Raw genomic sequence first — 72,089 nt, 5'->3', positions numbered from 1 at the left:
TGTTCTTCGTTTGCTCGCAGGAAACAGACCCTCGTGGTCAGGTTGATCGTGCTCCGGCGTGGTCGATAACCTCTCGGAGTTGGTTTAGCGATTGCTAAGGCGCGACGTCCTCGCACGTTCGTAGTCGGATCGTCAAAGTCGACTTCCATCAAAGCGATATTCATCATCTCATCGAAAGACAGGACACCTTTGCCTCTATCAACGCAAAGTTGCAGCTATGGTGAACTTTTAATCTAAACAAAGCCCAAAGTCTAAACGGTGCCCTAAGGGCTGTATATATGGAGGAAGGGGGGGGGGGATTTCGTGGCCCTTGGGGAAGGGGTCCGAAACCAACCCTAGCTCTTATTTCCCCACACATACGGACTCTAAAAACAACCTATACTTATGTATTTCAAAATTACATGGGCCTGGCCATAATAAGGTGACGCAGCACCTAGAATAGCCTCTGGACGAAATTTATGAAGTGGCATCTTGTATATTTCGTCCAAGGCTTCATTCACTCCTTATGGTGGCTTCAAAGTCCTGAAATCATCACTTGTAACTCCGTTCTTGTTCCCCTTGCGCATGCCATCAACTCCATGCTTGTTCTTGCTCCAATGTTCATCCTTCTCCAAGCTAGGCCCTTCATTTGTAACCAAAACAAAAGTATCCAATTTAGGCAGCATCATATTCTCATGAACATTAGAATCATTACCAAGAAACGAAAGTACCTGGTAATTTAATTAGCGTGCGCGAGCTCTAGTAATTGGTCCATTATATGTAACAGTAGGGGCTGTGGGTGTAACAATGGTATTGATGTCCTCATCACCTGGTGCATCCAACTTCGCTGGTACACGGCGCCTCTAGCACGTGGCTCCTGCTCTTCTTCGGCTCGTTAACTTTTCATAAAAATCTTGAAGGGGGCATAGCTTGAAGTGTGTGTTAGTCGTACAATGCATTGGTTGTGCATCCCGCTTCGCTGGTACATGGCGCCTCCGGCGCACGGCTCCTGCTAACCTTCGACTTGTTAAGGCTCCATAAACATCTTGAATGGGGCATAGGTCGAAGTGTGTGTTGGTCGTATAACACGTTGGTCGTAATAACCTGGTGCATCCAGCTTCGCCGGTACACGGCGCCTCCGGCTCCTGCTTGCCTTCGGCTCATTAAGTTTTCATAAAAATCTTGAAGGGGGCCACAGGTCGAAGTGTGTGTTGGTCGTACAACGTATTGCTCGTAATAAGCTAGTGCATCCGGCTTCGTTGGTACACAGAGACTCCGGCGCACAGCTCCTGCTTGCCGTTTGAAGTGCTTCTTTGGGACACAAATTAGTGCTTCCCTCTAACGATTTTTTGAGAGACACATGGGCGTGCTTCTCTTTTCAAAATATTTTCACTGACACATAAAATGAGAGAGGCATGACTGTGAAGCTAATGGAGGCATGGTTGTACATGTAGAAAAGGCATAGTCGTGCGTCTGTGTATCATTTGTTTGCGCTGATAGCTACACTCAAAGAGGCACCGCCTTAAAGCTATGAGAGGCACGGTTGTACATAGAGCAGAGGCACAGTCATCCGTCTGTGTTCTATTTGTTTGCGCCGACACATTCGCTCAGAGAGGCACGACCATGAAGATATGAGATGCGCTGTTGCATGTGAAGCGGATTAAAGGCCGTGCCTCTATGTTTTTCAATTGTTTCAAGTCAGAGGGGCACAGATGTGAAGTCTGTAGAGGCATGGTTCTACATGCAGCAAGGCATGGTTGTGTCTTAGTGATCCAAATGTTTCTGTGACAGGTTCAGTCAGAGGGGCATGGTTGTACATAGAGCATAGGGGAGCACATGCACCACCGTGCTTCTGTGTTCCAAATGTTTCCAGAGACACATTGACTGTGAGAGGCATGGTCCTTTACTAATCTGATGATCTGAACCATCAACACCAGTAGGAAGGCCACGAGAGACACGGGCGTGCGTCTATTTCCAAACTATTTCCGCTGACACGTTTACTCAAATAGAAAACGGTCGTGAAGCTACTACATGCATCAGAGATGTACCATTTAACTACTTAACTTGTTATTATTAAAGTAGTTTGCAATAGTTATTCAGAAAAAAATTGTGGGAAATACATGAATTATTCAAACTGGGTCCATACAACCCATACAAAATAACTATAAATAAAAAGTGTTCTTTGTCTTTTCATTGCTCATCATATCTCCTTTAAAATATATTTCTAATATTGGTCACCCGTCTATTTTGTGAGGTTTTGATGTTATTAGCCTCACTTGCCAATCAAAACTTTTAGTCAGCATTGTTGTTCTAGATCTTGCTAATCTCATGACCCATCTCATTAGGTTTGATTTCATTATTGTCGCTATCTAATAGCATGTACAGTCCTTCTGCCTTCCAGTGTTCTAGTTCAACCCACAAAAATTTCACCAATAAGGAGAAAATGTTCTTAGAATTAGTGCTTACATGTGTATATGTACAATAGTAAAAAATTGGAAAAAAATTATATACTGCGCCTAGAAGAGTTTCAAGGAAAAATTACGTCAAAATCATCCATGTTTTCCATGAAGTGTATGCCGTTGTAGAGCAATGCAAATCTTAGAATAGCATATGGTGATTCACCGTCTTCAACTTTTGGAACATCTTCTACCTAATAAATTTCACATCTGCTCCTAGGCTTGAAGTCCTGTAGTTCTTTGAATTCTTCATTGTCAAAAATCATTTTAAAGACTTCTTTAATCCAAGGTATCTGGGAATTGCATATTGTTTTGGTTTTAAAGAATCTTATTGTGCAATTCATAAAACTGAAAATTTGGTATTTAGAATACTTACGCTTTTTAGTTTTTGAGCGTGGTATTGATCATTTGTCCTTTTTCTTCTGGCTTCAACGCCTTCTGGATCATTAGTTGTTCCTTTCTTTCCTTTGCTAATTCCTTGGGAGAGGTTTCTACTGGATCAATGATACGAAGTTTCTTCATATATTTGTCCAACACATATAGAATGTACCGGTGTTCCTTCTTGAGTTGTATGAATACATGCGTACAAAGTTTTGATGTTGGATACGAGTTTAGTATAAAGGTATTTTTGAAAAAGCATATTTTCATTTTGTTATAGAGAAAGACTCTTACCATTTTTGCTGTTAAAAGCTTCTTCCTTTGATGTTCTTTGAGATACATGCTAACCTTGTGAGCCTTAGTTTGGAAATCATTTTTTAATTTGGGAATAGCTATAGTGTGATTCTTTATATCCAGCAGGCGCTACAAACAATAAATATGAGAAAAGGTGTTAGAAAAAATAAATTAATATCACGATAAATAGGCATTGCAAAAAGACAAATTTAGAAGATGTTTGTGCTTTTTTAAATTTTCCTCTCCGGAGAATGGGCTTAATATTAGTCTATCACTTTGCTGTGAACCTTGTCTGCTTTGCCAGATATCTGCTATTTCTTTGAGCACCTTTTTCTCTATATGGTGCTTTTTGTTCATTTGTGTTGGTCTTGAACCAAATACTGCCTTTAGGTGCGCTCCAGTTAAAAATGTGTTATTCCCACTACTATGTATGCGCTTAAAAACTTCCTGTGACAGAAAATATTTTTTTTCCTATGAGAAACAATAACAAGTTGTTTGCTTCGAGGAAACTGAGAAACATGAATTTAAGAATCTTTTAGTTTGATGTGTTCTTTCTCTAATAGTTTGGCCTGTCCAACTTTTTTGAGATGCATAAGTAAAACTCACTATGAGAATTCTTTCTGCCAGTTCTTGCTTGTGACTATTTGCAAAAGCTCAAAGGCCTCTTCCTTGTGTTGAAAGGCATGTGCATGTCTTGAGTATGCTACACCACTTTTCCTTCTTCTTTTTCTGCTTTGTTTCCGTCAAAAGCAGGTAAATTCATGGTCGCTATTTTTATACTAGAAAGATAACTCAAACTGTCACTGGTACAACAAGGTGCTATACAAATGGTTTTTAACCCCTTTCGGCGATGGCATTTTAAACCGTCGCCTAGTGAGTGTGGACGATAGGGGTCCTTCCCACATGACTCAGAAACCGTCGGGGATAGGAAGCCATGATGCATACAGTTGTCCCTATAAAACTGTTTCTGATATCTCGAATATCCCAAACACTCCATCCTTGCTAGTCGTGTGTGTTGACATTACCATCGCAGTCGGACTTCTATGGTTTTTCCTAAAACCAGGTGCAGTCCAGGCTCATTCCAGGCACATACCAAACTGACTCTACTTTTATGATGCCCGGGACATCACAAACAGTTCATGATTGTAAACCGTGTACGATAGGTCGACAATCACACACATTTAGTTTTCCCGCGCCGTTTGTGATATTGTCTGACATCACACATGCTTTGCAAATGGCAATTGTGTGCATGATTACACATTTCCTTTCCGTGAACCGTGTCGGATTGTGATGTATATCACACACGCTGTGCTTTATAGACCGCGTGCGCCATAATGACATGTAGAGCATAATTTCACCCTAATTTAATTGCTGCTATTTAAAATTGTACCTAATTTGAATTTGAAAGTATGCTATAGCTTTATTCATATCCATTAGGTTCAACAACCAATGCATTATTCGATTCACAGGTACATATGTTCAAGAATTACATAAGCACCAAATAAAAAATGATGAACCAGGGTTGTATACTTGTACTATTAAAGATGGTAAAGAAAGAGGTGAGAGACATTCTGGTTGCTAAACAAGGTGAAGCGGAATGGCCCTATCGTGCTCTCCTCGATGCAGAAGGCACGACTCTAGTCCAACCCCTTGTGATGGCCAACCACCAATCATGTAGTTTGAGAGGTAATCTTGAGTAAACTGCTTCAGGATCCACTGCAAAGAAAAAAATTCAGACATTGTCATCTAACACAACTCATTACGGGCAGTAAAAAGAAGGCTAGTTCTTACTTACCATCCTGCAATTCACCGTTGTCTTGCATAAAGTGTAAACAAATAGTTCGATTGACATCTTTTGACCCATTTTAATAACAATCTTTATCAATTCCCTTACTTGATGCTGCTTCATGAATATCTCACTGCCCCATATGCAGAAAGGGTCGAAGTGTGGATCTTTGGCAATGACATATGTACATAAAAGCACCAAGTTAATATTAGAAGCTAAACAACAATTGCAAAATGATGTAGTACAACACTCTCTCCATCCCATTATATAAGATCTTATTACATGTATATCTAGACATCATCAGAACATTAAGGTAACACTCTTCCTTGTTGCTATGTAGCCTGGGATTGCATATTTAGTCATTCAGTACAATGCATGTTGCTATGTAGCCTCAAATATATTAAATATGGCCCTATTTAACCTACCGAGAAATGGGTTACAGTTATGTTCAGTGAAATGTCCGATTCGACGATTAATCCCTTATCAGCCTGATGAGGACATCCATACCATTGTTACACCCACAACCCCTGCTGCTATACATACTGGACCAATTACTAGAGCTCGCGCACACCAATTAAATTACCAGGTACTTTCGTTTCTTGGTAATGATTCTAATGTTCATGAGAATATGATGCTGCCTAAATTGGATACATTTGTTTTGCTTACAAATGAAGGGCCTAGCTTTGAGAAGGATGAACCTTGGAGCAAGAACAAGCATGGAGATGATGGCATGCGCATGGGGAACAAGAACGGAGTTACAAGTGATGATTTCAGGACGTTGAAGCCACCATAATGCGTGCATGAAGCCTTGGACGAAATATACAAGATGCTACTTCATAACTTTCGTCCAGAGGCTATTCTAGGTGCTGCGTCACCTTATTATTGGGCCAGGCCCATGTAATTTCGAAATACATAAGTATAGGCTGTTTTTAGAGTCCGTATGTGTGGGGAAACAAGAGATAGGGTTGGTTTCGGACCCCTTCCTCAAGGGCCACGAAATTCCCCCCCTCTTCCTCCATATATACAGCCCTTAGGGCGTCGTTTAGACTTTGGGTTTTGTTTAGATTAAAAGTTCGCCATAGCTGCAACTTCGCGTACTTCGTTTGTGTTCAACGACCAGACAAAGGCGTCACAGAACTCCACCTTGATCAATAAAGCTTTCATCTTATATTCGCAATATCCAGATTGCAATCTCAGTTTCTTGCTTGTTCTTCGTTTGCTCGCAGGAAACAGACCCTCGTGGTCAGGTTGATCGTGCTCCGGCGTGGTCGATAACCTCTCGGAGTTGGTTTAGCGATTGCTAAGGCGCGACGTCCTCGCACGTTCGTAGTCGGATCGTCAAAGTCGACTTCCACCAAAGCGATATCCATCATCTCATCGAAAGACGGGACACCTTTGCCTCTATCAAGTGGTATCAGATTTCCAGGTTGCTCGGTGAGATTTTACAGTTTTTCGTAGTTTAGATCGAGTCTGTTCTTCATACCTACAGTCCACGAAAAAGCCACAAAAAAAATTAGGGTTAGTTCATCATATCCGAACCAATCTGAGCCTTTGCATAATCTTTTTAGGGTTTTTATTTTGTTGAATTTGCGGTTGCATCGTCGTGTCAAGTTGCTGGTCTTAGAGTCTAGTCTTTTAGAGTTTCGAGTTCTGGTCATAAGTTGTCACGCCGCCGCCGCACCATCATCATCGCCTTGCCATCTACCACCATTGCTTATCTGCCACCGCTTTGAATCCGTATCCATATACCACCACCAATCCGTATCCATATACCACCACCGATCCGTATCCATATACCACTACCGCTACCATATACCACCACCGCTGCCATATCCTACCGCCATATATCCACCACCAATCCGAGTTCTTTTCATATTCGGTTGGTTTTAGAGATCCATATATTTTCCGTTTCGTGTTTCCTTGCCTGAGTAGGTCTCGGAAAAAAAAAGAGTCTGGAGACCCCCGGGCAGTTTTTAGGCCAAAATTTCGGCCACCAAAAATATTTTTTCCCTATCCTATTTTTAGGCCCAGGGTAGTGTTTTGAGACACTCGCCATCATAGTGATTTTTTTGTCGCACTTTTTCGTCGTCGCTGCCCTGATTTCCGAAAAAAAATAGTCAAAAAATTTTGTGCCCATCCTGTCAGTTTGACCTGGGAAGAGTTTTGAGACACTCGCCATTATAGTGATTTTTCGCAAAAAAAAACAAAAAGAGGAGCGCAACAAAAAAAAAGAGCGCAAAAAAAAAGAGCGAAAAAAAAAATTCCAGAGTGTGCTTTTCCCTTGTTTACGTGCAGCTCCGTGATTTTGTTCGTGTTCTAGGCTCGCGTCTCTAGCACGGTCTAGCCTAGGACCAGCACAGTACCGTCGTTGAGCGTTTATTCAACTTTGCATCTCTGAATTGATTATTGCTTACCATTTTGCTACCATATTATAAGCCTTCCCAGCTCCACATAAGTCTACATCGTGCGTTTGACTCTCCCTGGTAATCGCTATATCCAAGCTTTGAGAGTTTTTGACTACAACGGTTGCCGATCACCACCTGCTGTTGGGTAAGAACTGGTAAGAATTTGAGATTCGCTTGAAGGTTTTGTGACACACCACCATCACCACCACTTCTAGTAGTCTGCAGGATCATATTCTTTTGTGTTTCTATTGCTGCTAACCATGGCAGGTTCACAAGCCGATGAGACTGATTGGGAGAACATGACGAACAAGGAGTTGCATGATAAATTTCAGCAAATGATGAGTGGCCAGGTGGGAGATGTGCTAAACAGATTTGAAGAGGCTATGGAGAAGATAGATGCCGTGGAGAAGTCGTTTGAGACAAAGCTGGATAACAAGTTTACTGAATTACTCAAGCGTCTTCCCCAACCACCACCGGCTGCACATGTCGCACCTCTACAACAACAACAACCACATCTCCAACGCCGCCTTCCAAATCAAGTGGGACGGGCACAGCGCGTTCCAATTGAGATTGGTCAAAATTCGGGTGCTGCTGCACCTACTGTTGATGCTTCTTTGGCTCCTGCTCCTGCGGCGGCTGAGGAGGATGACGATTATGCGGGCGATTATGAGGATGAGGTTGATCAAAATCAGAACTACGTGCAGCCACCAGCACCACCACCAGCAGGTCGACCTCAGGTATATATTCGCAACGATAGGCCGGCACCACCACCTCAGGTACGAGATCATGACCATCTCCCTAAACTTAAATTGAATATTCCACCATTTGAGGGTAGATATGTTCCTGATATATCTTACTTGGGAGTTAGAAACTGAACAACGATTTACATGTTTACAATATCCTGAGGAGAGACGTGTTCCTGCTGCTGTTTGTGCTTTCACTAGCTTTGCATGTGTTTGGTGGTCTGAACATTGTAGATTATATCCTGTTCCAGCTACTTGGGCTGCTTTGAAAACTGCTATGCGTACTCGTTGGGTTCCACCATATTATCAACGTGAATTACTTCAAAAATTGCAGCGTTTAAGACAAGGGAAAAATTCTGTAGAAGAATATTATCAGGAATTACAAACTGGCATGATTAGATGTGGTATTGTTGAGGAGAATGAAGCTATGCTTGCACGTTTTATGGGTGGATTAAATAAAGAGATTCAGACCATTCTAGAGTATAAGGATTATAATAATATCACTCGTTTATTCCATCTTGCTTGTAAAGCTGAACGTGAAGTGCAGGATCGACAACCATTGGCGCGAACTAACTTTTCTGCAGGTCGACCTTCATCATGGACACCGCGTGCATCTTCTACTTCCACTTCACCATCACCTCCATCAGGTGCCACCTCCAGCCGTGATACAAGAAAGCAGGCACAACCACCACTCTCTGCCAAGAGCACACCTGCCGGGCCTGCGCAGAGCTCTTCTTCTTCCATGGCATCGACAGGGCACACAAGTGATATTATTTGTCGTCGTTGTAAGGGAAGAGGAAATTTTGCGAGAGAATGCAAATCTCAGCGTGTCATGATTGCTACTGAGGATGGTGGGTATGAGTCCGCTAGTGACTATGATGAGGAGACTTTGGCTCTTATTACACGTGAAGAACATGGTGGAGATGATTCTGAAAATGAGACGCAATACATGGCTCCTGAAGACGCTGACAGGTATGAATGTTTAGTTGCTCAACGTGTTTTGAGTGTGCAGGTCACACAAGCAGAGCAAAATCAGAGGCATAATTTGTTCCATACAAAGGGAGTTGTGAAGGAACGTTCTGTTCGCGTCATCATAGATGGAGGGAGCTGTAACAACTTGGCTAGCATGGAGATGGTGGAGAAGCTATCTCTCACCACAAGACCACATCCACATCCTTACTACATCCAATGGTTCAACAACAGCGGCACGGTTAAGGTAACACGTACTGTTCATGTGCATTTTAGTATCTCTACATATGCTGATTATGTTGATTGTGATGTGGTACCCATGCAAGCATGTTCCTTATTACTAGGTAGACCATGGCAATTTGATAAAAATTCTGTACACCATGGTAGAAACAATCAGTATACTCTTGTTCATAAGGATAAAAATATTACTTTGCTTCCTATGACTCCTGATTCCATTTTGAAAGATGACATTAATAGAGCTAATAAAGCAAAACAGGAGAAAAATAAGAGTGAAAATCAGATTGTGGCAAAGGAATTTGAGCAACAAATGAAACCTAATAATAAACCATCTAGTGTTGTTTCTGAAATTAAATTGAAAAGTGCATGTTTACTTGCCACAAAATCTGATATTGATGAACTAGATTTCAGCAAATCTGTTTGCTATGCTTTTGTGTGCAAAGAGGCATTATTTTCATTCGAGGACGTGCCTTCCTCTTTGCCCCCTGCTGTCACTAACATTTTGCAGGAGTTCGCTGACGTCTTCCCACAAGACGTGCCACCGGGATTACCACCTATTCGAGGGATTGAGCATCAAATTGACTTAATTCCCGGTGCATCGCTACCGAACCGTGCACCATACCGTACCAATCCAGAGGAGACGAAGGAGATTATGCGTCAAGTACAGGAGCTGCTCGACAAAGGTTATATACGCGAATCTCTTAGTCCTTGTGCTGTTCCTATTATACTAGTGCCTAAAAAGGATGGTACGTCGCGTATGTGTGTTGATTGTAGAGGCATTAATAATATTACTATTCGTTATCGTCATCCTATTCCTAGGCTAGATGATATGCTTGATGAATTGAGTGGCTCTACAATATTCTCCAAAGTTGATTTGCGTAGTGGATACCATCAAATTCGTATGAAATTGGGAGATGAATGGAAAACTGCATTTAAAACTAAGTTTGGTTTATATGAGTGGTTAGTCATGCCTTTTGGGTTAACTAATGCACCTAGTACTTTCATGAGACTAATGAACGAAGTTTTACGTGCTTTCATTGGACGATTTGTGGTAGTCTATTTTGATGATATACTGATTTATAGCAAATCTTTGGAAGAACATTTGGAACATTTACGTGCTGTTTTTATTGCTCTACGTGATGCACGTTTGTTTGGTAACCTTGGGAAGTGCACCTTTTGCACCGACCGAGTATCTTTTCTTGGCTATGTTGTTACTCCACAGGGAATTGAAGTTGATAAAGCCAAGATTGAAGCTATTGAGAGTTGGCCGCAGCCCAAAACGGTCACACAAGTGCGGAGTTTTCTTGGACTCGCTGGTTTCTATAGGCGTTTTGTGAGAGATTTTAGCACCATTGCTGCACCTCTCAACGAGCTTACAAAGAAGGATGTGCCTTTTGTTTGGGGTACCGCACAGGAAGAAGCCTTCACGGTATTGAAAGATAAGTTGACACATGCTCCTTTACTCCAACTTCCTGATTTTAATAAGACTTTTGAGCTTGAATGTGATGCTAGTGGCATTGGATTAGGAGGTGTGTTATTACAAGATGGCAAACCTGTTGCATACTTTTCTGAAAAAATGAGTGGGCCTAGTCTGAATTATTCTACTTATGATAAAGAACTATATGCTCTTGTTCGGACTTTAGAAACATGGCGACATTATTTATGGCCCAAAGAATTTGTTATACATTCTGATCATGAATCTTTGAAACATATTAAAAGTCAAGCTAAACTGAATCGTAGACATGCTAAATGGGTTGAATTCATTGAAACTTTCCCTTATGTCATTAAACACAAGAAGGGTAAAGAAAATGTTATTGCTGATGCATTGTCTCGTCGCTATACTATGCTTTCACAACTTGACTTCAAAATATTTGGTTTGGAGACCATCAAAGATCAATATGTGCATGATGCTGATTTTAAAGATGTATTGCAGAATTGTAAAGAAGGAAGAACCTGGAACAAGTTTGTCGTTAATGATGGATTTGTGTTCCGTGCTAACAAGCTATGCATTCCAGCTAGCTCTCTTCGTCTTTTGTTGTTGCAGGAGGCGCATGGAGGAGGATTAATGGGACACTTTGGCGTGAAGAAGACGGAGGACGTACTTGCTACACATTTCTTTTGGCCAAAGATGAGACGGGATGTTGAGCGTTTTGTTGCTCGCTGCACTACATGTCAAAAAGCTAAGTCACGACTCAATCCTCATGGTTTATATATGCCTTTGCCTGTACCTAGTGTTCCTTGGGAGGATATATCTATGGACTTTGTTTTAGGTTTACCTCGAACAAAGAAGGGGAGGGATAGCATATTTGTTGTCGTGGATAGATTCTCGAAAATGGCACACTTTATACCATGTCATAAAAGCGATGATGCTGTTAATGTTGCTGATTTGTTCTTTCGTGAAATTATTCGCTTGCATGGTGTGCCAAATACTATTGTTTCCGATCGTGATACTAAATTTCTTAGCCACTTTTGGAGATGTTTATGGGCTAAGTTGGGGACTAAACTGCTTTTTAGCACTACTTGTCACCCCCAAACTGATGGACAAACTGAAGTAGTCAATAGAACATTGTCTACTATGCTTAGGGCTGTTTTGAAGAATAATAAGAAAATGTGGGAAGAATGCTTGCCTCATATTGAGTTTGCTTATAATCGTTCATTGCATTCTACTACTAAGATGTGCCCTTTTGAAATTGTGTATGGTTTCCTACCTCGTGCACCTATTGATTTGTTGCCTCTTCCATCTTCGGAGAAGGTTAATTTTGATGCTAAACAACGTGCTGAATTGATCTTAAAAATGCATGAGTTAACTAAGGAAAACATTGAGCGTATGAATGCTAAATATAAACTTGCTGGAGATAAGGGTAGAAAACATGTTGTGTTTGCACCTGGAGATCTTGTTTGGTTACATTTGCGTAAGGATAGATTTCCTGATTTGCGCAAATCAAAGCTAATGCCACGTGCTGATGGTCCTTTTAAGGTGTTAGAGAAAATTAATGATAATGCATATAAACTTGAGCTGCGTGCAGATTTTGGGGTGAGTCCCACTTTTTACATTGCAGATTTGAATTCTTATTTGGTTGAGGAAGATAAGCTTCCGTCGAGGACGACTTCATTTCAAGAAGGGGAGGATGATGAGGACATCAATACCATTGTTACACCCACAGCCCCTGCTGCTATACATACTGGACCAATTACTAGAGCTCGCGCACGCCAATTAAATTACCAGGTACTTTCGTTTCTTGGTAATGATTCTAATGTTCATGAGAATATGATGCTGCCTAAATTGGATACATTTGTTTTGCTTACAAATGAAGGGCCTAGCTTTGAGAAGGATGAACCTTGGAGCAAGAACAAGCATGGAGATGATGGCATGCGCATGGGGAACAAGAACGGAGTTACAAGTGATGATTTCAGGACGTTGAAGCCATCATAATGCGTGCATGAAGCCTTGGACGAAATATACAAGATGCTACTTCATAACTTTCGTCCAGAGGCTATTCTAGGTGCTGCGTCACCTTATTATTGGGCCAGGCCCATGTAATTTCGAAATACATAAGTATAGGCTGTTTTTAGAGTCCGTATGTGTGGGGAAACAAGAGATAGGGTTGGTTTCGGACCCCTTCCTCAAGGGCCAAGAAATTCCCCTCCTCTTCCTCCATATATACAGCCCTTAGGGCGTCGTTTAGACTTTGGGTTTTGTTTAGATTAAAAGTTCGCCATAGCTGCAACTTCGCGTACTTCGTTTGTGTTCAGCGACCAGACAAAGGCGTCACAGAACTCCACCTTGATCAATAAAGCTTTCATCTTATATTCGCAATATCCAGATTGCAATCTCAGTTTCTTGCTTGTTCTTCGTTTGCTCGCAGGAAACAGACCCTCGTGGTCAGGTTGATCGTGCTCCGGCGTGGTCGATAACCTCTCGGAGTTGGTTTAGCGATTGCTAAGGCGCGACGTCCTCGCACGTTCGTAGTTGGATCGTCAAAGTCGACTTCCACCAAAGCGATATCCATCATCTCATCGAAAGACGGGACACCTTTGCCTCTATCACAGCCCCTAGGCTATATGGTACCGGCTATGGATATCCTGAACAGTGAGTATATATAAGCAATGCGATGAAACTAACCTCGATGGAAAACATCAGTTGTTCTTAATATTGTCATGTATGAGTACATATAAAGGCATGTTAAGCACAATAGGCTAACACATCAACCAAATATATCCATGGTAGACAACATAATCTATAAATGATATCTTCAGTGCGTAGGTTTAAGCATGCTAGTTAAGCGAAACAAGAAGTGGAAAGGTGTGTTAACTGCAAAAGGCATAACATTAAAAAACAAGCAAATATAGTCATTCGAACTGGTATTGTGCAGGTCTGAAGTACACTAGTTATTGTTAAAAAAACAAAAAGGCGTGTTAACTGTAACATCCTTAACAGCAACCAGATATCATAATTCATAGTGGTATTGTTGAAACTATTATTGATGAAATTGAACTGCACAGCAAATAGTTGCACATATAGAGCATCACATTGTGAAGAACTCAAATAAACAAGGCACAAGGCCATCTCTAGCCGATCCCCTAAAAGTTAACGGACTAAAACCTTTAGTTATATATACTCCAACAATTTTTGGTTGTTTCTAGTCGATCCCCTAAACTTAACGTTGTAAACTTCAATTTGATCAAGTTCAAAGTAGGTTGAACCGAAAGTAGCATGCATTCAAACATAAACATAGATAGTTTTGCATAATCGAACATAAAACATAAATTTTAACTAAACTAAACTACTTTCGGTCGAAGTGGAGGTAGAGCCAATCCTTCCTCGTCAGGTACGGTGTGCCGTGAGCCGGGTCCGGGCCGGTGCCGTCGTCAGGGTCGTTGATGCGGAGCATCCTACGATCATCCCCATGTACACTCGAGCCTACGCCATTGGACCTAAGGTGAACCCGCTCCTAAATGCTTCTCCTTTCCATTCATGTGAGACATGGTTGCTACCTAATGCAAGGACACTACACATGCCTAGGTACCAAGGAGACCCTCTCGGAGATGCTCGGAATGATGGACAATTCCCCAAGTACAAGGATGAAGGAGCACGACGAGAGGAACCGGAGAAGTGCTACAGGGCCCGGACATCCGGCCAGGCCCCGGACATCCGGCCCCTCCCGCAAGCCCGGACATCCGGCACCAGCCCGGAAATCCGGCGCCCATCACAGAACGCACCCGAAGCTGAACCCATCAGCCCGGACATCCGGCTCTTCGTGAGCCGCCGGACATCCGGCCCCCAGCCCGGACATCCGACACCTGTCTGCGCACAGTGAACGGGCCAAGGGCCCATGTATCCCCCTCTCACTTACCCCTTCGTGGCTAACACTATATATACTCCCCCACCTCCTCCTAGCTAGGGTTAGCATTGGTTTAGCTCATATGTGAGATAGAGCATTGCTCATCCATTACGGATCTACTCCACGAGAGAGACCGCGGCCCCTCTACGGAGAAGATCACCTTGGATTCAAGACCCCCTCTTGGGTGGCCCCCATCAAGACCTCCTTACGGAGAAGAACCGGTTACCCTTTGTATCGTCCTTTGTTGGACTTGGATCTTGTATCTTACCTTTGTGTTCATCGATCTAGCGCATGTGTGATCTATTCTTGTTGGTTGAGTGATTTCTCTCGTGTTCCCCTCGTGTTTCCCTCGTGTTTTCCCTCGTGTTCATCGTGTTCTTCGTAGGGATCCGCTCCTTTCGTGAAAGATCGGCCATCTAGGGTTCCACCCTACATCATCTTGGATCAGAGCTTAGGTTTATCACGAATTTGGAGCCTCCCCATTGTGTTTTCTAGCCTTGTTTTGTTGATTTTGTCCCAAATTCGAAAATTGCCCCACAAAAATAGCCCCCAATTTTTTTTGTGATTTGTTGGTGTGATGATGTTTTGTTGGATTTGATCCATGGATTTGCTTTGTTACTAGTGGATCTAGCTTTCCCCCAATTTTTCCCACTTTCCATCCACGAAATCTCCGCAATTTAGCCCCCGAAATCATCAATTTCCGCCCCCAAAATCGAGTTCCTCGAGTTCATCCTCGGATTTGGAGCCCGGACATCCGGCCCGTAGCCCCGGACATCCGGCCCGTAGCCCGGACATCCGGCTCCTGGAGCGCATTTTCGCGCAAGGTTCTGGACATCAGGTCCCGGAAATCCGGCCCGAGCCCCGGATGTCCGGCCCCTGGGATTTCAGCCTTCCCCGTTTCACCGTTTTGTGCATAACTAATTCATCCGGAGTCCGTTTTTGACGTTCTTTAGCTCGTTTTGGAGCTATTGACATCCCCCATCCCACAAAAATACTACCATCCCCATTTGAGTACATTAAATGTTTGGAACTTTGACATCTTTGCCTAGGGCTTCCACAATAACTTCCGCATTGCCACCACCGACTTCCGCAACCTAACCAATTTTGTTCCCCATAGCATTTGTGGTTGTTTGAGTTGTGAGTTGTGTCTCCTAAGGTGTTTCGGCTACTTAGGGACGTGCTTCCAACCCCGACATCGTGTATAGTTCACCACCTAACCCTCCACTTCCGCATTGCGTCTCAAAACCCATCATTGCATTTCCGCAATCCCATTGCGCTTACGCAAAAACACCACCGCATTCCCGCTACCACCATTTGACATTTGACATTTGAGATTTTGAGTTCGCGGTTTTTCCTGTTTCCTAAGGTGTTTCGGCTACTTAGGGACGAGTATCCATCATCTTGGTATCTCCATCAAGATCACCGCCACTCATCATCACCTCGGACGGTAACCTCCATATCATCTTGGTATCGTGGTATCCCTCCATTGTATATACCCTTGCCATTGCTTTGTTAACCCCTAGCCCATTTTGCGTCACTTGCCTATCGAGACTAGCCATTTGAGTATTGCCGGCAACGTTACTTGTGCACATTAGTGATCTATACCTCTCATTGCATACATACCATATCATATTGGTATCATATCATCCCTTGTGTCACAAGTTTGTTCCCACATATACACAATTGCTATCTTGGTTTGTGCATTTCGCAAAGTGGCCATACATACAAAAAAAAAGAATAAGCTTTTAATTAAAAAGAGAAAGCGCAAAGAGCTTGTAAGCAAGTGCCATTGCATCATACCACATTGCATATAAGATTGTCATATCCGATCATCTTGGATCATCTTGAGAGAAACATCGGGAACCATACATACATAGCATACTTGGGATAGAAGTTTATCCATTTTGCATATCATAGGTTGTGCACAAGTGTTGTATCCACCTATAGAGCAATCGTGCTAGCGTCTCTCTTGAGTTGTGCATCACGAGCGTTTTCCGTGGACTCCACATTTTGTGCTCATTCCTTGGTTGCACGACCCCATTTATCTATCCGTATGTGTGTTTCCGTGTGCCATTCTTTGCTTTTGGTCTACTTGTTTCACTTGCGAATTTGTGAATCTCTTTCAACATTATTGACTCTTGCTAACATTTTGCATCAAATTTTTGTGCCACTATCCTCACCGAGCTCCACCATAAGCCTTACTTGTGTAGGTGTGAGAAACCGACAAGAATTGGTACCAATTGTGCTATTTCCTTGTGACATCATTGAGTGATCATTGATCCATTTTCAACATCGGTCAAGGTACATTTGGTATAAGTTCTTCTCTTTCTCCCACTCATATTTGCTCGAGTCTTGTGATGGATAGGCAAGGCATTTCATCTCCGGTCTTCGACAACAACGACGGCGTGAACAACTACATCACCAAAGAGTCCATCTTCGATCTACAACGACAAATGCAAGGCACACAATCTACCTTGCGAGAGCGCCTCGACAACCTCGCCATCGACAGACACCACTCCGAAGCAAGGAAAAGGTACTACATCGACACCAAGTTGGGCGAGCTAAAGGATCAACTACGAGACATGGTGGCCGACTACATGTCTTCTTCCCCTTCATCATCCTCAAGGCGATGGCGAGCAAGTCGATCATCTTCGGAGTGCCAAAACGATGCAAGCGCAAGTCGTCCACGTCCACATCTCCATGGCGACCACCATCACATTCGTGATCAACATCGTCATGAAGGGCAAGTCACCTCCAAGCATCTTGTGCACGACGTTGACGAACGACATCTACTACGAGCTCAAGTATGACGACGACACCATCATCATGAAGGTGCTCCACAAGCGCAAACGTACAAGTCCAAGCTTCATGAGCATAAAGAAGACCGCGAGACGAGCACCACCAAGACGGAGCTACGGCTACAACAACCACTTCGGCATCTTCGCCAAGTGCTATGAAGGCATCTTCGCCTTCGGACGTACGACATCTTCGCCTACTTCCCATGAGTTCGCCTACATCGACATCTTCAACAACAAGGCGACCACCTACGAGCGAGGGCGACACTTCCATCTTCGGAAGCCCCTCAAGGAAGATGGCCGAGCATGGGAAATTCCCTTCGGTCATGGAGACGAGCTACGAGGTGCCACATCATATGGGCCTCCAACAACAAGATGGTGACAAGAAGGTCGAGCAAGGGCCATCCCCTTCGACTACGGCGACGAGCACGAACCTCTTCAACAACATGAAGACGACACCCATATTGGACTCATACTCTGAGTCAAGCTACGAGACCGCACATGAGACCTTATCTTTGGTCTTGGAGGAGAGTGATGATGTGCCATCTTCGGCCTTCATCCACGGCTACGACTACGACATAGTTGAGCATGGAGACATTTGCACCAACATCTCTCTAACACCCACATATGAAGAGATGCCCCAATTCCCATGTGAGGAGAGCCACACCACCATGAATGATATGAGTTACTCCACCATACATGACATTGAGAGCATTTCCTATGAGAGGATGAGTGTGACCACCACTAGCACCACACATGAGAGCATGCCACACATCTTATGTGAGGTTGAGCGCCATTTGAGTGACTCCACCAACAATATGAGTGAGAGCATCTTTGAGGGAGTGAGTGAGCCACAACACTTAGTGAGTGAGGTAGTTGACACGGCATGTGAGGCCACTATGATTTCTAACGACTTAACCTCTACTCCGAGTGTGTTTTGTTCTTTGGTGCTAGGTCTCCTACATGATGACACGCCTATCCTCGACGAGTCCATACCTCCAATGGGAAAATCGATGGCCATGGTGGACGATGATGAACCCCCCACATGGTACCATCAAGTTGCAACCTCACCTACAACACATGAGCTACGCTCCAAAGGTAACATAGGTGATAGTGCTTCTCTTGTCCCACTAGTGGACTATCTTACCAATGATTGCTTGCATGATGTTGATCCACCTATTCCCATGCTTCATGCTAGTGCGACTTCTTCATGTCATGACTTACCCATTTATGATGAATATGATGATGAGCATGTTGAATTGCCTAGTTATGATGCTATGCTCCATACGATATCATGTGAAAATTCTATTGGTCACTTCATGTTTGACAATCCATTGAACTTGTCATATGCTATGAGTGAGATCTCCCATATTGCATCATTTCAATCTCAACATAGTAACTATGCATGCCCCATTAAGATAAATCCCATTTGCACTTATGGCATAGATGACGAGATGATGGTCATTGGCTTTTGTTTTTCGTGTGAAGATATTGCTATGCTTCCTTTACATGATTTGCGCAATTCATCTAATATACCATGCCATGATCACATTGTTCCAAATATGCTTTGTTTTGGATGTTGTCAATATTCTCCATGTGATGTTTCTACAAATGCTCATGAGGAGACCCTCATAGTTTCCTCATACATATTAGGAGATCTTGATGCATTCCATACTTTGCATGATTCCCATAATTGTTTGCACCATATGCATTCCATTCATAACAATGCTCTAGATATCACTAGTGATGCATTACACAATTTGAGTCTCCATTATGCTATACATAATAACAAACCTATCATGATGGATGACATGTTTCTATATCACGCATCTCATTTATTTGAGCATTGGCTACTTTGTGCTAACCAACACATGCACGTGCGCATCATGATGGATGATGTGTACATCTACCACGCACACACAATTTTCCCTTGGTCTTTGTTTTGTGTAGGTACTCACGTATACTCGTCAACCTCTCAATCCCAAGAGCTGACGAAACGAGCTCTTGAGAGCAACGACGATCTGGGATCCCGTGGACTATCCTTACCACCATTCCCTTCGCGCAAGCACTACGCGCATCTCTTCTACTTGGCTCTCACACGGCTTTGGGCTATTTACCACTTATCAACTTATGCTCATTTTCCTGTGTTCACTTTGCATGTTACACCCCTTTTCATGACTTTGCCATGCAATTGTGACCCTTGCTTGCACTTACCCATGATTCACCATTATGATCCTCCTATGTGTATTTGCATGCTTGGTGGAGATCTTTTGTTATTGCCATGTTTATCATGTGCCCCATGCTATTGATACTATTTTGCTCATACCTTGTCTTTATGCCTGTGAAATGTCATGTGCATTATATATGCCCACTATTTGCACACAAGACATGCTTGCCATGATTCCTCCTAGCACGTTGCATCTTCGCACTACTAGCTTGCTTGACTTGATCACTATGATTGATTGCTTTGTCGCATCACCCATGTTCCATTATTACTCGCTTTCTTGGGTTGATGACATATATGCTCGTGCCTCTCACTTGATTTGTCTTGATCATTGTCTCTTGTCCCCATTAATTGCATCTCTCATATCACCTTGTATTGAGTGCCAACTTGCTATGCTTATTGATCGTCGAGACTTGGACATATTACTTGCGATGCATGCTTGCTTGTTTAAGCCTATTGTCTTTGGTTGTAGTTGCATCATATGCTTTCATACCATACCACACCTTGTCCTTTCTTATGATAAGAATGATGAGAACACTTGTTGGGTATCTTACCACTCGAATGATAGGTGCTACATTTGCACTAACCTCATTTGTTTTTCCGAGTGTATGTCATGTTCTTTCATTTTGAGGAATTCACAAGGCGGTACCATCGCGAGACATATTGGTCATGTGAAGGCGTACATGATGTGCAACACCAACATTTTCGACATCCTCATAAAGGTGAAATCATTCCCTTTGAGCCATTCTCAAATATGCATATTGGATGGGCCATACTTTCATTGTTGTTTCCTTCTTCTTGTCTACATGATATATATTGGATGGAGGACCGACATTGGATATGGACCCTTTGGACCTTCAAGTTGAGGAGTGCGCGGACTTAGTGGATGCACCACCGGACCAACACTTCTACCACGACATCGAGCTATGGTACAACACCACCCATGACAAATTTGCATCTTATGCATGGATGGACTCACATTATGATTGCCTTGTTGCATCTTCCATTACTATGTCATCCATGATATATGAGCTTGTGCATTTCCTTAGCAAATTTGTTGTGATATTTCTTGATGGCATATTCATACATAATGATCACATTGCTTACCATCAATTGCATGATAACATAATCATATTGAGCATCCATTGCCATATTCATGCTATTGATAAACGTCTCACTATGACATCATTTTGCACCGTGGTTGCATTGATCACATTCACACCACATTTTTGTGCACAATGAATGCTTTTACTCCCATGAATGCTTTACATCTCATTCCATATCATCTTGCTAAGCATCATGTGCTTTGTCATGAACAATCCTGCCTCACGGACTCATTCTTACATGATGGACACCTTGTGTGCGCTTACCATTGTATTTCCAAGTGTCGTTTGTGCTTGCTCTCTTTGCATGTATACCACTCCGGAGAAACCTTGGAGTACTTGGATTGCGCCATGACTTCCACTCCGTCCAATTACAAGTCCGTCCACAACAACCGTTTCCATGGTGATGAGGATTTCGATCCGAGGTCGGATCTTTCCCAAGGGAGGGGAGATGATGCGGAGCATCCTACGACCATCCCCATGTACACTCGAGCCTACGCCATTGGACCTAAGGTGAACCCGCTCCTAAATGCTTCTCCTTTCCATTCATGTGAGACATGGTTGCTACCTAATGCAAGGACACTACACATGCCTAGGTACCAAGGAGACCCTCTCGGAGATGCTCGGAATGATGGACAAGTCCCCAAGTACAAGGATGAAGGAGCACGACGAGAGGAACCGGAGAAGTGCTACAGGGCCTGGACATCCGGCCAGGCCCCGGCCATCCGGCCCCTCCCGCAAGCCCGGACATCCGGCACCAGCCCGGAAATCCGGCGCCCATCACAGAACGCACCCGAAGCTGAACCCATCAGCCCGGACATCCGGCCAGAAGCCCGGACATCCGGCTCTTCGTGAGCCGCCGCACATCCGGCCCCCAGCCCGGACATCCGGCACCTGTCTGCGCACAGTGAACGGGCCAAGGGCCCATGTATCCCCCTCTCACTTACCCCTTCGTGGCTAACACTATATATACTCCCCCACCTCCTCCTAGCTAGGGTTAGCATTGGTTTAGCTCATATGTGAGATAGAGCGTTGCTCCATTACAGATCTACTCCACGAGAGAGACCGCGGCCCTCTACGGAGAAGATCACCTTGGATTCAAGACCCCCTCTTGGGTGGCCCCCATCAAGACCTCCTTACGGAGAAGAACCGGTTACCCTTTGTATCGTCCTTTGTTGGACTTGGATCTTGTATCTTACCTTTGTGTTCATCGATCTAGCGCATGTGTGATCTATTCTTGTTGGTTGAGTGATTTCTCTCGTGTTCCCCTCGTGTTTCCCTCGTGTTTTCCCTCGTGTTCATCATGTTCTTCGTAGGGATCCGCTCCTTTCGTGAAAGATCGGCCATCTAGGGTTCCACCCTACATCAGTCGTTGGGGAAGACACTCCTCCTGTCGTGGTTTTGTCATGGCAGATTCCTTGTGAAAGAACTTGGGTGTGGAGCCATCACAACGTAGGTTAGCTTGAAGGGGTTGAACAGGAAGAGAGACACGAGTTTACCCGAGTTCGGCCCCTCACCAACGAGGTAAAAGCCTACGTCCTGCTTTACGTTGTATTGATTGAGTATCAATTGAAGGAAATATGCCCTAGAGGCAATAATAAAGTTGTTATTTATATTTCCTAAAATCATGATAAATGTTTATTATTCATGCTAGAATTGTATTAACCGGAAACTTAGTACATGTGTGAATACATAGACAAACAGAGTGTCACTAGTATGCCTCTACTTGACTAGCTTGTTGAATCAAAGATGGTCAAGTTTCCTAGCCATGGACATGAGTTGTCATTTGATTAACGGGATCACATCATTAGAGAATGATGTGATTGACTTGACCCATTTCGTTAGCTTAGCATTTGATCGTTTAGTATATTGCTATTGCTTTCTTCATGACTTATACATGTTCCTATGACTATGAGATTATGCAACTCCCGAATACCGGAGGAACACTTTGTGTGCTACCAAACGTCACAACGTAACTGGGTGATTATAAAGGTGCTCTACAGGTGTCTCCGATGGTACTTGTTGAGTTGGCATAGATCGAGATTAGGATTTGTCACTCCAATTGTCGGAGAGGTATCTCTGGGCCCTCTCGGTAATGCACATCACTATAAGCCTTGCAAGCATTGTAACTAATGAGTTAGTTGCGGGATGATGTATTACAGAACGAGTAAAGAGACTTGCCGGTAACGAGATTGAACTAGGTATTGAGATACCGACGATCGAATCTCGGGCAAGTAACATACCGATGACAAAGGGAACAACGTATGTTGTTATGCGGTTTGACCGATAAAGATCTTCGTAGAATATCTGGGAGCTAATATGAGCATCCAGGTTCCGCTATTGGTTATTGACCGTAGACGTGTCTTGGTCATGTCTACATAGTTCTCGAACCCGTAGGGTCCGCACGCTTAACGTTCGGTGACGATCGGTATTATGAGTTTATGTGTTTTGATGTACTGAAGGTAGTTTGGAGTCCCGGATGAGATCGGGGACATGACGAGGAGTCTCGAAATGGTCGAGGCGTAAAGATCGATATATTGGACGACTATATTCGGACATCGGAAAGGTTCCGAGTGATTCGAGTATTTTTTCGAGTACCCGGGAGTTACGGGAATACGGGGGAAGAAGTATTGGGCCTCATGGGCCAAGTGGTGGAAGAGAGGAGGCAGGACAAGGCAGGTCGCGCGCCCCCCTAGCCCAAACCGAATTGGACTAGGGGGCCGGCCCCCCTTTCCTCCTTTCCCCCCTCTCCTTCCTTCTCCCTCCCTTCCTCTTGGTGGACTCCTACTAGGACTTGGAGTCCTAGTAGGACTCCACACTTGGGCGCGCCTCTAGGGCCGGCCAGCCTCCCCTCCTCTCCTCCTTTATATACTAAGGCAAGGGGCACCCATGGACACACAAGTTGATCAGTTGATCTTTTAGCCGTGTGCGGTGCCCTCTCCACCGTAATCCACCTCGGTCATATTGTAGCGGTGCTTAGGCGAAGCCCTGCGTCGGTAGCATCATCATCACCGTCATCACGCCATCGTGCTGACGGAACTCTCCCGCGAAGCTCTGCTGGATCGTGAGTTCGTGGGATGTCACCGAGCTGAACGTGTGCTGAACTCGGAGGTGCCGTGCGTTCGGTACTTGGATCGGTCGGATCGTGATGACGTACGACTACATCAACCGCGTTCTCATAACGCTTTCGCTTACGGTCTACGAAGGTACGTGGACAACACTCTCCCCTCTCGTTGCTATGCATCACCATTATCTTGCGTGTGCGTAGGAATTTTTTTGAAATTACTACGTTCCCCAACAGTGGCATCCGAGCCAGGTTTATGCGTAGATGTTATATGCACGAGTAGAACACAAGTGAGTTGTGGGCGATACTAGTCATACTGCTTACCAGCATGTCATACTTTGATTCGGCGGTATTGTTGGATGAAGCGGCCCGGACCGACATTACGCGTACGCTTACGCGAGACTGGTTCTACCGGCGTGCTTCGCACACAGGTGGCTGGCGGGTGTCAGTTTCTCCAACTTTAGTTGAATCGAGTGTGGCTACCCCGGTCCTTGTGAAGGTTAAAACAGCACATACTTGACGAAATATCATTGTGGTTTTGATGCGTAGGTAAGAACGGTTCTTGCTCAGCCCGTAGCAGGCACGTAAAACTTGCAACAACAAAGTAGAGGACGTCTAACTTGTTTTTGCAGGGCATGTTGTGATGTGATATGGTCAAGACATGATGCTAAATTTTATTGTATGAGATGATCATGTTTTGTAACGGAGTTAGCGGCAACTGGCAGGAGCCATATGGTTGTCGCTTTATTGTATGAAATGCAATCGCCATGTAATTGCTTTACTTTATCACTAAGCGGTAGCGATAGTCGTAGAAGCAATAGTTGGCGAGACGACAACGATGCTACGATGGAGATCAAGGTGTCGCGCCGGTGACGATGGTGATCATGACGGTGCCTTGAAGACGGAGATCAAAGGCACAAGATGATGATGGCCATATCATATCACTTATATTGATTGCATGTGATGTTTACCCTTTATGCATCTTATTTTGCTTAGTTCGACGGTAGCATTATAAGATGATCTCTCACTAAATTTCAAGGTACAAGTGTTCTCCCTGAGTATGCACCGTTGTGACAGTTCTTCGTGCTGAGACACCACGTGATGATCAGGTGTGATAAGCTCTACGTTCACATACAATGGGTGCAAGCCAGTTTTGCACACGCAGAATACTCGGTTTAAACTTGACGAGCCTAACATATGCAGATATGGCCTCGGAACACTGGAGACCGAATGGTCGAGCGTGAATCGTATAGAAGATATGATCAACATAGTGATGTTCACCATTGAAAACTACTCCATCTCACGTGATGATCGGACATGGTTTAGTTGATATGGATCACGTGATCACTTAGATGATTAGAGGGATGTCTATCTAAGTGGGAGTTCTTAAGTACTATAATTAATTTAATTTTAATTTATCATAAACTTAGTCCTGGTAGTATTAGCATATCTATGTTGTAGATCAATAGCTAGCGTTTAGCTCCCCTGTTTTATTTTTGATATGTTCCTAGAGGAAACTAAGTTGAAAGATGTTAGTAGCAATGAAGCGGATTGGATCCGTGATCTGAGGATTATCCTCATTGCTGCACAGAAGAATTATGTCCTCGATGCACCGCTAGGTGACAGACCGATTGCAGGAGCAGATGCAGACGTTATGAACGTTTGGCAAGCTCGATATGATGACTACTTGATAGTTTAGTGCACCATGCTTTATGGCTTAGAATCGGGGCTTCAAGGACGTTTTGAAACGCCACGGAGCATATGAGATGTTCCAAGAGTTGAAATTAGTATTTCATACTCATGCCCATGTCGAAAGGTATGAGACCTTTGACAAGTAATTTGCCTACAAGATGGAGGAGAATAGCTCAGCTAGTGAGCATGTGCTCAGAATGTCTGAGTACTACAATCACTTGAATTAAGTGGGAGTTAATCTTCCAGATAAGATAGTGATCGACAGAGTTCTCTAGTCGCTATCACCAAGTTACTAGAACTTCGTGATGAACTATAATATGCAAGGGATAATGGAAACGATTCCCAAGCTCTTCGTGATGCTGAAATCGACGAAGGTAGAAATCAAGAAAAGCATCAAGTATTGATGGTTGACAAGACCACTAGTTTCAAGAAAAGGGCAAAGGGAAGAAGGGGAACTTCAAAAAGAACGGCAAGCAAGTTGCTGCTCCCGTGAAGAAGCCCAAAGCTAGACCCAAGCCTGAAACTGAGTGCTTCTACTGTAAAGGAAATTGTCACTTGAAGTGGAACTGCCTTAGATACTTGCTAGATAAGAAGGATGACAAAGTGAACAAAGGTATATTGGATATACATGTTATTGATGTGTAGTTTACTAGTGTTTAGAGCAACCCCTCGGCATTTGATACTGGTTCAGTTGCTAAGAGTAGTAACTCGAAACAGGAGTTGCAGAATGAACAGAAACTAGTTAAGGGCGAGGTGATGATGTGTGTTGGAAGTAGTTCCAAGATTGATATGATCATCATCGCACACTCCCTATACTTTCGGGATTAGTGTTGAACCTAAATAAGTGTTATTTGGTGTTTGCGTTGAGCATGAATATGATTTGATCATGTTTATTGCAATACGGTTATTCATTTAAGTTAGAGAATAATTGTTATTCTGTTTACATGAATAAAACCTTCTATGGTCATACACCCAATGAAAATGGTTTGTTGTATCTCGATCGTAGTGATACACATATTCATAATATTGAAGCCAAAAGATGCAAAGTTAATAATGATAGTGCAACTTATTTGTGGCACTGCCGTTTAGGTCATATTGGTGTAAAGCGCATGAAGAAACTCCATGCTGATGGGATTTTGGAATCACTTGATGCTTGCAAACCATGCCTTATGGGCAAGATGACTAAGACTCCGTTCTCCGGAACAATGGAACGAGCAACTGACTTATTGGAAATAATACATACTGATGTATGCGATCCGATGAGTGTTGAGGCTCGCGGCGGGTATCGTTATTTTCTGACCTTCACAAATGATTTGAGTAGATATGGGTATATCTACTTGATGAAACACAAGTCTGAAACACTAGAAAAGTTTGAAGATTTTCAGAGTGAAGTAGAGAATCATCGTAACAAGAAAATAAAGTTTCTACGATCTGATCGCAGAGGCAAATATTTGAGTTACGAGTTTGGCCTTCAACCAAAACAATGTGGAATAATTTCACAAACTCATGCCACCTGGAACACCACAGCATAATGGTGTGTTCGAACGTCATAACCATACTTTATTGGATATAGTGCAATCTATGATGTCTCTTACCGATTTACCACTATCGTTTTGGGGTTATGCATTAGAGACAGCTGCATTCACGTTAAAAATGGCACCATCTAAATCCGTTGAGACGACACCATATGAACTGTGGTTTCACAAGAAACCAAAGTTGTCGTTTCTTAAAGTTTGGGTTGCGATGCTTATGTGAAAAAGTTTCATCCAGATAAGCTCAAACCCAAATCGGAGAAATGTGTCTTCATAGGATAACCAAAGGAGACAGTTGGGTACACCTTCTATCACAGATCCGAAGGCAAGACATTCATTGCTAAGAATGGATCCTTTCTAGAGAAGGAGTTTTTCTCGAAAGAAGTGAGGGGGAGGAAAGTAGAACTTGATGAGGTAACTGTACCTGCTCCCGTATTGGAAAGTAGTTCATCACAGAAATTGGTTCCTGTGACTCCTACACCAATTAGTGAGGAAGGTAATGATGATGATCATGTAACTTCAGATCAAGTTACTACCGAACCTCGTAGGTCAACCAGAGTGAGATCCGCACCAGAGTGGTACGGTAATCCTGTTCTGGAGGTCATGTTACTTGACCATGACGAACCTACGAACTATGAGGAAGCGATGATGAGCCCAGATTCCGCGAAATGGCTTGAGGCCATGAAATCTGAGATGGGATCCATGTATGAGAACAAAGTGTGGACTTTGGTTGACTTGCCCAATGATCGGCAAGCCATAGAAAATAAATGGATCTTCAAGAGGAAGACGGACGCTGATAGTAGTGTTACTATCTACAAAGCTAGACTTGTCGAAAAAGGTTTTGACAAAATTCAAGGTGTTGACTACGATGAGATTTTCTCACTCGTAGCGATGCTTAAGTCTGTCCGAATCATGTTAGCAAATTGCCACATTTTATGAAATCTGGCAAATGGATGTCAAAAACTACATTCCTTAATGGATTTCTTAAAGAAGAGTTGTATATGACGCAACCAGAAGGTTTTGTCGATCCTAAAGGTGCTAAGTAAATGTGCAAGCTCTAGTGATCCATCTATGGACTGGTGCAAGCATCTCGGAGTTGGAATATACGCTTTAATGAGTTGATCAAAGCATATAGTTTTATACAGACTTGCGGTGAAGCCTGTATTTACAAGAAAGTGAGTGGGAGCACTACAACATTTCTGATAAGTATATGTGAATGACATATTGTTGATCGAAAATAATGTAGAATTTTCTGGAAAGCATAAAGGAATATTTGAAAGGAGTTTTTCAAAGAAAGACCTCGGTGAAGCTGCTTACATATTGAGCATCAAGATCTATAGAGATAGATCAAGACGCTTGATAAGTTTTTTCAATGAGTACATACCTTGACAAAATTTTGAAGTAGTTCAAAATGGAACAGACAAAGAAGGAGTTCTTGTCTGTGTTGCAAGGTGTGAAGTTGAGTAAGACTCAAAGCCCGACCACGACAGAAGATAGAGAGAGAATGGAAGTCATTCCCTATGCCTCAGCCATAGGTTCTATAAAGTATGCCATGCTGTGTACCAGATATATTGTGTACCCTACACCGAGTTTGGCAAGGGAGTACAATAGTGATCTAAGAGTTGATCACTGAACAACGGTCAAAATTATCCTTAGTGGACTAAGGATATGTTTCTCAATTATGGAGGTGACAAAAGGTATGTTGTAAAGGGTTACGTCGATGCAAGTTTTGACACTGATCCAGATGACTCTAAGTCTCAATCTGGATACATATTGAAAGTGAGAGCAATTAGCTAAAGTAGCTCCGTGTAGAGCATTGTAGACATAGAAATTTGCAAAATACATACGGATCTGAATTTGGCAGACCCGTTGACTAAACTTCTCTCACAAGCAAACATGATCACACCTTAGTACTGTTTGGGTGTTAAATCACATGGTGATGTGAACTAGATTACCGACTCTAGTAAACCCTTTGAGTGTTGGCCACATGGCGATGTGAACTATGGATATTAATCACATGGTGATGTGAACTATTGGTGTTAAATCACATGGCGATGTGAACTAGATTATTGACTCTAGTGCAAGTGGGAGACTGAAGGAAATATGCCCTAGAGGCAATAATAAAGTTGTTATTTATATTTCCTTATATCATGATAAATGTTTATTATTCATGCTAGAATTGTATTAACCGGAAACTTAGTACATGTGTGAATACATAGACAAACAGAGTGTCACTAGTATGCCTCTACTTGACTAGCTCATTGAATCAAAGATGGTTAAGTTTCCTAGCCATAGACATGAGTTGTCATTTGATTAATGGGATCACATCATTAGAGAATGATGTGATTGACTTGACCCATTCCATTAGCTTAGCATTTGATCGTTTAGTATATTGCTATTGCTTTCTTCATGACTTATACATGTTCCTATGACTATGAGATTATGCAACTCCCGAATACCGGAGGAATACTTTGTGTGCTACCAAACGTCACAACATAACTGGGTGATTTTAAAGGTGCTCTACAGGTGTCTCCGATGGTACTTGTTGAGTTGGCATAGATTGAGATTAGGATTTGTCACTCCGATTGTCAGAGAGGTATCTCTGGGCCCTCTCGGCAATGCACATCACTTTGCCTTGCAAGCATTGTAACTAATGAGTTAGTTGCGGGATGATGTATTACGGAACGAGTAAAGAGACTTGCCGGTAACGAGATTGAACTAGGTATTGAGATACCGACGATCGAATCTCGGGCAAGTAACATACCGATGACAAAGGGAACAACGTATGTTGTTATGCGGTTTGACCGATAAAGATCTTCGTAGAATATGTGGGAGCCAATATGAGCATCCAGGTTCCGCTATTGGTTATTGACCGGAGACGTGTCTCGGTCATGTCTACATAGTTCTCGAACCCGTAGGGTCCGCACGCTTAACGTTCGGTGACGATCGGTATTATGAGTTTATGTGTTTTGATGTACCGAAGGTAGTTCGGAGTCTCGGATGAGATTGGGGACATGAAGAGGAGTCTCGAAATGGTTGAGACGTAAAGATCGATATATTGGACGACTATATTCGGACATCGGAAAGGTTCCGAATGATTCGGGTATTTTTCGGAGTACCGGAGAGTTACGGGAATACGGGAGAAGAAGTATTGGGCCTCATGGGCCAAGTGGTGGAAGAGAGGAGGCAGGACAAGGCAGGGCGTGCGGCCCCCCTAGCCCAAACCGAATTGGACTAGGGGGCCGGCCCCCCTTTCCTCCTTTCCTCCCTTTCCTTCCTTCTCCCTCCCTTCCTCTTGGTGGACTCCTACTAGGACTTGGGAGTCCTAGTAGGACTCCACACTTGGGCGCGCCTCTAGGGCCGACTGGCTCCCCTCCTCTCCTCCTTTATATACTGAGGCAAGGGTCACCCCATGGACACACAAGTTGATTAGTTGATCTTTTAGCCGTGTGCGGTGCCCCCCTCCACCATAATCCACCTTGGTCATATCATAGCGGTGCTTAGGCGAAGCCCTGCGTCGGTAGCATCATCATCACCGTCATCACGCCGTCGTGCTGGCGGAACTCTCCCGCGAAGCTCTGCTGGATCGTGAGTTCGTGGGACGTCACCGAGCTGAACGTGTGCTGAACTCGGAGGTGCCGTGCGTTCGGTACTTGGATCGGACGGATCATGAAGACGTACGACTACATCAACCGCGTTCTCATAACGCTTCCGCTTACGGTCTACGAGGGTATGTGGACAACACTCTCCCCTCTCGTTGCTATGCATCACCATGGTCTTGCCTGTGCGTGGGATTTTTTTGAAATTACTACGTTCCCCAACATCAATTATAAAGGAGCGGAATCGCTTAACCTAGCTATCGATTGATTATTCCTTGAGTTAACCCGCCACAGGATCTCGCCTTTATATACATAGGTCGAGGCCCTAGGCTTACAAGAGTCCAAGTCGGATCACACAACCTGACCGACTTGGGTTCTAAGTCGCCTTGCCTTGCTAGGCAAGTTGCCATCTGGCGGCACACATCTCCGGGTTACAGCACCCACTCCGGGTTTTGGGCCTTTAACATGCCCGCTTTGTAAGCCGCCTCTAGTCTTCATATCTCATCTTCTTAAGCCCACTTAAGCCCTTATTGTTGAGTCGCCAACAGTGTAACCCGGCCCCTCCTGGGCGGGTCACACAACAGGGTTATATCCCTAACATTAGGCCCCAGATTGATTTGAACTTGTTCTTGTCAATCTTCACTACTTCTGGTTAGCGAGTCTTCTTTGATTTCTTCCAACTAATCCTTGTAACCCGCCATGACGTCATGCGCAATAAATCCAGAAAAAACTTATGACATCACAACGGATCTTTTTTGCATTAACTAGCTATCCAAGAATCGAGGCACCTCCTCTGTTAAGATAATCATGACGCTTTCTCGATTTCCGCGCATGCCATTTTACTGTTTCCCCAACTTCTCCTTATAAATAGGCACGAGGGGCATCCTTTTTCACTTTTACCCCCGTTGCCCCCTGTTCTTCTTCTTCCTCACATCGTCCATCGCAACTGGAGCTCCGCCACCGCTGCTGAACGGCCCTAACCACCCTGTTGAGGCCGCTGCATCACCCTATTCGGTCCAGAAAACTGCGGCGCCCATCTGCTCTTCACCTCAATCATCAGGTAACATCCTTCTTCTTTCCTAGATTCACATTAGGTCATACCAGTTCTTGGTAGTTCATTGGCGTTCGTTCAAGTTCACCCATGCTTTATTTAGAACCGATATTTTAATCCAAAAACAATCCAGAAGTAGTGCGGTAGTAGTTTTAGTCTTTATCTCATATTTTGGACAGATCCCTTCTTCCTGTACATCAATGCCCAGTTTGCTAGTTCTTCCACTGTCATGTTCTAGGTTTAGCAATTATGCATCTTTTCCTGAACTGCCGTAGATATGTAATTGTAGCTATAATCTGCAAAACTTGTTTGTCCAACACTTCGCAAAATTTCCACAAACTTGAACCTGTAGATAGTTGACCCGCCCTTCACCTTACGGGTGGCTTAATATTAAATTTGTAACCCGCCAAGAATCTCCAAAATAGCTTATCTCAATTAACCCGCCATTATTTAACCCAGCTTATAATCCTGCCTTATTTGTAATTTACTCTCGTACCTTTAGGCTGCCCAATATGACTATCTGCAACTAGGAGCGCTATCTGGTTACCAAAGAAATCCTCAGTGATTTCGTAGGTCAAGGCCTGTTAGCGACTGAACAGGAGATCGGATGGCGAGTTAGCAAAGGAGAGACCATCCCTACTCCTGCTGAAGGGGAAATTGTAATCTTCACTGATCATATTCTCAGGGGGTTTTCCCCGCCCGGGTCTAAATTTTTCCGGGACCTCCTCCACTACTTCAACTTGCATCCTCAAGATATAGGTCCAACTCTATATCCAACATTTGCTGTTGGAAATATGCCCTAGAGGCAATAATAAAATGGTTATTATTATATTTCCTTGTTCATGATAATTGTCTATTGTTCATGCTATAATTGTGTTATCCGGAAATCGTAATACATGTGTGAACACATAGACCACAACATGTCCCTAGTGAGCCTCTAGTTGACTAGCTCATTGATCAACAAATAGTCATGGTTTCCTGACTATGGACATTGGATGTCATTGATAACGGGATCACATCATTAGGAGAATGATGTGATGGACAAGACCCAATCCTAAGCATAACACAAAAGATCGTGTAGTTCGTTTGCTAGAGCTTTTCCAATGTCAAGTATCATTTCCTTAGACCATGAGATCGTGCAACTCCCGGATGCCGTAGGAGTGCTTTGGGTGTACCAAACGTCACAACGTAATTGGGTGACTATAAAGGTGCACTACGGGTATCTCCGAAAGTGTCTGTTGGGTTGGCACAGATCGAGACTGGGTTTGTCACTCCGTATGACGGAGAGGTATCTCTGGGCCCACTCGGTAATGCATCATCATAATGAGCTCAATGTGACCAAGTGTCTGGTCACGGGATCATGCATTACGGTACGAGTAAAGTGACTTGCCGGTAACGAGATTGAACGAGGTATTGGGATACCGACGATCGAATCTCGGGCAAGTAACGTACCGATTGACAAAGGGAATTGTATACGGGATTGATTGAATCCTCGACATCGTGGTTCATCCGATGAGATCATCGTGGAACATGTGGGAGCCAACATGGGTATCCAGATCCCGCTGTTGGTTATTGACCGGAGAGTTGTCTCGGTCATGTCTGCATGTCTCCCGAACCCGTAGGGTCTACACACTTAAGGTTCGGTGACGCTAGGGTTGTAGAGGTATTAGTATGCGGAAACCCGAAAGTTGTTCGGTGTCTCGGATGAGATCCCGGACGTCACGATGAGTTCCGGAATGGTCCGGAGGTGAAGAATTATATATAGGAAGTCCAGTTTCGGCCACCGGGAAAGTTTTGGGGGTTATCGGTATTGTACCGGGACCACCGGAAGGGTCCCGGGGGTCCACCGGGTGGGGCCACCTGTCCCAGAGGGCCCCATGGGCTGAAGTGGGGAGGGGAAGCAGCCACTGGTGGGCTGGTGCGCCCCCCTTGGGCCTCCCCTGCGCCTAGGGTTGGAAACCCTGGGGGTGGGGGGCGCCCCACTTGGCTTGGGGGGCAAGCCACCCCCTTGGCCGCCGCCCCCCCTCAGATGGGATCTCCAGGGGGCCGGCTCCCCCCCAGGGCCCCTATAAATAGTGGGGGGGGGGAGGGAGGGCAGCAGCACCACAGCCCCTGGCGCCTCCCTCTCCCCCTGCAACACCTCTCCCTCCCGCTTGCGCTTGGTGAAGCCCTGCCGGGATCCCCGCTACTTCCACCACCACGCCGTCGTGCTGCTGGATCTCCATCAACCTCTCCTTCCCCCTTGCTGGATCAAGAAGGAGGAGACGTCGCTGCTCCGTACGTGTGTTGAATGCGGAGGTGCCGTCCGTTCGGCGCTCGGTCATCGGTGATTTGGATCACGACGAGTACGACTCCATCAACCCCGTTCACTTGAACGCTTCCGCTCGTGATCTACAAGGGTATGTAGATGCACTCCTTTCCCCTCGTTGCTAGTAAACTCCATAGATGGATCTTGGTGATGCGTAGAAAATTTTAAAATTCTGCAACGATCCCCAACAGTGGCATCATGAGCTAGGCCTATGCGTAGTTACTATGCACGAGTAGAACACAAAGCAGTTGTGGGCGTAGGTGTTGTCAATTTTTCTTGCCACTACTAGTCTTATCTTGTTTCGGCGGCATTGTGGGATGAAGCGGCCCGGACCGACCTTACACGTACGCTTACGTGAGACAGGTTCCACCGACTGACATGCACTAGTTGCATAAGGTGGCTAGCGGGTGTCTGTCTCTCCCACTTTAGTCGGAACGGATTCGATGAAAAGGGTCCTTATGAAGGGTAAATAGAAATTGGCATATCACATTGTGGTTTTACGTAGGTAAGAAACGTTCTTGCTAGAAACCTATAGAAGCCACGTAAAAACTTGCAACAACAATTAGAGGACGTCTAACTTGTTTTTGCAGCATGTGCCTTGTGATGTGATATGGCCAGAATATGTGATGAATGATATATGTGATGTATGAGATTGATCACGTTCTTGTAATAGGAATCACGACTTGCATGTCGATGAGTATGACAACCGGCAGAAGCCATAGGAGTTGTCTTTATTTTTTGTATGACCTGCGTGTCATTGAATAACGCCATGTAAATTACTTTACTTTATTGCTAAACACGTTAGCCATAGAAGTAGAAGTAATCATTGGCGTGACAACTTCATGAAGACACGATGATGGAGATCATGATGATGGAGATCATGGTGTCATGCCGGTGACGAAGATGATCATGGCGCCCCGAAGATGGAGATCAAAGGAGCAAAATGATATTGGCCATATCATGTCACTATTTGATTGCATGTGATGTTTATCATGTTTTACATCTTATTTGCTTAGAACGACGGTAGTAAGGAAGATGATCCCTTATAATAATTTCAAGAAAGTGTTCCCCCTAACTGTGCACCGTTGCGAAGGTTCGTTGTTTCGAAGCACCACGTGATGATCTGGTGTGATAGATTCTAACGTTCGCATACAACGGGTGTTGACGAGCCTAGCATGTACAGACATGGCCTCGGAACACACGCAATACACTTAGGTTGACTTGACGAGCCTAGCATGTACAGGCATGGCCTCGGAACATGGAAGACCGAAAGGTCGAGCATGAGTCGTATAGAAGATACGATCAACATGGAGATGTTCACCGATCTTGACTAGTCCGTCTCACGTGATGATCGGACACGGCCTAGTTAACTCGGATCATGTTTCACTTAGATGACTGGAGGGATGTCTATCTGAGTGGGAGTTCATTGAATAATTTGATTAGATGAACTTAATTATCATGAACTTAGTCTAAAATCTTTACAATATGTCTTGTAGATCAAATGGCCCACGTTGCCCTCAACTTCAACGCGTTCCTAGAGAAAACCAAGCTGAAAGATGATGGCAGCAACTATACGGACTGGGTCCGGAACCTGAGGATCATCCTCATAGCTGCCAAGAAAGATTATGTCCTAGAAGCACCGCTAGGTGAAGCACCCATCCCTAAGAACCAAGACGTTATGAATGCTTGGCAATCACGTGCTGATGATTACTCCCTCGTTCAGTGCGGCATGCTTTACAGCTTAGAACCGGGGCTCCAAAAGCGTTTTGAGAAACATGGAGCATATGAGATGTTCGAAGAGCTGAAAATGGTTTTCCAAGCTCATGCCCGGGTCTAGAGATATGAAGTCTCCGACAAGTTCTTCAGTTGTAAAATGGAGGAAAATAGTTTTGTCAGTGAGCACATACTCAAAATGTCTGGGTTACACAACCGCTTGTCTCAGCTGGGAGTTAATCTCCCGGATGACGCGGTCATTGACAGAATCCTTCAGTCGCTTCCACCAAGCTACAAGAGCTTTGTGATGAACTTCAATATGCAGGGGATGGAAAAGACCATCCCTGAGGTATATTCAATGCTGAAATCAGCGGAGGTAGAGATCAAAAAGGAACATCAAGTGTTGATGGTGAATAAAACCACTAAGTTCAAGAAAGGCAAGGGTAAGAAGAACTTCAAGAAAGACGGCAAGGGAGTTGCCGCGCCCGGTAAGCCAGTTGCCGGGAAGAAGCCAAGGAATGGACCCAAGCCTGAGACTGAGTGCTTTTATTGCAAGGGAAGTGGTCACTGGAAGCGGAACTGCCCCAAATACTTAGCGGACAAGAAGGCCGGCAACACCAAAGGTATATGTGATATACATGTAATTGATGTGTACCTTACCAGTACTCGTAGTAGCTCCTGGGTATTTGATACCGGTGCGGTTGCTCATATTTGTAACTCAAAGCAGGAGCTGCGAAATAAGCGGAGACTGGCGAAGGACGAGTTGACGATGCGTGTCGGGAATGGTTCCAAGGTCGATGTGATCGCCGTCGGCACGCTACCTCTGCATTTACCTAAGGGATTAGTTTTAAACCTCAATAATTGTTATTTAGTGCCAGCTTTGAGCATGAACATTGTATCTGGATCTCGTTTAATTCGAGATGGCTACTCATTTAAATCCGAGAATAATGGTTGTTCTATTTATATGAGAGATATGTTTTATGGTCATGCCCCGCTGGTCAATGGTTTATTCTTGATGAATCTCGAACGTGATGTTACACATATTCATAGTGTGAATACCAAAAGATGTAAAGTTGATAATGATAGTCCCACATACTTGTGGCACTGCCGCCTTGGTCACATTGGTGTCAAACGCATGAAGAAGCTCCATGCAGATGGACTTTTGGAGTCTCTTGATTACGAATCATTTGACACGTGCGAACCATGCCTCATGGGTAAGATGACCAAGACTCCGTTCTCCGGAACAATGGAGCGAGCAACCAACTTATTGGAAATCATACATACTGATGTGTGCGGTCCAATGAGTGTTGGGGCTCGCGGTGGCTATCGTTATGTTCTCACTCTCACTGATGATTTAAGTAGATATGGGCATGTCTACCTAATGAAACACAAGTCTGAAACCTTTGAAAAGTTCAAGGAATTTCAGAGTGAGGTTGAGAATCAATGTGACAGAAAAATAAAGTTCCTGCGATCAGATCGTGGAGGGGAATATTTAAGTCACGAATTTGGCACACACTTAAGGAAATGTGGAATCGTTTCACAACTCACGCCGCCTGGAACACCTCAGCGAAATGGTGTGTCCGAACGTCGTAATCGCACTCTATTGGATATGGTGCGATCTATGATGTCTCTTACCGATCTACCGCTCTCATTTTGGGGCTATGCTTTAGAGACTGCCGCATTCACTTTAAATAGGGCTCCGTCGAAATCCGTTGAGACGACACCGTATGAATTATGGTTTGGGAAGAAACCTAAGCTGTCGTTTCTAAAAGTTTGGGGATGCGATGCTTATGTCAAGAAACTTCAACCTGAAAAGCTCGAACCCAAGTCGGAAAAATGCGTCTTCATAGGATACCCTAAGGAAACCATTGGGTATACCTTCTACCTCAGATCCGAAGGCAAGATCTTTGTTGCCAAGAACGGGTCCTTTCTGGAGAAAGAGTTTCTCTCAAAAGAATTAAGTGGGAGGAAAGTGGAACTTGATGAGGTGATAGTCACCCCTTCCGAACCGGAAAGTAGCGCAGCGCGGGAAGATGTTCCTGTGGTGCCTACACCGACTGGGGAGGAAGTTAATGATGATGATCATGAAGCTTCGGATGAAGTTACTGCTGAACTTCGTAGGTCCACAAGGACACGTTCCGCACCAGAGTGGTACGGCAACCCTGTCCTGGAAATCATGTTGTTAGACAACGGTGAACCTTCGAACTATGAAGAAGCGATGGCGGGCCCGGATTCCAACAAATGGCTTGAAGCCATGCAATCCGAGATAGGATCCATGTATGAAAACGAAGTATGGACTTTGACTGACTTGCCCGATGATCGGCGAGCCATAGAAAATAAATGGATCTTTAAGAAGAAGACGGACGCGGATGGTAATGTTACCATCTATAAAGCTCGACTTGTCGCTAAGGGTTATCGACAAGTTCAAGGGGTTGACTACGATGAGACTTTCTCACCCGTAGCGAAGCTGAAGTCCGTCCGAATCATGTTAGCAATTGCCGCATACTATGATTATGAGATATGGCAGATGGACGTCAAAACGACATTCCTTAACGGCTTTCTTAAGGAAGAATTGTATATGATGCAGCCGGAAGGTTTTGTCGATCCTAAGAATGCTAACAAGGTATGCAAGCTCCAGCGCTCCATCTATGGGCTGGTGCAAGCATCTCGGAGTTGGAACATTCGATTTGATGAGATGATCAAAGCGTTTGGGTTTACACAGACTTATGGAGAAGCCTGTGTTTACAAGAAAGTGAGTGGGAGCTCTGTAGCATTTCTCTTATTATATGTGGATGACATATTATTGATGGGAAATGATATAGAATTCTTGGAAAGTATAAAGGCCTATTTGAATAAGTGTTTTTCAATGAAGGACCTTGGAGAAGCTGCTTATATATTAGGCATCAAGATCTATAGAGATAGATCAAGACGCCTCATTGGTCTTTCACAAAGTACGTACCTTGACAAGATATTGAAGAAGTTCAATATGGATCAGTCCAAGAAGGGGTTCTTGCCTGTATTGCAAGGTGTGCAATTGAGCACGGCTCAATGCCCGACCACGACAGAAGATAGAGAAAAGATGAGTGTCATCCCCTATGCCTCGGCCATAGGGTCTATTATGTATGCCATGCTGTGTACCAGACCTGATGTAAACCTTGCCGTAAGTTTGGTAGGAAGGTACCAAAGTAATCCCGGCATGGAACACTGAACATCGGTCAAGAATATCCTGAAGTACCTGAAAAGGACTAAGGATATGTTTCTCGTATATGGAGGTGACGAAGAGCTCGTCGTAAAGGGTTACGTCGACGCTAGCTTCGACACAGATCTGGATGACTCGAAGTCACAAACCGGATACGTGTATATTTTGAATGGAGGGGCAGTAAGCTGGTGCAGTTGCAAGCAAAGCGTCGTGGCGGGATCTACATGTGAAGCGGAGTACATGGCGGCCTTAGAGGCAGCACAAGAAGCAATCTGGATGAAGGAGTTCATTACCGACCTAGGGGTGATTCCCAATGCGTCGGGCCCGATGACTCTCTTCTGTGACAACACTGGAGCTATTGCCCTTGCCAAGGAGCCCAGGTTTCACAGGAAGACCAGGCATATCAAGCGTCGCTTCAACTCCATTCGTGAAAGTGTTCAAAATGGAGACATAGATATTTGTAAAGTACATACGGACCTGAATGTAGCAGATCCGTTGACTAAACCTCTCCCTAGAGCAAAACATGATCAACACCAGGACTCCATGGGTGTTCAATTCATCACAATGTAACTAGACTATTGACTCTAGTGCAAGTGGGAGACTGTTGGAAATATGCCCTAGAGGCAATAATAAAATGGTTATTATTATATTTCCTTGTTCATGATAATTGTCTATTGTTCATGCTATAATTGTGTTATCCGGAAATCGTAATACATGTGTGAACACATAGACCACAACATGTCCCTAGTGAGCCTCTAGTTGACTAGCTCGTTGATCAACAGATAGTCATGGTTTCCTGACTATGGACATTGGATGTCATTGATAACGGGATCACATCATTAGGAGAATGATGTGATGGACAAGACCCAATCCTAAGCATAGCACAAAAGATCGTGTAGTTCGTTTGCTAGAGCTTTTCCAATGTCAAGTATCATTTCCTTAGACCATGAGATTGTGCAACTCCCGGATGCCGTAGGAGTGCTTTGGGTGTACCAAACGTCACAACGTAACTGGGTGACTATAAAGGTGCACTACGGGTATCTCCGAAAGTGTCTGTTGGGTTGGCACGGATCGAGACTGGGATTTGTCACTCCGTATGACGGAGAGGTATCTCTGGGCCCACTCGGTAATGCATCATCATAATGAGCTCAATGTGACCAAGTGTCTGGTCACGGGATCATGCATTACGGTACGAGTAAAGTGACTTGCCGGTAACGAGATTGAACGAGGTATTGGGATACCGACGATCGAATCTCGGGCAAGTAACGTACCAATTGACAAAGGGAATTGTATACGGGATTGATTGAATCCTCGACATCGTGGTTCATCCGATGAGATCATCGTGGAACATGTGGGAGCCAACATGGGTATCCAGATCCCGCTGTTGGTTATTGACCGGAGAGTTGTCTCGGTCATGTCTGCATGTCTCCCGAACCCGTAGGGTCTACACACTTAAGGTTCGGTGACGCTAGGGTTGTAGAGATATTAGTATGCGGAAACCCGAAAGTTGTTCGGAGTCCCGGATGAGATCCCGGACGTCACGATGAGTTCCGGAATGGTCCGAAGGTGAAGAATTATATATAGGAAGTCCAGTTTCGGCCACCGGGAAAGTTTCGGGGGTTATCGGTATTGTACCGGGACCACCGGAAGGGTCCCGGGGGTCCATCGGGTGGGGCCACCTGTCCCGGAGGGCCCCATGGGCTGAAGTGGGGAGGGCAACCAGCCACTGGTGGGCTGGTGCGCCCCCCTTGGGCCTCCCCTGCGCTTAGGGTTGGAAACCCTGGGGGTGGGGGGCGCCCCACTTGGCTTGGGCGGCAAACCACCCCCTTGGCCGCCGCCCCCTCAGATGGGATCTCCAGGGGGCCGACTCCCCCCAGGGCCCCTATAAATAGTGGGGGGAGGGAGGGCAGCAGCACCACAGCCCCTGGCGCCTCCCTCTCCCCCTGCAACACCTCTCCCTCCCGCTTGCGCTTGGCGAAGCCCTGCCGGGATCCCCGCTACTTCCACCACCACGCCGTCGTGCTGCTGGATCTCCATCAACCTCTCCTTCCCCCTTGCTGGATCAAGAAGGAGGAGACGTCGCTGCTCCGTACGTGTGTTGAACGCGGAGGTGCCGTCCGTTCGGCGCTCGGTCATCGGTGATTTGGATCACGACGAGTACGACTCCATCAACCCCGTTCACTTGAACGCTTCCGCTCACGATCTACAAGGGTATGTAGATGCACTCCTTTCCCCTCGTTGCTAGTAAACTCCATAGATGGATCTTGGTGATGCGTAGAAAATTTTAAAATTCTGCAACGATCCCCAACATTTGCCACTTCCAAATCTTTTGTGAGGTTTATCTACAAATAGAACCTACCGTTGCTCTCTTTAAAGAGTTCTTTTACATAAACCGCCAAACTGAATGCTAGAACAGCCCAAGCCAAGAATTAGGCGGGGTCTCTATCCAGAGACGAAGAGACAACAACTTTCCTTCCACAATCCTGCCAAACCACCCTAATGGATGGGTGACCACTTGGTTTTATAGCAAAGACACTGCTCCAGCAACTGAGAATCCTCTGCCTGGTTTTAGAGCTGAGCGTCTTCCATCAGATTTTGACCCGCCAAGCAAAATCATCCCAGAAGAACATTCCGAGGCCTTCCCATTTCTCTCCAAGGCTAAAGCTTTATTAGCCCATGGGTTGATTGGAGTGGATTTGACCCGGTGCTGGGTCTCTTGGAAAATACTCCCGCTAAGCCACCTTCCTGGTTTAATGTGTGATTATTCTGGCGAGCCAAACGACCCTCAACGGTACACTAAAGACAACTTTACAACTGAAGAAGTCTTTAAGACTATGAGGACCTTACTGGGCGGGTCTCAAGAAAACTGCAACAAAGTTGGCCTACCGCCATTTTTAAACAAAATCCAGCTCCACCTGTAAGTGTTTACCCTCATTCGGCTCAATATGTTTTAAATCCATGTCATGCCTTGCTTATGTAATCTTTTCCATACTTACACAGACCAACTCCGCCTTCTGGACCAAGAAGCCAAAAACTATCGTGGCCAAGACCCGGGCCAACAAGAAAGTAAAGAAGAATAAGACGGTTACCATTACCGAGCCGACTGCTGTGGGTGAGTCAGCAGATGTTGAGAACCAATCCGACGTAGAACTTGACTCGCTTGGCTGACTATTTATTGAACTAGCTGACACCCTTTCCTCATAGGAAGGGGCTGCTACAAGCTGGGCTGACGATACTGAGGTAATTCTCGTTTCATCCGGTTCAGACTCCGCTCCTTCAAAGAAAATACGGCGGGTTGTCCGGAAAATAAAATTTTCTCACCCAGATGCTCAGTTAGATCCACACTTTATTTTGAAGAAGGCTCAATATGATACAAGACGCCAGACACGGAGTGGCGGCTCAGGTGAATTATTGGCCGGGTTAAGTAATGAGCCCTCTTCCCGTAAACGCCTAGCTAAGGTACCACGCCATCCAACCTCGATTTTACCCAAAGCTGGTCTTATAAGACATCCTCTTAATCCCTCTGACCCTGACTACCAGGGGTCGCCACCTTCCTCTGGCGACTCAATAGGAACACAACTTCCTCCTTTTGTCGTTGCTCATGGGTAAGTACTTTCATTTGTATATAATGTTCTTGTACTTATATACTCACACATTTTTATCTGCTTGTCTCAGGGGCAAAGCAAAAGGAGGTAAAAAACAAAAGGTGGGCGGCTCTTCCGAAGACCCTAAGGGTTCTGAGCCGGAGAAGCAAACAACGGAGAATCCGGAGGCCCCCATCTAAGACCCCGAAGAGCCTATCAATGATCGGCCGCCACAAATTGATGCTTCGGTCCTTGAACTGATGAGGACATGACTACCTTGGATACGACCAAAAATATTGCATACATGCATATTTATCAGGTGATTTCTAGTGCAAACTATTCAATAATCTATTTATGTTATCCAGAACAAAAATACTTCACACACTTTTGTGTTTTGTCTAATTGCAGGTGTATGGGACATTTGTACAATCCACATATGAAGATAAGGCAAAAGGAGAAGTTTAGGTTCTGTTCAAAAAGTCCTCTCACGTCACTTTTGGGCCAAGAGAAGATAGAGTCCAAGTCTCTCACGTTCTGGATTCAGATTCGGACTGCACAGACATACCTGACTCAAAACGCCAACAACTTTTTCATACGGACTCCGAATTGGGTGATTCTTTTTTTGTTGGAAACTAGATTTCGTGCTCTTTCCAACCCAATTGGATTCACCTTTAAATTCGTCCGGAGCATTGAGTTATGGTCGAAACAATCTGACGTTGCACCAGAATCCGAGTCAAACTACAAGTCCAAAGGTGTTGCATCACCTCCACTTGGGCCCATGAGCCTTGTACGACCTAGGGTTGGTTTTAGGCTGCCTTGGGACGTCCTCCCACCTCCTTGGCCGCCACCCCTTGCTCCTATATAAGTAGATCCATCTAGTAGCTTTTTCCTTGGAATTTGTTTAGTTAAAAGTTAGCCATTGCAACTTCGTGAACTTCGTTTGTGTCCAACGACCAGACCAAGACCGCTTACGGATTCCCACCACTATCAATACTTCATATATATTCGCAATATTCAGATTGCATTATCATATTCTTGCTCGTTCTTCGATTGCTTGCAGGAATAGACCTTCGTGGTCAGGCTGATCGTGCTTCCGGCATCGTCAGTAACCTCAGGAGATTGGTTTAGCGATTGATAAGGCGCAACGTCGTGCACGTTTGTAGTCGGATCGTCAAAGTCGTCTCCACCAAACCGATAGTTATCATCTCATCGAAAGATCGGGACACCCTCACCTCTATCAAGTGGTATCAGTTTTCAGGTTGCTCGGTGAGAATTTCCAGTTTCCCCTAGATTAGATTTATTTTCTTACCTATTGTCCAAGAAAAAGCCACAAAAAAGTTAGATCTATTCATCCTTTTGTCCAAGCCAGTCTGAGCCTTTGCAATTTTCTATTCATTGTTTGCATTATTGAATTATCGGTTGCATCGTCGTGTCGAGTTGCTGGTCTTAGGGTCTAGTTCGTTTAGAGTTTCGAGTTCTGTTCACATTAGTCACGTCGCCGCTGCATCGTTATCCCTTCTGCTGTCCACCACACCATCCATCAAATTCCACCATGTGCTACCCATAGTTCATTGTCACAATCATAGTTGAGGTCGTTCACATCTTCGCTTGATCCAATCTGCATCTTATCTAGTTTGTCTTGGAAAGAGGGAGAGAAAAAAAAAGACAGAGAAAAAAAAGAGAGAAAAAAAAGAAAAAGAAGTCAGAAAAAAAAGAGAAAGAAAAAAAAGTGTGAGGAAAAAAAAGAGAGAAGAAAAAAAAACAAAATTCGGATCTATCTAGACTCAATCTCGTAGTTGAATTCGGATTGGAATCTGTTTTGTGCACTGTTTAGTAAAACAGGCATACCTTCCTCATACAAAGTCCGTTTTGACTCCGCGAGTACTCAAATGAAAGCTAGCGATGAGCCGCATCTAAATAGTTGCAGAGACTAGTTCAATATTTGACACCTCAAAATCGTCTTCTAAATAGGTCTTTTTGCCCTCCGAAGTTCGCGGACGCAGCTTATTCCAGTTTTTCAAGCCAGTTTCAGAATTCTTTCACTCCTCATATCAACTCGGAATTGAGTGATTCTTTTTGCATCGGAAAGCTTGAGTTAGTAGCATTCTTTGAAAAAAATTATCAGAAAATTGGCACAAACTTTTCAAGAGGAAAGTTGGAGAGAGTTGTTGTATATCCTGCTTGGCAGTTGTTTTTCATCATTATCTTTACTGCCGTTGTGATCTTCACTTATATCTTGCTGTCCAGAGCTACTTAGTATCCTTCATTGATGCTAGTTGTGCTACGCCGTGACCTCATTAGTGTTCTAGGCTCGCGTCTCTAGTCCGGTCTAGCCTAGGACCAGCACAGTACCGTCGTTGAGCGTTTATTCAACATTGCATCTCTGAATTGATTATTGCTAATATTTTGCTACCATATATAGCCAACCCAGCTCCACATATTTCTACACCGTGTATACGTACGCTCCCCTGGCAATCGCTTTACTCAATCTTTGGAGTTATTTGACACCGCTGGTTGCCTGTCACCACCTGCTGCTTGGTAAGAACTTGTAAGATATTGATATTTGCTTTACTGTGAGCGCTTTACCACCACATCCTAGTAGTTCATAGGAACATTATTCTTGAATTTTGTTTCTTGTTTCTACTAATCATGACAGGATCTAGAGTCAATTCATGGGGTTTGTCGATCGTGGGAGATGTGCCATCACCTATGCAAATACCACAACCGTCACGAGAGGTGCACAAACATCCAAATGCACATGATCAGGTTAATGTTTCTATACCACCATTTAATGGCCGTTTTAGACCTGCTTTATATATTGAATGGGAGTTTGACCTAAATAATATATTTGCTTCCAATAATTTTGATGTACGTAAAAAAGTTAAGGTTGCGGTTGGTTCTTTCACTGGTTATGCTGTAGTTTGGTGGAGTGAATATTGTCGGTTACACCCTAATGATATACCTACTACTTGGGATGATTTGAAACTTGCCATGCGACATACATTCGTTCCCGCTTATTATACTCGTGACATGATTACAAAGTTGCAACATTTAAAACAAGGTAGTGACACCGTAACGAAATATTATGATACTTTACAAACTACCTTGCTGCATTCCTCTTTAGAAGAAAGTGAAGAAGATTTTATGGATAGATTTTGGGGAGGATTAAATCATGACATTCAGGAGATACTAATACATGAAGAGTGTTATCCTATGGACCATTTGTTTCATCTTGCTTGCAAAGCTGAACAGGAAATAAAACGACGTGTTGCGCACAAGGAGAACAAGCGCGAGATGCACATTCCAAGAGTTGATACGGTTGTCCCTTCAACTACTAAGCATACTATGACAACCACATCCGTTGTTGTGAGGACTACATCACCTCCACCATGTGACACATCATCACCGAGAGTGCCTACCTCATCTGAGTTGATCATAAGAGGTAATGACAAAGGTACTAATCTTCCACTTCCACATGAGTATGATGAATGTCTTGTCAATTTAAGTGCACCATGCGGTGAGCTACCCACTACTTTGATCACACCAGCTACCTTAGAGGACTATGTTGATGATTTGACTTTGCCATGTGATCAAACAATTTTGAGTGAGCCCATTGAATTAACTATCGATGCAAAAGAATCAAGTGAATCAGGGAATAAATCAGATTTGGATCAAATATGTTTGAAAATAATTGTGCCAATGTTTAATCATTTTGATATGACCTCTAATCTTGGTGATGGTTCATCAATGTTGGGATGGTTTAATGATGAATATTGTCAATCTTTTCATATGAATAAGAGCTTCACTTATATGTGCAAACTGAGTTGCAATACTTTCATGCCTTCTACTTCTTGTGATAATATTTTGGCTTTATATTTTATTAACTATGAAAGTTACTCATGTATACATGTGTCATATGTGCAAAATCCACGGGAAGTAAAAATGGATGACATATACATATACAACATGTACACCTTGTCTCTTTTGTTAGCCACATTTCAGATTAAGCAACGCCGAGGACGGCTTTGTTTTCAAGAAGGGGAGGATGATGAGGACATGACTACCTTGGATACGACCAAAAATATTGCATACATGCATATTTGTCAGGTGATTTCTAGTGCAAACTATTCAATAATCTATTTATGTTATCCAGAACAAAAATACTTCACACACTTTTGTGTTTTGTCTAATTGCAGGTGTATGGGACATTTGTACAATCCACATATGAAGATAAGGCAAAAGGAGAAGTTTAGGTTCTGTTCAAAAAGTCCTCTCACGTCACTTTTGGGCCAAGAGAAGATAGAGTCCAAGTCTCTCACGTTCTGGATTCAGATTCGGACTGCACAGACATACCTGACTCAAAACGCCAACAACTTTTTCATACGGACTCCGAATTGGGTGATTCTTTTTTTGTTGGAAACTAGATTTCGTGCTCTTTCCAACCCAATTGGATTCACCTTTAAATTCGTCCGGAGCATTGAGTTATGGTCGAAACAATCTGACGTTGCACCAGAATCCGAGTCAAACTACAAGTCCAAAGGTGTTGCATCACCTCCACTTGGGCCCATGAGCCTTGTACGACCTAGGGTTGGTTTTAGGCTGCCTTGGAACGTCCTCCCACCTCCTTGGCCGCCACCCCTTGCTCCTATATAAGTAGATCCATCTAGTAGCTTTTTCCTTGGAATTTGTTTAGTTAAAAGTTAGCCATTGCAACTTCGTGTACTTCGTTTGTGTCCAACGACCAGACCAAGACCGCTTACGGATTCCCACCACTATCAATACTTCATATATATTTGCAATATTCAGATTGCATTATCATATTCTTGCTCGTTCTTCGATTGCTTGCAGGAATAGACCTTCGTGGTCAGGCTGATCGTGCTTCCGGCATCGTCAGTAACCTCAGGAGATTGGTTTAGCGATTGATAAGGCGCAACGTCGTGCATGTTTGTAGTCGGATCGTCAAAGTCGTCTCCACCAAATCGATAGTTATCATCTCATCGAAAGATCGGGACACCCTCGCCTCTATCATGAACCAATGGATATTGAGACTAACCCAGCTGCCCATCATGATCCACCAAATCCTAAGCCGCCCAGTCCTGCCAAGCCCACTGATGAGAGTCATGCCATTACCGATGCTGAAGACATCACTATTACCGGGTCAGCTTTTAAGCCGCGCGAGGTCTCCAGAGTCCTAATTAAGCACTCGGCCAAAGAAGAAACACCTTTGCTGGAGAAAGGCAAGGACAAATTGGACTTAGAAGATTACTCATCTTATAATGCTAGTGAAAGCCACGCAGGCTACCTAAGCCGCCTCCATACGAGCCGTGATCTGGAGGCCAGCTTAGTAAACCCGATGAAGCAAAGATATGAGGTATGCTCTTAACCCCTTTCCACCTTAGTATATATGCATACTTATGTAGCCGCCAAGTCTTGAGTATAGGAAAAGGCATTGAGTATGTATTAAGACTTCATGTATATCTTCCAAAATGTAACCCCCAAGGGCCGGTTTGTCTTGAAATGATGAGCCAGGTCTTTAAATTATTGTTAGAGCCAAAATATGTAGCTCCCAAGGGCCGACTTACCTGGATAAGATGAGCCGGGTCTCACAATCAATGTTAAAAACCAAATCCGTAGCCCCTAAGGGCCGGCTTATCTGAACAAGATGAGCTGGGTCTTGTAGACTGAAATGATGTACATTAGCCCCCAAGTGCCAAGTGTATTGCTTGCAATGCGATTGGAACTTGAATCATTATATCTTGTTAACCCGATATATTGTGTTATAACCACTATCTCAATCTCTTATTTCAGAAGCTTTGAACCCGAAAGAGGCGCAGCTTGGCGACTTAACAAAGAATATAGAACTTCAACAAGCTGCAACTATCATAGCTAAGTCAAAGTTGAGAACGTCATTGGAAGAACTTCAAAAAAAAATCAAGGCAGGCTTCAATACTGAAAGAACCACCTGAGAGACCGACAAGGCTGCACTGTTGAAGAGGGCGAAAGAAGCTGAGAAGCAACTTAAGCCGGTCACTGAGGAACTTGCCGGCTTAAAAAAACATATATCCCAAATGACAGCTGCCATCTTTGGTAAGTTTAAAACTTGTATTTAGTTGCAGCCAATCATACTTCAATTGAAATATTGTAACCCGCCTAGCGACTCAAAACACCTGACCGCTTAATTCGACTAACTTGCTTTATAATTTATATGACAGGTGCCAGGAGCGCCAATCTTGGCCAAAACATGCTTTTGAAGCTCAAAGTTGTCTACTCATTAACAGAGCAACTTTATGCTGGGAGTCTACGAACCCTTGTGGCTATAGCAAGTTTCAAGAAACCTCCAACTACTATTAAAACTGTACTGGAACATTTGTCAACCGTGCCATCGCAGATTGAGGAAATAAAGCTATCAGCCGCCCGCGCAGGGGCCCTTAATGCTTTGAGCTGGGCTAAAGCCTGGCAAGCGGAACTAGACCCGGCAGAAATGGGCAGTGGTGTCCTTAATTCAATGCCGATGGCTCAGTCTTTCAAGCAGAAGACTTTGCCAAATATGCTAGGGAGATGCGGCCACTAGCGTGTCAACTTGCTCAAGAGGTTGATCTTTCCAAATATCAAGCGGCTTATGATAGCAACAACACCAAGATCAACCGCCATCTCATGAAATTATTGATTTAATTCCTCCCAGGCGTAAGCACGACTTTACCCTTGATCTTGACCCTTCGCTTATCTTTAATGATGTAGCTACCTTTGAGGCTTTAACCGACATCGACTGGACATCGACTACTCTCTAGATGGTAGACGAAGAAGAGCCGGCATGGGGTGATCAGGAGGTTTCTACCTCAAGGAACCAGGACAATAACCCGCCAGGCCAGAACCTAGACAACACTGTCGTCGGCTTAATGGAGTAAATTTAACTCCAGAAACACTTGGTCAGAAAAACCTTTTGGGCTCAGCTGAAGCCTTGTAATAGGTAGTTGAAAACAAGTATTTGCTCTGCCATGCCTTCGAGCATGTTATCCCAACATTTGATCCGACAGCTGAACTTTATTGCATGCTTGATTGATCATATATATGAGCCATGCAATGATTCTGCTCTTCATCTGAGGTCTTGTATACTCTGTAAAGACCCATACATGCACAAGCAACTAATATCCAAGAGCCAGTGGCGGGTTAAGAAACTCCGGAGACTCATAATCTCATATCATGAAAGAAATCATGCCATTGGCTGTGTAGTCAAAAAACATGTTGGCGACTTAAAGTCAAAAAATTAGGGCAGGTGACAACCCAAATACTCAAACATGAGCAACACAACCCGGAGCCTATATGACCCGGATATTCACAATTTTCACAAAAGTAAAAAACTTGAGATCATAAAACATCTGAAAAACCAAAATAAAATATACATGAAACTCAAATATTTGTTAGGTCGGTTTTTAAGGCACGACCAAATAAAAGTTGGCTCACAGGTCGCATAGCCGTTTTTTATCATATAAGCTGGCCTCCCATGACATAAATCTGTCGTTTTAACCTTAACAAGTTCAGGATCTTTAAAAAAGATTGACTGTTAAGAGTACGACAAGCCATATAGCGGAGTCTAAACAGATAGGTGGGTTTATCCTAGCTCACTGTAAGCCGGCTCTCTCATGACACAAAACCACCATTTTAACCTTAACGAGTTCAGGGTCTTAAAAAAGATTGACTTGTCAAGACTTCGACGGGTCACCTGGCAGAGTAGCAAGTCGCCAACTGATAGAGGCAAAGGTGTCCCGTCTTTCGATGAGATGATGGATATCGCTTTGGTGGAAGTCGACTTTGACGATCCGACTACGAACGTGCGAGGACGTCGCGCCTTAGCAATCGCTAAACCAACTCCGAGAGGTTATCGACCACGCCGGAGCACGATCAACCTGACCACGAGGGTCTGTTTCCTGCGTGCAAACGAAGAACAAGCAAGAAACTGAGATTGCAATCTGGATATTGCGAATATAAGATGAAAGCTTTATTGATCAAGGTGGAGTTCTGTGACGCCTTTGTCTGGTCGCTGAACACAAACGAAGTACGCGAAGTTGCAGCTATGGCGAACTTTTAATCTAAACAAAACCCAAAGTCTAAACGACGCCCTAAGGGCTGTATATATGGAGGAAGAGGTGGGAATTTCGTGGCCCTTGAGGAAGGGGTCCGAAACCAACCCTATCTCTTGTTTCCCCACACATACGGACTCTAAAAACAGCCTATACTTATGTATTTCGAAATTACATGGGCCTGGCCCAATAATAAGGTGACGCAGCACCTAGAATAGCCTCTGGACGAAAGTTATGAAGTAGCATCTTGTATATTTCATCCAAGGCTTCATGCACGCATTATGGTGGCTTCAACGTCCTGAAATCATCACTTGTAACTCCGTTCTTGTTCCCCATGCGCATGCCATCATCTCCATGCTTGTTCTTGCTCCAATGTTCATCCTTCTCCAAGCTAGGCCCTTCATTTGTAAGCAAAACAAATGTATCCAATTTAGGCAGCATCATATTCTCATGAACATTAGAATCATTACCAAGAAATGAAAGTACCTGGTAATTTAATTGGCGTGCGCGAGCTCTAGTAATTGGTCCAGTATGTATAGCAGCAGGGCCTGTGGGTGTAACAATGGTATTGATGTCCTCATCATCCTCCCCTTCTTGAAATGAAGTCGTCCTCGACGGAAGCTCATCTTCCTCACCCAAATAAGGCTTCAAATCTGCAATGTTAAAAGTGGGACTAACCCCAAAATCTGCAGGCAGCTCAAGTTTATATGCATTATCATTTATTTTCTCTAACACCTTAAAAGGACCATCAGCACGTGGCATTAGCTTTGATTTGCGCAAATCAGGAAATCTATCCTTACGCAAATGTAACCAAACAAGATCTCCAGGTGCAAACACAACATGTTTTCTACCCTTATCTCCAGCAAGTTTATATTTAGCATTCATACGCTCAATGTTTTCCTTAGTTAACTCATGCATTTTTAAGATCAATTCAGCACGTTGTTTAGCATCAAAATTAACCTTCTCCGAAGATGGAAGAGGCAACAAATCAATAGGTGCACGAGGTAGGAAACCATACTGATAGAGGCAAAGGTGTCCCGTCTTTCGATGAGATGATGGATATCGCTTTGGTGGAAGTCGACTTTGACGATCCGACTACGAACGTGCGAGGACGTCGCGCCTTAGCAATCGCTAAACCAACTCCGAGAGGTTATCGACCACGCCGGAGCACGATCAACCTGACCACGAGGGTCTGTTTCCTGCGAGCAAACGAAGAACAAGCAAGAAACTGAGATTGCAATCTGGATATTGCGAATATAAGATGAAAGCTTTATTGATCAAGGTGGAGTTCTGTGACGCCTTTGTCTGGTCGCTGAACACAAACGAAGTACGCGAAGTTGCAGCTATGGCGAACTTTTAATCTAAACAAAACCCAAAGTCTAAACGACGCCCTAAGGGCTGTATATATGGAGGAAGAGGGGGGGAATTTCGTGGCCCTTGAGGAAGGGGTCCGAACCCAACCCTATCTCTTGTTTCCCCACACATACGGACTCTAAAAACAGCCTATACTGATGTATTTCGAAATTACATGGGCTTGGCCCAATAATAAGGTGACGCAGCACCTAGAATAGCCTCTGGACGAAAGTTATGAAGTAGCATCTTGTATATTTCGTCCAAGGTTTCATGCACGCATTATGGTGGCTTCAACGTCTTGAAATCATCACTTGTAACTCCGTTCTTGTTCCCCATGCGCATGCCATCATCTCCATGCTTGTTCTTGCTCCAATGTTCATCCTTCTCAAAGCTAGGCCCTTCATTTGTAAGCAAAACAAATGTATCCAATTTAGGCAGCATCATATTCTCATGAATATTAGAATCATTACCAAGAAACGAAAGTACCTGGTAATTTAATTGGCGTGCGCGAGCTCTAGTAATTGGTCCAGTATGTATAGCAGCAGGGGCTGTGGGTGTAACAATGGTATTGATGTCCTCATCACATACACAATTTCAAAAGGGCACATCTTAGTAGTAGAATGCAATGAACGATTATAAGCAAACTCAATATGAGGCAAGCATTCTTCCCACATTTTCTTATTATTCTTCAAAACAGCCCTAAGCATAGTAGACAATGTTCTATTGACTACTTCGGTTTGTCCATCAGTTTGGGGGTGACAAGTAGTACTAAAAAGCAGTTTAGTCCCCAACTTAGCCCATAAACATCTCCAAAAGTGGCTAAGAAATTTAGTATCACGATCTGAAACAATAGTAGTTGGCACACCATGCAAGCGAATAATTTCACGAAAGAACAAATCAGCAACATTAACAGCATCATCGCTTTTATGACATGGTATAAAGTGTGCCATTTTCGAGAATCTATCCACGACAAGAAATATGCTATCCCTCCCCTTCTTTGTTCGAGGTAAACCTAAAACAAAGTCCATAGATATATCCTCCCAAGGAACACTAGGTACAGGCAAAGGCATATATAAACCATGAGGATTGAGTCGTGACTTAGCTTTTTGACATGTAGTGCAGCGAGCAACAAAACGCTCAACATCCCGTCTCATCTTTGGCCAAAAGAAATGTGTAGCAAGTACGTCCTCCGTCTTCTTCACGCCAAAGTGTCCCATTAATCCTCCTCCATGCGCCTCCTGCAACAACAAAAGACGAAGAGAGCTAGCTGGAATGCATAGCTTGTTAGCACGGAACACAAATCCATCATTAACGACAAACTTGTTCCAGGTTCTTCCTTCTTTACAATTCTGCAATACATCTTTAAAATCAGCATCATGCACATATTGATCTTTGATGGTCTCCAAACCAAATATTTTGAAGTCAAGTTGTGAAAGCATAGTATAGCGACGAGACAATGCATCAGCAATAACATTTTCTTTACCCTTCTTGTGTTTAATGACATAAGGGAAAGTTTCAATGAATTCAACCCATTTAGCATGTCTACGATTCAGTTTAGCTTGACTTTTAATATGTTTCAAAGATTCATGATCAGAATGTATAACAAATTCTTTGGACCATAAATAATGTCGCCATGTTTCTAAAGTCCGAACAAGAGCATATAGTTCTTTATCATAAGTAGAATAATTCAGACTAGGCCCACTCAATTTTTCAGAAAAGTATGCAACAGGTTTGCCATCTTGTAATAACACACCTCCTAATCCAATGCCACTAGCATCACATTCAAGCTCAAAAGTCTTATTAAAATCAGGAAGTTGGAGTAAAGGAGCATGTGTCAACTTATCTTTCAATACCGTGAAGGCTTCTTCCTGTGCGGTACCCCAAACAAAAGGCACATCCTTCTTTGTAAGCTCGTTGAGAGGTGCAGCAATGGTGCTAAAATCTCTCACAAAACGCCTATAGAAACCAGCGAGTCCAAGAAAACTCCGCACTTGTGTGACCGTTTTGGGCTGCGGCCAACTCTCAATAGCTTCAATCTTGGCTTTATCAACTTCAATTCCCTGTGGAGTAACAACATAGCCAAGAAAAGATACTCGGTCGGTGCAAAAGGTGCACTTCCCAAGGTTACCAAACAAACGTGCATCACGTAGAGCAATAAAAACAGCACGTAAATGTTCCAAATGTTCTTCCAAAGATTTGCTATAAATCAGTATATCATCAAAATAGACTACCACAAATCGTCCAATGAAAGCACGTAAAACTTCGTTCATTAGTCTCATGAAAGTACTAGGTGCATTAGTTAACCCAAAAGGCATGACTAACCACTCATATAAACCAAACTTAGTTTTAAATGCAGTTTTCCATTCATCTCCCAATTTCATACGAATTTGATGGTATCCACTACGCAAATCAACTTTGGAGAATATTGTAGAGCCACTCAATTCATCAAGCATATCATCTAGCCTAGGAATAGGATGACGATAACGAATAGTAATATTATTAATGCCTCTACAATCAACACACATACGCGACGTACCATCCTTTTTAGGCACGAGTATAATAGGAACATCACAAGGACTAAGAGATTCGCGTATATAACCTTTGTCGAGCAGCTCCTGTACTTGACGCATAATCTCCTTCGTCTCCTCTGGATTGGTACGGTATGGTGCACGGTTGGGTAGCGATGCACCGGGAATTAAGTCAATTTGATGCTCAATCCCTCGAATAGGTGGTAATCCCGGTGGCACGTCTTGTGGGAAGACGTCAGCGAACTCCTGCAAAATGTTAGTGATAGCAGGGGGCAAAGAGGAAGGCACGTCCTCGAATGAAAATAATGCCTCTTTGCACACAAAAGCATAGCAAACAGATTTGCTGAAATCTAGTTCATCAATATCAGATTTTGTGGCAAGTAAACATGCACTTTTCAATTTAATTTCAGAAACAACACTAGATGGTTTATTATTAGGTTTCATTTGTTGCTCAAATTCCTTTGCCACAATCTGATTTTCACTCTTATTTTTCTCCTGTTTTGCTTTATTAGCTCTATTAATGTCATCTTTTAAAATGGAATCAGGAGTCATAGGAAGCAAAGTAATATTTTTATCCTTATGAACAAAAGTATACTGATTGTTTCTACCATGGTGTATAGAATTTTTATCAAATTGCCATGGTCTACCTAGTAATAAGGAACATGCTTGCATGGGTACCACATCACAATCAACATAATCAGCATATGTAGAGATACTAAAATGCACACGAACAGTACGTGTTACCTTAACCTTGCCGCTGTTGTTGAACCATTGGATGTAGTAAGGATGTGGATGTGGTCTTGTGGTGAGAGATAGCTTCTCCACCATCTCCATGCTAGCCAAGTTGTTACAGCTCCCTCCATCTATGATGACGCGAACAGAACGTTCCTTCACAACTCCCTTTGTATGGAACAAATTATGCCTCTGATTTTGCTCTGCTTGTGTGACCTGCACACTCAAAACACGTTGAGCAACTAAACATTCATACCTGTCAGCGTCTTCAGGAGCCATGTATTGCGTCTCATTTTCAGAATCATCTCCACCATGTTCTTCACGTGTAATAAGAGCCAAAGTCTCCTCATCATAGTCACTAGCGGACTCATACCCACCATCCTCAGTAGCAATCATGACACGCTGAGATTTGCATTCTCTCGCAAAATGTCCTCTTCCCTTACAACGACGACAAATAATATCACTTGTGTGCCCTGTCGATGCCATGGAAGAAGAAGAGCTCTGCGCAGGCCCGGCAGGTGTGCTCTTGGCAGAGAGTTGTGCCTGCTTTCTTGTATCACGGCTGGAGGTGGCACCTGATGGAGGTGATGGTGAAGTGGAAGTAGAAGATCCACGCGGTGTCCATGATGAAGGTCGACCTGCAGAAAAGTTAGTTCGCGCCAATGGCTGTCGATCCTGCACTTCACGTTCAGCTTTACAAGCAAGATGGAATAAACGAGTGATATTATTATAATCCTTATACTCTAGAATGGTCTGAATCTCTTTATTTAATCCACCCATAAAACGTGCAAGCATAGCTTCATTCTCCTCAACAATACCACATCTAATCATGCCAGTTTGTAATTCCTGATAATATTCTTCTACAGAATTTTTCCCTTGTCTTAAACGCTGCAATTTTTGAAGTAATTCACGTTGATAATATGGTGGAACCCAACGAGTACGCATAGCAGTTTTCAAAGCAGCCCAAGTAGCTGGAACAGGATATAATCTACAATGTTCAGACCACCAAACACATGCAAAGCTAGTGAAAGCACAAACAGCAGCAGGAACACGTCTGTCCTCAGGATATTGTAAACATGTAAATCGTTGTTCAGTTTCTAACTCCCAAGTAAGATATATATCAGGAACATATCTACCCTCAAATGGTGGAATATTCAATTTCAGTTTAGGGAGATGGTCATGATCTCGTACCTGAGGTGGTGGTGCCGGCCTACCGTTGCGAATATATACCTGAGGTCGACCTGCTGGTGGTGGTGCTGGTGGCTGCACGTAGTTCTGATTTTGATCAACCTCATCCTCATAATCGCCCGCATAATCGTCATCCTCCTCAGCCGCCGCAGGAGCAGGAGCCAAAGAAGCATCAACAGTAGGTGCAGCAGCACCCGAATTTTGACCAGTCTCAATTGGAACGCGCTGTGCCCATCCCACTTGATTTGGAAGGCGGCGTTGGAGATGTGGTTGTTGTTGTTGTAGAGGTGCGACATGTGCAGCCGGTGGTGGTTGGGGAAGACGCTTGAGTAATTCAGTAAACTTGTTATCCAGCTTTGTCTCGAACGACTTCTCCACGGCATCTATCTTCTCCATAGCCTCTTCAAATCTGTTTAGCACATCTCCCACCTGGCCACTCATCATTTGCTGAAATTTATCATGCAACTCCTTGTTCGTCATGTTCTCCCAATCAGTCTCATCGGCTTGTGAACCTGCCATGGTTAGCAGCAATAGAAACACAAAAGAATATGATCCTGCAGACTACTAGAAGTGGTGGTGATGGTGGTGTGTCACAAAACCTTCAAGCGAATCTCAAATTCGTACCAGTTCTTACCCAGCAGCAGGTGGTGATCGGCAACCGTTGTAGTCAAAAACTCTCAAAGCTTGGATATAGCGATTACCAGGGAGAGTCAAACGCACGATGTAGACTTATGTGGAGCTGGGAAGGCTTATAATATGGTAGCAAAATGGTAAGCAATAATCAATTCAGAGATGCAAAGTTGAATAAACGCTCAACGACGGTACTGTGCTGGTCCTAGGCTAGACCGTGCTAGAGACGCGAGCCTAGAACACTAACAAAATCACGGCGCTGCACGTAAACAAGGGAAAAGCACACTCTGGAAATTTGTTTCTTTTTTTTTGCACTCCTCTTTTTTTTTGCGAAAAATCACTATAATGGCGAGTGTCTCAAAACTCTTCCCAGGTCAAACTGACAGGATGGGCACAAAATTTTTTTGACTATTTTTTTCGGAAATCAGGGCAGTGACGACGAAAAAATGCGACAAAAAATCACTATGATGGCGAGTGTCTCAAAACACTACCCGTGGCCTAAAAATAGGATAGGGAAAAAATATTTTTGGTTGCCAAAATTTTGGCCTAAAAACTGCCCGGGGTCTCCAGACTTTTTTTTTCCGAGACCTACTCAGGCAAGGAAACACGAAACGGAAAATATATGGATCTCTAAAACCAACCGAATATGAAAAGAACTCGGATTGGTGGTGGATATATGGCGGTAGGATATGGCAGCGGTGGTGGTATATGGTACGGATCGGTGGTATATGGATACGGATTGGTGGTGGTATATAGATACGGATTCAGAGCGGTGGCGGATAAGCAATGGTGGTAGATGGCAAGGCGATGATGATGGTGCAGTGGCGGCGTGACAACTTATGACCAGAACTCGAAACTCTAAAAGACTAGACGCTAAGACCAGCAACTTGACACGACGATGCAACCGCAAATTCAACAAAGCAAAAACCCTAAAAAGATTATGCAAAGGCTCAGATTGGTTCGGATATGATGAACTAACCCTAATTTTTTTTGTGGCTTTTTCGTGGACTGTAGGTATGAAGAACAGACTCGATCTAAACTACGAAAAACTGTAAAATCTCACCGAGGAACCTGGAAATCTGATACCACTTGATAGAGGCAAAGGTGTCCCGTCTTTCGATGAGATGATGAATATCGCTTTGATGGAAGTCGACTTTGACGATCCGACTACGAACGTGCGAGGACGTCGCGCCTTAGCAATCGCTAAACCAACTCCGAGAGGTTATCGACCACGCCGGAGCACGATCAACCTGACCACGAGGGTCTGTTTCCTGCGAGCAAACGAAGAACAAGCAAGAAACTGAGATTGCAATCTGGATATTGCGAATATAAGATGAAAGCTTTATTGATCAAGGTGGAGTTCTGTGACGCCTTTGTCTGGTCGCTGAACACAAACGAAGTACGCGAAGTTGCAGCTATGGCGAACTTTTAATCTAAACAAAACCCAAAGTCTGAACGACGCCCTAAGGGCTGTATATATGGAGGAAGAGGTGGGAATTTCGTGGCCCTTGAGGAAGGGGTCCGAAACCAACCCTATCTCTTGTTTCCCCACACATACGGACTCTAAAAACAGCCTATACTTATGTATTTCGAAATTACATGGGCCTGGCCCAATAATAAGGTGACGCAGCACCTAGAATAGCCTCTGGACGAAAGTTATGAAGTAGCATCTTGTATATTTCGTCCAAGGCTTCATGCACGCATTATGGTGGCTTCAACGTCCTGAAATCATCACTTGTAACTCCGTTCTTGTTCCCCATGCGCATGCCATCATCTCCATGCTTGTTCTTGCTCCAATGTTCATCCTTCTCCAAGCTAGGCCCTTCATTTGTAAGCAAAACAAATGTATCCAATTTAGGCAGCATCATATTCTCATGAACATTAGAATCATTACCAAGAAACGAAAGTACCTGGTAATTTAATTGGCGTGCGCGAGCTCTAGTAATTGGTCCAGTATGTATAGCAGCAGGGCCTGTGGGTGTAACAATGGTATTGATGTCCTCATCAAACAGGCAGGTATAACCCATAATGTGGCATTTCATGCCAGTCAAGAGGGTATGAAAGCTAAACCCGGTGGGTTGGAAGCCCCCAGTGACCTTATGATCAATTAACAAAGACTCAGATGCATAGAATGAAACGACAAAGGCCCCGAATTTGAGGGATGCCGACTTTATTATATTGATCATAAAATGATATATACATCGACATAGGTATGTACAATGGGGAGAGCCAGTGGCTCAAGTGTAGTAAGGCCGAAGATGAGCAATGTTCCACGGCCTGTTGGTCTCCTGCTCAGAGGTGTGTGATTTCTTGTGCTCACGTATATCAATGAGATAATACGAGCCATTGTTGAGATTCTTACTGACCACAAAAGGTCCTTCCCAAGGCGGGGACAACTTATGCATGTTTGTCTGATCTTGAATCAGTTAGAGCACTAAATCGCCCTCTTGAAATGCCTGAGTCTTGACTCCGCGGCTATGATAGCAACGCAGGTCTTGCTGATATATCACCGAACGAGCCACCACAAGGTCACGCTCTTCATCCAAAGCATCAAGTGCATTTTGATTTTCCGTCTCATTATCAGCTTCAACATAAACCGCCACTCGGGGCGAATCATGACGGATATCACTTGGGAGAACCGCCTCTACACCATAGACCATGAAGAAAGGCGTACCCTATTGATACGTCTCCAACGTATCTATAATTTATGAGGTATTCATGCTGTTATATTATCATTCTTGGATGTTTTAAATCATTTTATAGCAACTTTATATCATTTTCTTGGGACTAACCTATTGACCCAGTTCCCAATGCCAATTGCTGTTTTTTGCTTGTTTTTTACATCGCAGGACATCAATATCAAACGGAGTCCAAACACCGTGAAACTTTTTCTGGATTTTTTATGGACCAGAAGACTCCCGATGGGCCAGAGCAGCACCTGGGGGCCCAGGCGCGCCCAAGTGGGTTGTGCCCACCTCGATGGCCTCCCGCACCCACTCTTTACCCTATAAATTCCCCAATATTCCAAAATCCCTCAGGGTTAACCTAGATCAGAAGTCCCGCCGCCGCAAGGCTCCGTAGCCACGAGAAACCAATCTAGACCCCGTTCCGGCACCCTGCCGGAGGGGGGAATCATCACCCATGACCATCTTCATCTGGCGGCCACCACGATGAGGAGGGAGTAGTCCACCCTCGGGGCTGAGGGTTTGTACCAGTAGCTATGTGTTTAATATATCTCTCTCGTGTTCTTGAGATGTCATGATCTTGATGTATCGTGGGCTTTGTTAATATAGTCGGATCATATGATGTTTTCCCCTCTCTATCTTGTTGTGATGAATTGAGTTTTCCCTTTGAGATTTCGTTGTTATCGGATTGAATACTTTTATGGATTTGAGAACACTTGATATATGTCTTGCAATTGAATACTCGTGGTGACAATGGGGTATCGTATTGATTCACTTGATATATGTTTTGGCACTCAACTCGCGGATTCCCGAGGTGACATTGGGGTAATCTATGCATAGGGATTGATGCATGTTCTTGTCTTTGTTTCTCCGGTAGAAATCTTGGGGCACTCTTTGAAGTTCTTTGTGCTGGATTGAGTATTATGAATATGAATTTGCTTTGGTGTTATTTTAGTACGAACTCTAGGATAGATCGAACGAAAAGAATAGCTTTATGTTATTTTAGTACGAACTCTTGAATAGATCGAACGGAAAGAATAGCTTTGAGGTGGTTTCGTACCCTACAAACAAGTTATCCTTATGTTCTCCACTAAATAGGAGCTTTGGAGTGACTCTTCATCGCACTTTGATGGATGGTTATATGATCCAATTATATTAGCACTGTTGAGAGGTTGCACTACCGAAAGTATGGACCCTAGGCCTCATTTTCAAGCATTGCAATACCGTTTTTGTGCCCGTTTACTATTTGCTACCTTGCTTTTTTTATTTTTTCAGATTATAAAAATATATTTCTACCATCAATATTACACTTTTATCACCATCTCTTCGCCGAACTAGTGCACCTATACAATTTGCCATTGTATTGGGTGTGTTGGGGACACAAGAGATTTCTTGTATTATGTTGCAGGGTTGTTTGAGAGAGACCATCTTCATCCTACACCTCCCATGGATTGATAAACCTTAGGTCATCCACTTGAGGGAAAATTGGTACTATCCTACAAAACTATGCGCTTGGAGGCCCAACATGAGTCTACAAGAATAAAGTTGCGTAGTAGACATCAAGTTCTTTTCTGGCGCCGTTGCCGGGGAGGTTAGGTAAGCGCACTCACATCCCATCAACGAAGCTCTTTTCTGGCGCCGTTGCCGTGGAGGTGAGTGCATGAAGGTATATCTTTAGATCTTGCAACTAAATCTTTTAGTTTCTTGTTTTATCACTAGTTTTTTTTATAAAAGAAAACTACATAAAAAATGGAATTGAGGTTGCATCATATTATTGATCATCTTTATAATATCTTTCTTGAAAATGATGGGTCGGAAAATTGTGCTCAATTGTTAGAAGAAGAAGTCAATAAAATGTTTGGCACAAAATATTTGAATGATGAGCATGATTGCAATGTTGTTAGTATGAATTCTTTGAATATCCATGATGCTAATGATATGCAAAGCTACAAGCTTGGGGATGCTATGTTTGATGAAGATGATATTTTTTGTCCCCCAAGTTTTGATGTGCAAATTTATTATGATGAAAGCATGCCTCCTATTTATGATGATTATATTGATGAAAGTAGGTTTGGAAGAGTGTCAACTTTAGGAAGTAATGATCCCACTATTTTGGAGGGTGTTGAATCTTATTGTGATAATTATGAAAGTGGATTTGGAGAGGTCATGACTTTATTTAGTGATGAATCCACTATCTCGGAAGAGGTTCCAATTGATTATGAGAACAAAGTTGCTATCTATGATGATTGTGGTGATGACATGTATGCTATAAAGAATAATGATAACCATGAAACTTGTCATCATGATTTTAATTTTCACTCTCATGATAGTTATTTTGTTGAGTTTGCTCCCACTACTATTGATGAGAAGAAATTTGCTTATGTGGAGAGTAATAAGTTTTCTATGCTTTTGTGTCATGAAAAGAATGCTTCATGTGATAGTTATGTTGTTGATTTTCTTCATGATGCTACTGAAAATTATTATGAGGGAGGAACATATGCTTGTAGGTATTGCAATAATATCAAGTTTCCTCTCTATGTGTTGAAAATCTTGAAGTTATACTTGTTTTGCCTTCCTATCACCGGTACGCGTTGGTCCTAAACAAACAATTTTTAACCCCTTTCCCTCGACGGCATTTGGAACCGTCGCCAAGTGAGTGTGTGCGATAGGGTGTCCTTCCCACACGACCCAGAAATCGTCGGGGATAGGCCCTCCTGGGACCCATGCTGGGGCCGTGTGCGATCGGGCGAGGCATCGAAACCCAATCATTTCCGTAGGTATGTACATCCCACACGGTAATCCGAGAAAATCATTTCCGTAGGTATGTACATCCCACACGGTGAATCCCAGAAAAACATTTCCGTTCGTATGTATATCACACACAGTCAATCCAAGGAATACGTTTCCGTTCTTATGTTCATCCCACACAGTCAATCCAGGGAAAACGTTTCCGTTCGGACGTACATCCCACACAGTTTTATGTGTAGGATCGTGTGTGAAAGGTGTAACTATCACACACGGTCTGCCTTGGTTAACTGTTTGCTTTTATCAACTATATCACACACGATTTGATGAAGAAAACTGTGTGGCATTGGGCTATCCATCGCAAGCGCTTTTACTGCTAGAACCGTTTGCAAAGGTCCATGACACATTTAGCAGGTTTATTAGTTTACAATTAATAATTCCAGTATTACGCAAATTCACATTTCATATCGAACAACTGTTTGCCAATTTCATATCAGGAACATAAATATATTATAACATCACAGTATAGTAGCTACATGAAAACAGCACAGTACAACATATAGCTAGTTCAACTTCATAAGAACAATATATTCATTTCCCTAATCGAGATCATCCAGGCTTATCTTATCCACCTCTGCTTTCAGTTCAGTAAGAATCCATTTTGCACAGGCCAACTGGGAAAGTGCCTCCTCCTTCGCCAACACCATCTTAGCAAAGTCTGATTTAAAAAATCTGAGCTCATTCTCCACCTTCAACTTTTTATCCCACATCTTGAAATATGCTTCAGCGTTGACAAGACTTTCTCTAAGCCTATGTGTGTTCTCTTCCTCATACATGCTCCAAAACTTCGCTAGGCACATCTTCAAAGACTGTGGCCACTCTTGATCAACCCACTCCAAGTAAGAACACTTCCGTTCATCCTATAATATTTAAAACTAGATTAGTAACAATTGTAGGGGAAATGGGTTTATAGCAACATAGCAAATCACCAATGCTTAATTTGAAAAACTGAAGAAACATGTTAGTTATGACATATCTTCTCAAAAAGATAAATGTGCAAATGAAATAATTGGTACTGAGACAACAACCAAATTCTGGAACATCAGAAGCTATAATTAACTACAACGACGCTACAAGTTCTTACTCATGTACAATAAATAAAAAATTGAACATTTTATGAGGAAGGTAAATATAATTGCAACAGCATAGCGACAATGTTTGGATGACAGCAAATTGATACTAACAGGTGTGTACATGCACAAATTTAGTAACATAGAACTAATAGCACTAAGGCCGTCCACTATGTATGCCAAAACTGGGGTAAAGACAATTGTTGCTACATCTCGCACCGGTGCCCTGCACTGGCGAGCCGATGCAGCGAAAAAAAATTAGGGATCCGGACTCCGGAGCACGTAGTTGCTCCGATGCCTAGTTCCTTCGTGCCATAAAGATTTTGTATTTTACTGCTTGGCTGCTCGGATGTGTGGACCGAAGTTGGCTGCACAAACTGCTGAAGTGGTGCCAAATAATTTTCTAATGGCACCGCTCATGAGATGGCAACAATTTAAGATACTAGGTACAAACTGTGACACTGTCTTAGGATGCAGATAGAGGCAAAGGTGTCCCGTCTTTCGATGAGATGATGGATATCGCTTTGGTGGAAGTCGACTTTGACGATCCGACTACGAACGTGCGAGGACGTCGCGCCTTAGCAATCGCTAAACCAACTCCAAGAGGTTATCGACCACGCCGGAGCACGATCAACCTGACCACGAGGGTCTGTTTCCTGCGAGCAAACGAAGAACAAGCAAGAAACTGATATTGCAATCTGGATATTGCGAATATAAGATGAAAGCTTTATTGATCAAGGTGGAGTTCTGTGACGCCTTTGTCTGGTCGCTGAACACAAACGAAGTACGCGAAGTTGCAGCTATGGCGAACTTTTAATCTAAACAAAACCCAAAGTCTAAACGACGCCCTAAGGGCTGTATATATGGAGGAAGAGGGGGGAATTTCGTGGCCCTTGAGGAAGGGGTCCGAAACCAACCCTATCTCTTGTTTCCCCACACATACGGACTCTAAAAACAGCCTATACTTATGTATTTCGAAATTACATGGGCCTGGCCCAATAATAAGGTGACGCAGCACCTAGAATAGCCTCTGGACGAAAGTTATGAAGTAGCATCTTGTATATTTCGTCCAAGGCTTCATGCACGCATTATGGTGGCTTCAACGTCTTGAAATCATCACTTGTAACTCCGTTCTTGTTCCCCATGCGCATGCCATCATCTCCATGCTTGTTCTTGCTCCAAGGTTCATCCTTCTCAAAGCTAGGCCCTTCATTTGTAAGCAAAACAAATGTATCCAATTTAGGCAGCATCATATTCTCATGAACATTAGAATCATTACCAAGAAACGAAAGTACCTGGTAATTTAATTGGCGTGCGCGAGCTCTAGTAATTGGTCCAGTATGTATAGCAGCAGGGGCTGTGGGTGTAACAATGGTATTGATGTCCTCATCATCCTCCCCTTCTTGAAATGAAGTCGTCCTCGACGGAAGCTCATCTTCCTCACCCAAATAAGGCTTCAAATCTGCAATGTTAAAAGTGGGACTAACCCCAAAATCTGCAGGCAGCTCAAGTTTATATGCATTATCATTTATTTTCTCTAACACCTTAAAAGGACCATCAGCACGTGGCATTAACTTTGATTTGCGCAAATCAGGAAATCTATCCTTACGCAAATGTGACCAAACAAGATCTCCAGGTGCAAACACAACATGTTTTCTACCCTTATCTCCAGCAAGTTTATATTTAGCATTCATACGCTCAATGTTTTCCTTAGTTAACTCATGCATTTTTAAGATCAATTCAGCACGTTGTTTAGCATCAAAATTAACCTTCTCCGAAGATGGAAGAGGCAACAAATCAATAGGTGCACGAGGTAGGAAACCATACACAATTTCAAAAGGGCACATCTTAGTAGTAGAATGCAATGAACGATTATAAGCAAACTCAATATGAGGCAAGCATTCTTCCCACATTTTCTTATTATTCTTCAAAACAGCCCTAAGCATAGTAGACAATGTTCTATTGACTACTTCAGTTTGTCCATCAGTTTGGGGGTGACAAGTAGTACTAAAAAGCAGTTTAGTCCCCAACTTAGCCCATAAACATCTCCAAAAGTGGCTAAGAAATTTAGTATCACGATCGGAAACAATAGTATTTGGCACACCATGCAAGCGAATAATTTCACGAAAGAACAAATCAGCAACATTAACAGCATCATCGCTTTTATGACATGGTATAAAGTGTGCCATTTTCGAGAATCTATCCACGACAACAAATATGCTATCCCTCCCCTTCTTTGTTCGAGGTAAACCTAAAACAAAGTCCATAGATATATCCTCCCAAGGAACACTAGGTACAGGCAAAGGCATATATAAACCATGAGGATTGAGTCGTGACTTAGCTTTTTGACATGTAGTGCAGCGAGCAACAAAACGCTCAACATCCCGTCTCATCTTTGGCCAAAAGAAATGTGTAGCAAGTACGTCCTCTGTCTTCTTCACGCCAAAGTGTCCCATTAATCCTCCTCCATGCGCCTCCTGCAACAACAAAAGACGAAGAGAGCTAGCTGGAATGCATAGCTTGTTAGCACGGAACACAAATCCATCATTAACGACAAACTTGTTCCAGGTTCTTCCTTCTTTACAATTCTGCAATACATCTTTAAAATCAGCATCATGCACATATTGATCTTTGATGGTCTCCAAACCAAATATTTTGAAGTCAAGTTGTGAAAGCATAGTATAGCGACGAGACAATGCATCAGTAATAACATTTTCTTTACCCTTCTTGTGTTTAATGACATAAGGGAAAGTTTCAATGAATTCAACCCATTTAGCATGTCTACGATTCAGTTTAGCTTGACTTTTAATATGTTTCAAAGATTCATGATCAGAATGTATAACAAATTCTGTGGGCCATAAATAATGTTGCCATGTTTCTAAAGTCCGAACAAGAGCATATAGTTCTTTATCATAAGTAGAATAATTCAGACTAGGCCCACTCAATTTTTCAGAAAAGTATGCAACAGGTTTGCCATCTTGTAATAACACACCTCCTAATCCAATGCCACTAGCATCACATTCAAGCTCAAAAGTCTTATTAAAATCAGGAAGTTGGAGTAAAGGAGCATGTGTCAACTTATCTTTCAATACCGTGAAGGCTTCTTCCTGTGCGGTACCCCAAACAAAAGGCACATCCTTCTTTGTAAGCTCGTTGAGAGGTGCAGCAATGGTGCTAAAATCTCTCACAAAACGCCTATAGAAACCAGCGAGTCCAAGAAAACTCCGCACTTGTGTGACCGTTTTGGGCTGCGGCCAACTCTCAATAGCTTCAATCTTGGCTTTATCTACTTCAATTCCCTGTGGAGTAACAACATAGCCAAGAAAAGATACTCGGTCGGTGCAAAAGGTGCACTTCCCAAGGTTACCAAACAAACGTGCATCACGTAGAGCAATAAAAACAGCACGTAAATGTTCCAAATGTTCTTCCAAAGATTTGCTATAAATCAGTATATCATCAAAATAGACTACCACAAATCGTCCAATGAAAGCACGTAAAACTTCGTTCATTAGTCTCATGAAAGTACTAGGTGCATTAGTTAACCCAAAAGGCATGACTAACCACTCATATAAACCAAACTTAGTTTTAAATGCAGTTTTCCATTCATATCCCAATTTCATACGAATTTGATGGTATCCACTACGCAAATCAACTTTGGAGAATATTGTAGAGCCACTCAATTCATCAAGCATATCATCTAGCCTAGGAATAGGATGACGATAACGAATAGTAATATTATTAATGCCTCTACAATCAACACACATACGCGACGTACCATCCTTTTTAGGCACGAGTATAATAGGAACAGCACAAGGACTAAGAGATTCGCGTATATAAACTTTGTCGAGCAGCTCCTGTACTTGACGCATAATCTCCTTCGTCTCCTCTGGATTGGTACGGTATGGTGCACGGTTGGGTAGCGATGCACCGGGAATTAAGTCAATTTGATGCTCAATCCCTCGAATAGGTGGTAATCCCGGTGGCACGTCTTGTGGGAAGACGTCAGCGAACTCCTGCAAAATGTTAGTGACAGCACGGGGCAAAGAGGAAGGCACGTCCTCGAATGAAAATAATGCCTCTTTGCACACAAAAGCATAGCAAACAGATTTGCTGAAATCTAGTTCATCAATATCAGATTTTGTGGCAAGTAAACATGCACTTTTCAATTTAATTTCAGAAACAACACTAGATGGTTTATTAGTAGGTTTCATTTGTTGCTCAAATTCCTTTGCCACAATCTGATTTTCACTCTTATTTTTCTCCTGTTTTGCTTTATTAGCTCTATTAATGTCATCTTTCAAAATGGAATCAGGAGTCATAGGAAGCAAAGTAATATTTTTATCCTTATGAACAAGAGTATACTGATTGTTTCTACCATGGTGTACAGAATTTTTATCAAATTTCCATGGTCTACCTAGTAATAAGGAACATGCTTGCATGGGTACCACATTACAATCAACATAATCAGCATATGTAGAGATACTAAAATGCACACGAACAGTACGTGTTACCTTAACCTTGCCGCTGTTGTTGAACCATTGGATGTAGTAAGGATGTGGATGTGGTCTTGTGGTGAGAGATAGCTTCTCCACCATCTCCATGCTAGCCAAGTTGTTACAGCTCCCTCCATCTATGATGACGCGAACAGAACGTTCCTTCACAACTCCCTTTGTATGGAACAAATTATGCCTCTGATTTTGCTCTGCTTGTGTGACCTGCACACTCAAAACACGTTGAGCAACTAAACATTCATACCTGTCAGCGTCTTCAGGAGCCATGTATTGCGTCTCATTTTCAGAATCATCTCCACCATGTTCTTCACGTGTAATAAGAGCCAAAGTCTCCTCATCATAGTCACTAGCGGACTCATACCCACCATCCTCAGTAGCAATCATGACACGCTGAGATTTGCATTCTCTCGCAAAATGTCCTCTTCCCTTACAACGACGACAAATAATATCACTTGTGTGCCCTGTCGATGCCATGGAAGAAGAAGAGCTCTGCGCAGGCCCGGCAGGTGTGCTCTTGGCAGAGAGTGGTGGTTGTGCCTGCTTTCTTGTATCACGGCTGGAGGTGGCACCTGATGGAGGTGATGGTGAAGTGGAAGTAGAAGATGCACGCGATGTCCATGATGAAGGTCGACCTGCAGAAAAGTTAGTTCGCGCCAATGGCTGTCGATCCTGCACTTCACGTTCAGCTTTACAAGCAAGATGGAATAAACGAGTGATATTATTATAATCCTTATACTCTAGAATGGTCTGAATCTCTTTATTTAATCCACCCATAAAACGTGCAAGCATAGCTTCATTCTCCTCAACAATACCACATCTAATCATGCCAGTTTGTAATTCCTGATAATATTCTTCTACAGAATTTTTCCCTTGTCTTAAACGCTACAATTTTTGAAGTAATTCACGTTGATAATATGGTGGAACCCAACGAGTACGCATAGCAGTTTTCAAAGCAGCCCAAGTAGCTGGAACAGGATATAATCTACAATGTTCAGACCACCAAACACATGCAAAGCTAGTGAAAGCACAAACAGCAGCAGGAACACGTCTCTCCTCAGGATATTGTAAACATGTAAATCGTTGTTCAGTTTCTAACTCCCAAGTAAGATATATATCAGGAACATATGTACCCTCAGATGGTGGAATATTCAATTTCAGTTTAGGGAGATGGTCATGATCTCGTACCTGAGGTGGTGGTGCCGGCCTACCGTTGCGAATATATACCTGAGGTCGACCTGCTGGTGGTGGTGCTGGTGGCTGCACGTAGTTCTGATTTTGATCAACCTCATCCTCATAATCGCCCGCATAATCGTCATCCTCCTCAGCCGCCGCAGGAGCAGGAGCCAAAGAAGCATCAACAGTAGGTGCAGCAGCACCCGAATTTTGACCAATCTCAATTGGAACGCGCTGTGCCCGTCCCACTTGATTTGGAAGGCGGCGTTGGAGATGTGGTTGTTGTTGTTGTAGAGGTGCGACATGTGCAGCCGGTGGTGGTTGGGGAAGACGCTTGAGTAATTCAGTAAACTTGTTATCTAGCTTTGTCTCAAACGACTTCTCCACGGCATCTATCTTCTCCATAGCCTCTTCAAATCTGTTTAGCACATCTCCCACCCGGCCACTCATCATTTGCTGAAATTTATCATGCAACTCCTTGTTCGTCATGTTCTCCCAATCAGTCTCATCGGCTTGTGAACCTGCCATGGTTAGCAGCAATAGAAACACAAAAGAATATGATCCTGCAGACTACTAGAAGTGGTGGTGATGGTGGTGTGTCACAAAACCTTCAAGCGAATCTCAAATTCTTACCAGTTCTTACACAGCAGCAGGTGGTGATCGGCAACCGTTGTAGTCAAAAACTCTCAAAGCTTGGATACAGCGATTACCAGGGAGAGTCAAACGCACGATGTAGACTTATGTGGAGCTGGGAAGGCTTATAATATGGTAGCAAAATGGTAAGCAATAATCAATTCAGAGATGCAAAGTTGAATAAACGCTCAACGACGGTACTGTGCTGGTCCTAGGCTAGACCGTGCTAGAGACGCGAGCCTAGAACACTAACAAAATCACGGCGCTGCACGTAAACAAGGGAAAAGCACTCTGGAATTTTTTTTTCGCTCTTTTTTTTGCGCTCCTCTTTTTTTTTTGCGAAAAATCACTATAATGGCGAGTGTCTCAAAACTCTTCCCAGGTCAAACTGACAGGATGGGCACAAAAAATTTTGACTATTTTTTTTCGGAAATCAGGGCAGCGACGACGAAAAAGTGCGACAAAAAATCACTATGATGGCGAGTGTCTCAAAACACTACCCGGGGCCTACAAATAGGATAGGGAAAAAATATTTTTGGTTGCCGAAATTTTGGCCTAAAAACTGCCCGGGGGTTTAGCGATTGCTATGCCGATTTTTTTTTTCCGAGACCTACTCAGGCAAGGAAACACGAAACGGAAAATATATGGATCTCTAAAACCAACCGAATATGAAAAGAACTCGGATTGGTGGTGGATATATGGCGGTAGGATATGGCAGCGGTGGTGGTATATGGTACGGATCGGTGGTATATGGATACGGATTGGTGGTGGTATATAGATACGGATTCAGAGCGGTGGCGGATAAGCAATGGTGGTAGATGGCAAGGCGATGATGATGGTGCGGCGGCGGCGTGATAACTTATGACCAGAACTCGAAACTCTAAAAGACTAGACTCTAAGAGCAGCAACTTGACACGACGATGCAACCGCAAATTCAACAAAGCAAAAACCCTAAAAAGATTATGCAAAGGCTCAGATTGGTTCGGATATGATGAACTAACCCTAATTTTTTTGTGTGGCTTTTTCGTGGACTGTAGGTATGAAGAACAGACTCGATCTAAACTACGAAAAACTGTAAAATCTCACCGAGCAACCTGGAAATCTGATACCACTTGATAGAGGCAAAGGTGTCCCGTCTTTCGATGAGATGATGGATATCGCTTTGGTGGAAGTCGACTTTGACGATCCGACTACGAACGTGCGAGGACGTCGCGCCTTAGCAATCGCTAAACCAACTCCAAGAGGTTATCGACCACGCCGGAGCACGATCAACCTGACCACGAGGGTCTATTTCCTGCGAGCAAACGAAGAACAAGCAAGAAACTGAGATTGCAATCTGGATATTGCGAATATAAGATGAAAGCTTTATTGATCAAGGTGGAGTTCTGTGACGCCTTTGTCTGGTCGCTGAACACAAACGAAGTACGTGAAGTTGCAGCTATGGCGAACTTTTAATCTAAACAAAACCCAAAGTCTAAACGATGCCCTAAGGGCTGTATATATGGAGGAAGAGGGGGGAATTTCGTGGCCCTTGAGGAAGGGGTCCGAAACCAACCCTATCTCTTGTTTCCCCACACATACGGACTCTAAAAACAGCCTATACTTATGTATTTCGAAATTACATGGGCCTGGCCCAATAATAAGGTGACGCAGCACCTAGAATAGCCTCTGGACGAAAGTTATGAAGTAGCATCTTGTATATTTCGTCCAAGGCTTCATGCACGCATTATGGTGGCTTCAACGTCTTGAAATCATCACTTGTAACTCCGTTCTTGTTCCCCATGCGCATGCCATCATCTCCATGCTTGTTCTTGCTCCAATGTTCATCCTTCTCAAAGCTAGGCCCTTCATTTGTAAGCAAAACAAATGTATCCAATTTAGGCAGCATCATATTCTCATGAACATTAGAATCATTACCAAGAAACGAAAGTACCTGGTAATTTAATTGGCGTGCGCGAGCTCTAGTAATTGGTCCAGTATGTATAGCAGCAGGGGCTGTGGGTGTAACAATGGTATTGATGTCCTCATCAGATGCGTTTGGTTGAAGGTGTGGTATGAATGGTTTGGGACCATGACAGTGTCTGAATCACATCTAACAAATGATTTGTAACAATGAAAGAGGGTCTAACCTTCTCTGCACATGCCAGAAACTTCCTCCCACTGTCCAGAGAATCAAACGCAACTAGCTTCACGCATGGAGATTGATGGTGACAACGAGCAGATAGATCTTCAGTCCATTCATTGCCACTGA

This window comes from Aegilops tauschii, chromosome 2 (genome assembly GCF_002575655.3).
Source record: "Aegilops tauschii subsp. strangulata cultivar AL8/78 chromosome 2, Aet v6.0, whole genome shotgun sequence".
NCBI lineage: Eukaryota > Viridiplantae > Streptophyta > Magnoliopsida > Poales > Poaceae > Aegilops > Aegilops tauschii.
The sequence above is the reverse complement of the archived record's forward strand: the minus strand, read 5'-3'. Positions refer to the sequence as shown.